General features: G+C 43.8%; 1 protein-coding gene across 3 annotated transcripts; it reads right to left on the reverse strand.

Annotated features, from left to right (window-relative positions):
- Nucleotides 1-14,189: 14,189 nt before the first annotated feature.
- On the reverse strand, nucleotides 14,190-51,044 carry LOC147905085 (ankyrin repeat family protein). 3 transcript variants are annotated; one of them, XM_087396745.1, is made up of 4 exons: nucleotides 50,561-51,044; nucleotides 14,910-15,305; nucleotides 14,717-14,800; nucleotides 14,190-14,609 (listed from the first exon to the last, which is right to left on the reverse strand). In XM_087396745.1, the coding sequence occupies exons 1-4, from the start codon at nucleotides 50,877-50,879 to the stop codon at nucleotides 14,575-14,577; spliced, it is 834 nt and encodes a 277-aa protein (XP_087252871.1). In that variant the 5' UTR covers nucleotides 50,880-51,044; the 3' UTR covers nucleotides 14,190-14,574. The 3 variants fall into 3 exon arrangements, with proteins under 3 accessions (XP_087252871.1, XP_087252863.1, XP_087252857.1); XM_087396737.1 differs by having other exon boundaries at nucleotides 14,191-14,614; XM_087396731.1 differs by having other exon boundaries at nucleotides 14,193-14,800.
- Between the last annotated feature and the right edge of the window lie 21,045 nt (nucleotides 51,045-72,089).

Consider the following 72,089-nt stretch of genomic DNA (forward strand, 5'->3'; position numbering starts at 1 on the left):
TACATACTTGAGTAGCAACTATCTCCTTTGGTTTGAAAATATGGAGTGACCAACCAATAGCACAAAGATTGAGGGCCTAGTCCCATTGCATTTTTCCTAACAAAAAGGAGACAAGCATTCATAGTAAGGGAAAGAAGTATGCTAGAACTTATAGTGTGGGGAAAGCAAGGAAGAGTCTCAAGTACGAGCAAAGGAATAGAGAGATGCCTTGAGAGGAGGTGGCACAATTGTTTGATTTTTTGTGGCCAATAATGCATGCCCTTGAACCCTAAGAATGTCAAAGAAATGACCCACCAAATTTCTTGGACTTCTGGTGACTTCTTCTTAGGGACTACTGAGATGCTTGGTCATGTAGGCTATGCATGTTTCAATTCGCCAATGCTCTAGATCACGGAGAGTAGGGGGGTGGAAAACAAGGCCCTTCTTACATGGAATCCTATGTCATGTTGTGGACTTCTATGACTTTGGTGGGGTTTTGGATGAGGAGTAATCTATGCTTGTAGGTAGGCATGCCAAAGGCATAATTGGCTCTATGCCCACTTTTAAGTTCCACTGTGCTAGAGCAAGACCATGCCATGTCTATCCCATAAAAATGCCATAATGAAAGTGGCCATGTGACCATGGGTTCTCTATAGCTCCTTCCCCTGCTTTCCTAGCCCCTCTTTCATCATGTAATATTAGTCCTAAGGTCAAAGAGAACGGGGGTCCCACTACTCCTGTCCTGTGCGTGCAAAGTTAAAATCCAAAACAGGACAAAAGGGGCTACCAACTACTCCAGTCAAACCCCCTTTTTGTGGTTGGAGGATTAGAATCAACATCTCCATGGCATGTTGAGGCATGTTGAGGATTCATCTCATCATAATGTGATCATATGTGCATAGCACTAACACAAAAGTGTGCTAAAAGGCACAAGGGTTGGAAACCCTAATCCTAACCCTAATGTATATATTCATTATTTTCAACTAAACCTAGTGTACAACTAGTCATTCGTGGTGTGTTGTCTAGGTGTGCCCTCTCTCTTCATCTCCACTCTTCCTCTCTCCTCCATCCATTATTGTTCATGGTATCAGAGCATCCTTGCCTTCCATTGAGGCATTGAGATCCTAGTGCATGAGAGATATTGAGTGATTGCAAGGTTCTCTTGAGTGGTCTTCGTGAGAGTTTGCTTCCAATGAGAGACCTTCTTCTATTTCTTTGAGAGAAATTTCTATTAGAGATTTCTGTCCATAGAGATTCTTTGTGAGAGAGAGGTGTGTTTCACACTGAGTGAAAGAGGTAGTTTTGTGTCATTCGATTTTCTAGAGAGTCCATTCTGTTTCATATGAGAGAGAGAGAGAGGGAGGGAGAGAGGGAGAGGGGGAGAGAGAGAGAGAGAGAGAGAGAGAGAGAGAGAGAGAGAGAGAGAGAGAGAGAGAGAGATCCTTGTGCGATCATTGGGACATGCATGAATTGACTTGTAATCCATTCTAATGATGCAAGTATTCTCTTTGCATCTTTTCTTGACTCAAGAATTGTGTTACCTTCTGGGAGTAGTGTTTTAAGCAACCTAGGACATCAAACCCTTCAATATGAAATATCAAATTGAAAGTATATGCAATAAAACTATTTGTTGGAGTAACACAAAACTCTTTACCAAAAGATGGATCAAACACTACTATTTGACCCTCCTTAAGTTTCTTGCAAATATAAAACTAGAAGAATGCTTGCAACACAACATTTTCTTGCCCGTTCATATAACATGGTGGTTGCTTCATGTCCTAAGCTCTCCTCCTCAAAAATCATGTTACGGTTGGGGGCTAGGTCCTCATTAATCGCTTTGACATCTTCATTTGCTTCATCTTGGGGTGAAGGAGGATCATAGTAAGTGCTTATCATGTCCTTCATTATGCCATCCTCTTTCAATGCAACCTCCTCTTCAATACATCTATCTTTTTGTTCTTCCATCTCTCTCTTCTCCTTTATATCATTTCAAAATTCTTAGGACAACATTGACTCATGAGGATGATGATACAATGCATGTGCTCTCAAAATTCTATAAAAAATTGACTTGGGAAAGTCACGCACAAGAAAGTATTGCTATCACAATCATTGATAAAATCGTCAATAAAAGCTTTAATTATCAATGGAACTTTTGATGTTTTACAGTGCAATGTTACTTTATTGATCAGAGACTAGTCAAACACATGTCAAAATATCTCATTAAAATCATGGGGAAAACATAGCATGTAATAGTAGACTTTTATGTTTATTGGATATTATTTTCATGGTTAGGCATGTACATTTCCTTGTTTTTTACCATGCATCATGCATGAGTGTTAAAAAATATGCATCAATGTGCTTCTAGCATATGTGTGTGTCTGATGGGTATGATAATTTGTAGAAACCTTAATATGAGTAAGGTCCATATGATTGCCAATTTTGATGTGGATTGAATATCATTTGAAAGGTTGGCATGCATATTTCCTTTTCTCTTATGCATCATGCATGAGTGTTAAAAAATATGCATCAGTGTGCTTCTAGCATATGTATGTGTGTGATGGGTATAAACTTTGCATAGGGATTAATGTGTAAGATCCACGTTCTTGAAAATGTTGATGTGGACTAGATAGCATTTTCATGGTTGGGAAAGCATATTTTCTTGAGCTCTTTCTAGGGATAGATGAAGCTATAGCCTAATTGAAAGGAAGATAATGATAATGATGATGGTTGGAAATATCACTGCCAATAGGAAACTTGCAAATGCAAGAAGCCAAAAGTTGATTTTTGATAGCTTTAAGAATGGCCAACTAAGAATTATTCATCCACACAGAAAAAGAATGCAATGTAGTGAAATCCAAAGGGCAAGTAATTGCCAATGAGCAATAAAGAGGGCAACAAGGATGACATTCAACTCTCTCTCTCTCTCTCTCTCTCTCTCTCTCTCTCTCTCTAACACATTCTGAGTAGCCACACACAGAGAGCAATTTACATTCTATGGAGCTCCGATAAAGATTATTGTATGCTACACATACCTAGCTGATCTCTTTTCAGGTTCAATTTGCATGAGGTGACCAACTATGTAGGCCCGTTTGAGCAAGGAACATGTCGCACTAGCTAGACTCGAGCACTAGTGCTTCCACTCACACTTTTAAAATCTTAGAACCAAGCTCTTCTTTTTGACGCATTAGTCCACCTAGGAGGGATGTATGGTAGTCTATTTTGGGAAACAAATTGATCTTGCATAAAGAAACTTCAAGTTTTGCTTCTCGCTCGCATCATCCCTTGTAAGCCACTAGTCCCAGATCAGATCATACTTGTAGAGTTTCAGGCCACTCCTCTACAATATGATGGAGTCTTCTAGCTGGTCACTTATCTCCATAGGGTCAGGGACTTTGGTACCACAACAGTTGAACAATGTGGACTACTATCACTAGCCGTGACATCATCTATGGCATTAGAGGTGGAGGTGGAGGGGGATCAGAGGGGCTAGTATTCTCAAACACATAGATGGTTCATAGGCATGTGGCTACAAATGGACATAGTGCTACCATCTCAATATAGCCTCAAGGATCCATCCGTTCGGCTTGCCTATCAAGAGATGAACCAAGTCATCAAAGAGGATCTCTTGCAACTCTACATATTCAAGATTTGGTTATCACCTACTAAGCTTTCACTGAAACTGAGCTTCTTCAAAGATCATTATGGATCTTAGAGGAGGGGTTCTCCAGATTCACACATGCATTGACATCATGATGGATCAGTTTTGGGTATCTTCACACAAGCTATGTTTGAGACAAGACGAGTAGAGGGCATCCCATGCGAGAGATGGATCTACACTTTATGTGATATCCAAGAGACTGAGAGAGAGGGATCACTATGCTTTTAGATGCCTTGTATACCATGAGGTCTATAAGTGGCACCACAGTCTTTCCAGTATTGGTGGTTGTGGCCCACTAAGGGAGTTCCTAGTACATCTAGATCAAAAGAGGGTGGCCATTAAGGCATAGCAGCATAGAGATCAGCTCATACGAGTACAAAGGAGAGCAAACGAGGGATGGCCAAGTCAAATCAGAGCATGATCATGGTTTTTTTTCTCCAGTGACCTACGCCAAGGACAATAGAGGATCAAATGCAAAGAGAGCCAAAGGACACAATTCACCAAATTCAACATTGAGTGGTCACTTACATGAGGGACACATACATGTTTTCTCCATTCAACATGGGAAGATAGACCACTGGAGTGCTAATATCACTTGTTAGACAGTGGACCACATCATGGAGACTATAGAGGAGGAGGGATGGACCTAGATACACCAAACAATAGTAGCATCCTATCACTAATTTTCTCTCGATGCCAACTCGCATCAGATCTTGAGCCACTGTTAGATGAGATCCTCTTGTTTCTCCTTAGTCATGTAGCCATATTGTCCCACAATCAACATACACAAGTCCAACCACTCAAGGACAAGTGACCAATTGATAGAGGACTAGGGAATTCTTCTTGATGTTTGCTCCCCCTTTGTGGGTTTCTCTCATAGTGATAGCATGATGTACTACTTTTATTTCGCATCACAAGAATCATCCTTGGGTCAGGGAGCCCATTTCAATGGACCCACCCTTAGGTTTGGTCTTTTGTATACGTTAATAAACTCTCTCTCTCTCTCTCTCTCTCTCTCTCTCTCTCTCTCTCTCTCTCTCTCTCTCTCTCTCTCTTTCTCTCTCTCTCTCTCAATGCTAATCTTGTGTACTACGATATAAAAAATTACTTCTTCTCTTGTTTTTCTTCTCCTCCCCCATACATGCCCTAAAATTACTTCTTATCCTCCCCCTCAATTCCAATCTATTGATGCTCGTGATGAGCATTAACTCAAAACACTGGGTTAATTCCCAACCTAGTGCTATGCTTCATGAAGATGCTCACTCTTGCGATCCTAAGGTAGGCGTGCTCGAGTGCAGAACAGGTGCCAACAATTAACACTCGAAGGTCAAGGCTAGCTAACAAAAAAGAACCATGTGATGACGGGAGAATACTAAGTTATTTCCACTCTTAACACTTAGTGAAGTACACAATAAGTGAAACCAAGAAGAGAGACCATTGCTCATTCATTGAATCAGAACACTGTGAACAACCAAGCCACCTCAGCTTGCAATGAAGACTACCTAACCTATCAGATCAGGACAGAGGAAGAGAACTCGACACATTGCTCTCTTGTTCTCTCCTTTGCCTGCTGTTACAACTTTTTCTCTACCTAAGAACTGCCTTCCATTTTAGCATGCACTCGGTGCACTCGCTGCTAATTGTCTATAAGTTGATACTCTGGAATTATCTACACCCATTGTTGCAAGGCTTTGCTCGACTATCGCTCCCACTATCCATGCTCAATGCTCGATGATGGCATACTAGTTGACCTGCTGACCCAGAGTCAACATCTTGCCTCGGGTGTCCTTGCCCATGTCCTCATGGACTGGCAAGGACTAGTCATTACTCAAAGGCAGATACTCATGGATTGAAATCGTGGGGTCAGCAATGCCGTTGTTGATTGAACGGTCAAGGTGGATGGATGATCGAGAAGGCCCGTCTTGATCTGTAGGTGGTGGTTGAGGAGGGGAATGTGCTGGTTCAAAATGGAACCCCCTTGGTGGCCAAGGATAGACATCCAAGATGTCTATCAGTGGTCGGTCGAGTGCAGCTAGCTAATCCGAGGACCAAGCTTCAACAAAACTAGCTCCTCAAATGGGAAGTCGATGCCGAGTGTTTCAAAATTGATGTGGTACCGCTGCACTTGGATGACATCCTGTCATTTAATCCTCGGTTCCTTACATAGGTTGCATATTTTATCACGTACGGACTGCGCTTTTGCTACATGACTACTAATTAGGTGCTCGAGCTCTCGTGAAAGCTTGCCATAATAGATGGGTAACTCGACCATGGTAGGCTTAGGTAGCTACTAAACCTGTGTTAGAATCAACCTTCGCTCGGCTTTGAATATGTTGTGCTGCCGCTTAGAGTGCTCCTCCACAAAATGGTTGAAGTCTTGAATGGCCTTCTCATAGAGAGAGATATACAATCTGCTCGATCTACACCTCCTTATCTTCGACCTCAACCAAAACTTGTATCTGTGCTGTTATATCAAAATTGCAGTCCGTTTGTATTGCCTGCTCAATATGGGTCTCCTTACTAGAATGTAATAATAACAATGTTTGGGCCATGACCCCTTTGGGCCCCTTTGTCTGCGAAATCCCTCCCTCGGCCAAGGAACATGGGTCCAAGGTCCTTGCTTGCTCTTTTGGAGTGGACTGTTGGTGGCCACCCATCGGACCATTGGCTTCATCCTTATCTAGCAGTTGTCTCCGAGGTATACAAATGCAAGGAACAAAAAACATGTGGCCTGAAAAGGCATGTAAATGAAAATACTTGCTTGGGATGAATTGGGAAACCAGGTTAGGTTAACAAACGGGTGATGTGTTTCATTGTCATGCATGTAAGGAAAATGTGATTATTAGGTACCACCACATATCATGCCAAATGTTTTATTTAGATTTCCAATATAGGTGTTGGAGGTAAACATGTGGCTAGTGGCTTCTCCTAGACTCTAACAATGATGAAAATGCAGGGGTAAGTTTATCTATTTTGCTAGGGTATTCACTGGGTATTTGGAGGAGGCAGATGAGTTGTTGGAGTTGATGTACCTCTTCAGTTGTGCATTCTCCTCCTACAGTGTCTCCCCTTCCACGACCTGCTCCCTTAGGTGCGCATTGTCCTGCTCTAGTACCTCAATCCACCCTTGGTCTACCTACTACTGCTTGTTGCCTGCTGCAACCTATTGCTGCAACTTCTGTACAGCCCACTGCATGTTAACATTTTTTCCAACAATGGACACCACAGTGCCTTGGGCATTGTTTGTGAGGTCCTGATGCTCAAGCTCGCACTGTAAGTTTCTCTAGTTGGTTTGGAGCTCAGTGTATGTCTATTGAAATTGCATGTGCACCTACAAGAGAACCGCCCTTACTGTCTCGAGCTGCTCTTGGAGAGACTTACACTCAGTGGTAGCCAGGTCACCTTCTGCTTGGTGTAGATTGGCTATTTGTTCCTTGAAAAATTTGGTCACCTCCTCCTGATACTTGGCTTGCAATAATAAGTTATGTTCCAACACTTGGGGAAAGATCTAGTGGTTGGCCAAATAATCTAGGGACTACACTACGTAAACCATATTCTCTCTCAGCACTTGCCACTGGCTTTCTCTAACTACATGGTCCTAATACTCATTTTAAGTCAGTAGTGGGTCGAGAGGAAATGTCTCTACTGGACCAAGTCTCTAGAGGGGGGGGCAAGAAGTGGGGGTAAGGTAAGAGGACCAAGTGCTGATTGAGTTTCTTGTTGCTCAATTTTATGCATGGCCTCGGCCTCCTTGGTTGGCTCCCGTTCCATTGTATCCCTACCATTATTGTCCTCTCTGTTGGAGGTGCCATGTTGGTTGTTCCCCTCCAACTCCTCCTGATCTTGGGGGTGCGTTCCTTGCTATCTCCCCCACATTAGCTTGTTCTAAGGTGCCCTTGTCACTGTTCCCCTCCGGCTTCTCCTCTTCCTGTTGTCTGCCTGTCTAGCTATCCGACTGCTCCTTGCATGTTTCTTGCTCCTGTTGTTCCTCGCCGTTATCTGGCCATTGGTCTTTGCCTTTGTCTCACCTTCTCCCTGTCCTTGTTTCTTGCTCCCTTTTCCTGCTACTCATCTTGGTCTTGCTATTGCCCCTTATCCTGCTCGGCTTGCTCCTGTTCATCTTGTCCACCCACTCTCAAAGTCCCTGCCCCTCCTGCTAGTAGTGCGCCTGGCCAAAGCACACTCTCGAACATGTCTATGACAAAGCATACATAGGTGGGGGCCGAGCTTGCAATGGGTTTGCCCCTTGTTGATGACTCACAACTGGTTCTCCAAAGTCTTTTCAAAAATTGTGAACCAGCCCACATGGAGCTAGTCATCCACTGTCGTAATGACTTGGGCTACATACTGGCGGGACACATACCCAACACTCTTCTTGAGCCCCATGAACTCTGACAAAAATCAACATGTCATCTTAAGGCCTTCATCCTTCGATTTGTTGATGAGATAGCCCTATGAAGATGAATAACTGCCCGCCTCAAAGAATGCATTGCAACGTTTAGCATCTGCCATCTTCTTGGGGTCGAACCGTTGCTTCATTCAAAATGCCCTTTTTGGAAGCTCTAAAGTAATCCTGGCATGTGTCATTAATGACAAGACTGTGATCGTTCTTGTCATGTGAATTCAAGATCTCCTCAACCAGCTCCTCATCGTAGACTTTCTTCTAGGGTAGTTGAGAAAACTTGAGGATGCGACTCACTACAAGAATGCCAGTGAGAACATCATCAGAGAAGTCTTCAATGGGGTACGGAGGAGAAATGTGAGAGTTGCACTTCCACTTTTGATGGGTTTGACAATCTGCCATCACAACAAAGATGACAAATCTAGACACAGAGAGAGAAGCTCAAAGTGATGGACGGAGGCAAAAGAAAGAGAGCACAGAGTATCTGAGAGGTAGTTGTACAAGACGATGAAGATGATAACAATTGCATATACTAAATGTTCAATTGGTATCGGTTTTAATAACTAGAGCTTCTTATCAACCATAGTCATTCAGAATGTGCGATTGTAGTACCCATCAAATCAGTAGTTGCATGGATCTCCCTTACTTTAGCATGATGTCTCAGCATTAATAAGCTCTTAACGTTAATCATACCACGCGGCGACACACGATGCACTTGGTCCACCACAATTAAATAGCTAGTTGGCATGCTAGCTTGTGAAAAATTCACCAAGGCATTATCAGCAATAGCTGAGTGATTTACTTCTAAGTTCCCTATGTATGAAGAACTCGCTATTTGGTATGGCTTAACTTTACTTCCATTGGATAACTCGAAAGACACATTACCTTCCAGATCTACAAGTTGCATTGTACCATTCTTATAAACTTCCACTAACGGATAGGGTCCATTCCATCCCAACTTAAAATTGGTTTTAATAGGCCCCAACTTAGCAGTATAGTGTAATACAAGCATATCCTTCTTCAAATGCTTAGGCACAATATGTCGATCATGCTAGGCTTTCCTTCTCCGCTGTATTACTGTTTGTGACCAGGTAGCTCGGAGATGTATCTCATGCAGGTGGCTTGGCTGATCCAATTGTCCCTTGATTATTTCTAGCTCACCCAAATGATGCTCGATAGCTACTCGAAGACTCAGAACCACAAATTCTAAGGGAACAATGATTCCAGGCCAAAAGCCATATGAAAAGGTGTGAGGTTGGTTGTTACCTTGTAAGCCATTTTGTAAGCCCACAAAGTAGAGTATAACTTGATGTCCCATTCCCCTTTAGCCGATTGTATTGTTTTTGTGAGAATGAGCTTCAATGTTTTGTTAGTTGACTCAGCTTCACCATTACCACGAGCATAATAAGTAGTGGAAACTGTGTGCACAATTTTGAATTCCTTTTTAAGTACTTACATTGGATCATTGAGAAAATGTGCTCCCTGATCACTGACAAGCTGAAAAGGACATCCATACTACAATATAATATGTGCATACACAAATTTAGTTGTGCTCCAAGCTGAATTATCTCGGAGTGCCTTAGCTTCTGCCCACTTTGTAGCATAGCTAGTTGCAGCAAGTATATACTTGTTTTGCGTGAACTTTGTGGGTTTAAAGGGCCCAACAAAATCCAAACCCCAATGTTGAAAGGCTTCCCAGGGCCTGGCGGGTTGCAAAGGCATAGATTGTTTAGCCAATAACTGTCCAGCACATTGGCACATATCGCACTATGTACATCTGGTTTGAGCATCTTTGAACAATGTCTCCCACCACAAACCTACTTGCAAGACTTTTCAAGCAGTTAACTCATCTTGAAAGTGCCCTACTGATGGAGCCGAGTGAGCTTTCTATAACACTACTGCACATTCATGAGGTAGCACGCATCAGCGAAGAATCCCATATGCACACTATCGATATAGTTGTCCACCAATCAAAGCATATTTCCAAGCCTTAAGAGCTAATTGCCTATAGAAGTTGATCCAGCCTTGACTTGCTTCGCATAATTGGGATTCATCCTATACCTTTGCTGACGGATTGGCTTAGCATCTTGGACTAAAGGTATCTTCAGGAGGAACTCCTTGCAAAGCTCTGTAACTCCATGCAAACACATCCTTATACCTAACAAATAGATCCCTTGTCAGTCCGAGTTGCTCGGTAGCCAAGTTGGAACTTACCACTACCATGGCTGGATGCTCTTGTGCTCCCATATTCAACTCTTGTGTAGGTCCTGGAGCTAATTGTTCACTTCCGAGATGTGTGATTCTTACCAGTACTTCAACAATCTCTCTTTCTCCCTCAATGTACTCTATAAAATTGCTTAGAAAAAGATTCTTCTATTTAGTAATCTGTTCATCGTGAAATTTCTATTTGATGTCATTAGCTACTTGAAAAATGTCTATTTCACCCACAAGCAAGATATGTAACTCTATTAACCAAAATTCAACATCTTGTAGGACTGGATCTTTAACTTCTAGATTCTTGGGACAACAACTCAGAACATTCCAAGGATTGGTTGATATACACACATCTTGACCTTCTGTCTTAATGGTCATTTCCTCTGTATCCCAATCATGGAGTACTTTTGCACTTTTCAGCCAAGGTCTCCCCAATAAAATTGGGTGGGCATGCTACTCCATAGCGATCATAATAAAACTAAATGTATAATAAATGCTGCTTATCAAGACGACCACATCTTGTAGCATACCCTTAGGATCAACTAGTTGTTGATCTGCCCTACGCACTCAAAATGGCGATGGTTTATATGACTTGAACTTCGGTCTCTGGGAAATTCCTTCAAAAATACTATTCACTCCTGCTCCTCCATCCATTACACCTGGTATAGTCTGGTTCTTAATCTTAATAGTGATGAATGAAACTTCTTCATCCACAACTGTTGTATCAATCACAGGAATTGTGGCTAAGGTTTGCACTTCCTTGGGGTGCTTAGTGGATTCCTTGACCTGCTGAACAAAGAAGTCATGACAGTATGGAGTTAGACTGACTTGCATATTCTTGAACACTTACCATGCTCAGGCTAGTTTTGCGCTAGGTTTCTGTGGCATAATGGATTTTGCTTCTTTAGAGCTAGATCTCAAGGATTCTCCTTCCTCGGTAATAGAGTGCTGGAACTGCTCGAGCATTTCAACAGCTGGCGCTTTTCCTTTCAACTCCCTTGCAATCTTTGCTACCAACTCCTTCTGTGCCTTCCCAATTGATGTCCTTACTCAAAGTGTCAGTGTCTTCGACTATTGTTACTACCGATTTTGACCGAGTAATTACTTGAGCATCAATTGATTTTGGCAATTCAGCTACAATTGCTCGACACTCTGGATCTACCTCTTTCCTTTCCATGTTATTCTTTAAGAATTTTAAGTGTTCTGCCCAAATTGGACAATCAAAATGTAAATGATTTTCTCCACAACAAAAACACTTAATAATAGATGAATCACTCTTCTCTTTACCATTCTTACCTTTGTCCTTTTGCTCATGATGGACTCAGGATGTGGAGGTTTGCCGCTTGGTGCTCGGTTATCAGTTGTGACCTGGTTTGCTAACACTTGTCTATTTTTTCCATTAAACCAACAGTCTAAGTCATCATGGCCAAACTTGGTACTAGTATTGCAATCCTTAGTCTTGCATTCCTCTTCCACATGTCCACCTCTAGAACACTTGTTACACCACTTCTCATTGTTACCTAGTTTACCTCGTATGCCCAATTCTTTTAAAGCTATCTTCAGCTCGGTTTTTAGCTTATCCTTCTTGACTGGATTCTCCTCAGTGTCACTCTCTGCATCCTTCTTCTTCACTTTGTTTTTCAACCTTCACATTTTTTCAAAGCAACAGCTCGGTTTAGCAAATCCTCATAGATTGTGGTCAGATTGACTATCTTTAGCTTACGCAAATCAACCTAGGTACAACCTGTGATAAACTAAGCTCGCATAGGCTTGTCATCGAGAACTATACTCAATTGATTAATAAGAGATCTCATCCTAAGTACAAAGTCTTGAACAGACTCGCATTTATTCTGCTTTAGTTCACTCAACTTTCTTCTTACATCTTCTTCATTAATTTCTTGTCAAAACCTGTGCAAGAAGCTTTTGACATGGCATAGCAATTAGGGAAACACCCAATTATAAATTGATTGAACCACCTTTGAGCATTCTTGATTAAGGTATATAAAAAATACTCCATATACTCTTCATCTGTAGTTGCGCCATTGATAGGTAGACACATGGGAAGCTCTATGAGTGACTATAAGGATCTTCATCATCTGTGCCTTTGAAATTTTGAAACTTTAACTTGATATTGGAGTTGTACTTGAACTTCTCTACCCCAAAACCCAAGTATGTGTCGGAATAACTGACTCGCTCTCGCTCTCCACCTGTCACCTTGATTGTGATGTCATTGTAAACCCTTGACTCCCTTGGTACTATCCTCGGGCCTCAAGGGTATAATCGGACGTACACCTTTCAAGTGAGTAGGTCCTCTGTATGTTGCAAGAGGAACTCCGACAAACTACCTTAATTGTTGTTCATTGACCTCGAATCTGTGGCAGCATCTCTGTCCATTAGAAGCATGCCTGTCTTCATAAAGATGGATTCTTGGCTTCATACCTTTTTGGATGTACTCTTTCAAGTACACTACTCGAGTAACATTGAAGACATTCTTGTCACTCTCTGAGTTGGTCTTTGCATTAATTTTATTATTCGATCAAGGAGATGGCTATCCGTTCAAAATCCAAACTCTTCGTAGATGAGTGCTTGGATTCCATTTACCACGACAAACCTTTACCCCCGCCAATCTTCTGGGGACACCTCGGCTCAACATCAATGTTCAAATCGTCTGGCTCTGCATAGTAGTCAACTTCCACCCCTGATGTAGCATAGTTGAGTCTCTCTTCTCATACTCATTGCTCTTGTTAAAGAGTTGCTCCTACCAGTCTCCTTTGGGGATTGAACCTTGGTTCTCCGATTGCTCCGCCTCACATAGTTGGATGTAGCCATTGCCTCTGGTTTAGATATTCTTCGCGCCTAGCCACGTATCTTCTTCTTCTCTTTGAGCATGCGTCATCCATTTCTTAATTCAAAAATTAATCGAAGCACAATCCAAGAACTTTCTATGTTGCACACCCCGATCTTCAAGGACTCTATCAGTAGCAACAGCTGATGCCACTCACTTGGAGTTACTTGAAAAAACTTCCTATAATAACGCATGATTCCCAATTACTCATGGGTAATCATTAACTCTCTCCTTTTTCCCACTAACACTAAGCTTACTAACTCGATTCTCTAAATTTCCTACCTTGATAGCTTGTCAACTCGCAATTCACTTGACCCACCCTAGCAAGATCGCCAAAATGTTAACACTCGTGTTCACTCACCCTGCTAACTTGGAATGCTTGGATTAGTTTTCAACTTGGTGTGGTGCTTCATGAAGATGATTGCTCTTGCAATCCTAAGGTAGGGGTGCTCGGGTGCAAAACAAGTGCCAATAATTAACAGTCGGAGGTTGGGGCTAGCTAATGGGAAAGAACCATGTGATGATGGGAGAATACCAAGTTATTACCCACACTTGTCACTTAGTAAAGTATGCAACAAGTGAAATGAAGAAGAGAGAACATTGATCATTCATTGAATCAGAACCACTGTGAAGAACCAAGCCACCTTGGCTTGCAATAAACACTACCTAGCCTATATAACTCAAGTTGAAATTACTTCTCCTCCCTCTTCACTTCTAATACATGTGGCTTAAATTCTCATTGGCATAGAGATGATGATAGAGGCAATTTTTTATGACCCCTAAGAAAAGGTAGAAAAATATGCATGCTTGAGACCAATTGCTCCACCATCAATTAATGCGCTTGCCAAGCTTCATTATCCATGAGTGGCATTACTGTCCAATATCAAATAAGAAATATGGGAAAATGATTTGAGAATCTAAAAAAATGAAAAGTACAATCGAGCATATCGTCTAAAATGCAAGAAACAATTTTCATAAAAAACCCCTGGAATATGAAACATTAAAACCATATTTCAGCTCGCATGGCTCGAAGAAAACTCTCAGCAAAGTAGCTGGTTGGTGAGCACATGCATCACTTGTGCCACAATTCCAAAAACCGTTTAGCCATGTGCTACAAAATTCCATAAACCATTCAGCCAAGCCTTAATAGTATCTTTCTAATATACAATGCCGAATCGAAAATGAATCAAAATTGCCAGAGCACTCGGAAAGGAATGATTCAGATGCAGCTCATAAGAAACAACACTTTTAAAACACAGCTCATTGTGCAGACAGTTTTATTCAAGAACCTTGTCACATAAATACTGAACAGTCAGCAGAATCTTATGTACTTGCACATGTTGTATTTTACAATTCCCAGAGGCTGCAGCAAACCCTTTAGACATAATCTGCATTCATCCCTCTTGTGCCTGGCAGACAGGTAAAAAGTATGTGTCTAGCTGCCAGTACTTACGACTCACCCCTTCCCACACCTTTTCATCTAGGCAGTCTTTCACAGGAAGAGGGATTAACTGCACTGAAAAACCCATTTGTTTAAGAACCAAGGAAACTAGTTCACAATAGACAACATGGAAAAAAGCATTGTCAGCACAAAAGCCATTGAAAAATGAATATATACCACCCGGTCTCAGCAACTTGGGTAGGTAATTATGAAACTCTTTTAAATCTTCATAGTATTCACCATAAGTGTCAAAAAAGATCCCTGCAAGACATTCAAGAGTGAAAAATATCAAGCCAGAGTCCAAACAGAGAAGGGAGTTTGCAAATTGAAAACAGCCACCTGCACTTAACTTAGGAATGGTGGACTTTACCATCATAACTCCCCAACATTGGCAGAACATCCTGCCACCGGCCAAAAATAATGTGAACATTTGGTCTACCTGCCCATCCTGTGGTAATCATTCTGGCATAAACATCTGGGTGTGCCTCCACAATAGTGTGAGATGCAGGTTGGTAGCTTTGGATTGCAGTGTCGATGAGGCCCATTCCAAAACCAATATTCAAAATGTCTCCACCGCCCGGGCATACAGCCTTTGCATGTGCCTCCATTAAAGGCTTTTCCCAGGCCATCATGATGGCTTTGCTTTCTTCATCTAGGAGTCTATCCTCACTGAAGCTGACACGCTCTTCAAGATAAGCTAGATTTACAGAATTCGTTTTTGGACTGTACTTGTCCAAAGCCCCAAAAATCAGCTCAGATTGCACACCTGTGTTTGCAATCCAACGTATTAATACCTGAAGCAAGAAAAACTGTGGGAATGGACATATTTCAGTAAAGTTAGTGCAAATTGGGGCATTTCAAAGGAAAGGCGTTCATTTATGCTCCTTGGGAAAAGCTCTCCGGCCTAGTAACAGTTCGTCATCATAGAAAAGTATCACATACAGTCTCTCTTTCCACAAGCTGAATAAGAAACCTTCTTTTGAGACAATATGGAGCGATACAAGGAGACAAAAGTATCACATACAGCCTGGTAACGGTATAGGAAAGTATAACCCGGGCTGGCTGCTTTGGACAGCCTATTGAATATCCCCCTTTGTCCACAATTTTAACATGTTCCTCTCAATCTTCTTTCTCAACCTCCCTTCCTCCTATAATGTTAATTGACAGAAGAGGGAGTTAGGGAGTAACACTATCGCATATGAAGTGGGTAACATTGCGCACAGACGAGAAACAAATGGAATATTTCCTTCTTTTGGTTATAACTAGAGAGGTTTTTAATAACTTTTCAAAAAGTACTGCAAACGGTATCACTATGAAATATGTGTGTGTCTGTGTGTGTGTAGTGGTCCAAATTTTGAACAAATTATTATTATGAATTTTAAAAAATGCATTATTTTGATCATTCTTCAAAAAATACGAAATTACACGTGACTTTTCTCATAATCACCAATGCTTGAATCTTTTAGCAATTTTCTAGCATGTTGAAACTTAAAATATTATGTAATTTTGTTGTTTTAACAAAACCACAAACATTTAAATATACTTAACAGGTATTCTTTCAAGATATATAAAGTTAGGAGTAGTCAGCTGCACCTTGGAGTGCTATACTTGTGCCTTGAGGCTTGTACTTGACGATCTTGTTATCACGGTAGGCTACCTAAATGCAACCTAACTGAGCATCTCTCGCAAGTCTCTCTTGTCCACATGAACAGTCTTCTTGTTGACCTATTCTTGTGGCCTCTCACTTACGCTTTTGGTTGAACACATGACTCATGGTTGAGCATATGCTTTCATTGTGGTTGTCAAGCACATGACTCATGGTGATTTCTAACAAGGAATTAGAGCCACGTTGATTGCTTTGAAGACATGAGCTGGTCAAAGTTGTCACTTCATGAGGATCAAGTGCATCATTATCCAGCATTGGGATGCAAAGGACTGATCTCATGCGATGTGGAACATCCGAGGTAATAACCAAGACTCACCTAGGTTTGCGTTCAAGTTCAACCGTTCATTTGGGGCATGAGCTGACTACTCTCTCTCTCTCTCACAAGCCCTAGCCGCTAGCCCTCTCGCTAGCAATAGCCACTGACAGGAGCAGCCAGCATCTCTGATAGCAACCAAGACACTAGACCCCCCTTCCAACTTCATCGACAACCACCCCCCTCAAAAAACCCTAACTTAACCTAACCTAGGTTAACTATGACCCAACCTAATCTCAATAGAGGTTAACCCAACCCAGGGTTAACCCCTAGCTGGGCTGAACCCCCAACCCAGCAAGCGGGTTAGCTCAGCCAAGGGGTAGCAGCAGACATGGCCAGCATGGAATGGCCAAGCCTCTCCTCGAAGTCTCCCCTCTCAAACCCAACCACCTCAGGCAACAGAGCCTCTCCTCGAAGTCTCCCCTCTCAAACCCAACCACCTCAGGCAACAGAATCCGATACGCCACTGTTGTAGCTATGACACCCTCTCCGTATGCACATCCATACCTACGAGGAGGTCTGGACCGACCCATCATTGGACACCATGAGGAGATTTTTTATCTACAAGGCAGGTAAGAGAGTTAAAGATGCAACTGGTAGATGCAATAGCTAGAATTCAGGTTCTAGAAGGACCTGGCAAGCAGACAGTCATCAATGAGGTTGTAAAATCTTGCAAGGCTTCCCCCCCTCCACAGTCAAAGATCTAGTTCACACTGAAGTACAGACCACAAAGAAAGAAGTGATTGTGGAGTTTGATGCAAAGGTTAATACGGTTGATATTTAGGAAGAGATTAAAGAACATGCAGCTAGGTGTGATAATGCTTTGAAGATTAGAATAGGGGGACTCCCAAAAGGATGGTACAAAGAGGACTCTTTCAGCGACACCTTAGCACATGTCAAAGCAGCCATGCATCATATAGATCGGATGGTTGATAAGGATGATGCTCTTGATGATGATGATGAACCAAGAGCAACTCGTATCTTACAGTCTAAAGGTCATGCTATCATTACACTAAACTCACGGCTTCTTCGACAATCCTACAAGTTGAAAGGAACTAAGATATGGAAACTTACATGAGCTCAATTGAAAAATAAGGCAACGGAATTAGCTAAGGTCAAGGCTGCTAGGAATGATGGAAAATGGGCAGTGTACCGTGAGGGCATAGCACTCATTAAAGAGTTTAAATCCAAGCCAAAAGATTCTCAGTCTTAAACGTATGTATGGCCGATTATGTTTTTCCAAGTCATTATGTAGGTACTCTAAATAATTGGAGTTGCTTTATGCACTCCCTGGGAGCTACCCTCCCTAAGCTGATGTTCTAGTTGGTTTTCATGTTGTCCCATAGACCTCTTGGTCTTCCGTGGACGTTAATAGACTCTCTCTCTCTCTCTCTCTCTCAATTGAAAGCAAGCCCGCAGAGGAGCCAAAGTCAAATCATGCAGGACTAGCTATCACCAAAGAGCTCTTCATGGTTGATCACTGTCGTCAGTATTCAACCGTATGGGTTTCAGCCATGTGGGGAAGAAGAGTGGACTGTAAAGAATGGAGAACATGTCCAACAAAATTAAGTGGTTTGAATCATTGGATCCATCATATTCAAGCTTGACAGCGACAGTCAGGGATAGAAGGAGTTGCTCAATAATGGGATTGGCAACATCCCGGTCACTACCTGTCAATATACTCTCACATATTCTTTATGGTCCATACCTTAATTGAAACCTGCTTTTATGATTGCTTTGACTAAGCAAAGATAAAGGGCGAGTTCGACAACTAGCAGGTTGTCACAAGGTGGAAAGACATAGGAAAGGTTGATGCACAAGGGACAAAGAAGTGTCATGGTCATCTACCAGCCCTATGACGATGACTATCTACATGGCAGCCACGAAGCCCAGGAGCAGCCAGAACAGGCTCTAGGACAAGGCAAAAGCAGTAGCAAAAGACAGAGTAAAAGACCAGCCAAAAGGGGGCTATTTATAGGCCTCCCACGCTAGTCTATGGATTCACAGACTCAGTAGTCTGTGAATTTACAGCCTCTGTCAGTGGAAGGAGTTTGCCCTAAAACCTATATAAGGAGCCCCCCCACCTCATTTCTGCATCAGCTCTTGCAGCAGGATCATCTCTAGCCTTCATCCTGCAGCAAATCTAGGAGGACCAACAGCAGGGCCTTGAGCATCAGTTAGAGAGAGGTAGAAGAGGAGCAATCTGCCTACAAAAAGGGACAACTGTTGTATCTCAACCTATTGGCAGACAGTAATAAACAGCAAATACACCCTATGGAATGTTACCTTCCAATCAAAATGTGGCATGACCTCAGATGGGTCAGTTAGAGAAGATCCTTAGAAAGAGCAGTAATTATGTGCATAAATGTAATACTTAATTGTGTTGATATGTTATGAGGGTTGGTCAAGGATTTAGATCAAGGTCTTTGATGACTGGGGTCCAAGACGAGTAGGATAGGGAGGCAAAGAAAGGTTAGTAATTTAGAAAAGGATCAAAGAAACAAAAAGGGTTTATGCATGGGGAAGGGGTTAAAACATTAGCAACAGGCTACAATTAGTATGAGGTCCAACAGGCTACATGGGAGTTTCATGTGCACCCGCTTTGAAAATGTAATGAAGGGGAAAAAGGGGTTAACTTAGGGGTACTTAGTGAGGGTTAGAGGGGATAATGGAAGGGAATTTAGATCAAGGTCTTTGATGATTGGGGTCCAAGACGACTAGGACAAGGGGGAGAAAGGTTAGTAATTTGGAAAAGGATCAAAGGGACAAAAAGGATTTATGCATGGGGAAGGGGTTAAAACATTAGCAATAGGCTAAAATTAGTATGGGGTCTTCTAGAAACATAGGGGTTTCATGTGCACCCGCTTTGAAAATGTAATGATGGGGAAAAAGGGGTTAATTTAGGGGTACTTTAGTGAGGGTTAGAGGGGATAATGGAGGGGGCTATATAAGTCCAAGCCCTTCACTCTTTTAGATGTGACATCTAGCCTTTTCTACTCTCCTTCCTCCTACTTTAGTAAGGGTTAGAGGGGACAATGGAGGGGACTATGTAAGTCCAAGCCCTCCATTCTTGTAGATGTGACATCTAATCCTTTCTACTCTCCTCCCTCCTACTTGCTGCCTACTCTCTCTCTCTCTCTCTCTCTCTCTCATAACATCAGATGGTGGCTGCAAAGTTATGGATGAGCTCAAAGCAGAAAATGCAGCTCTTAAGAAAGAGATGGAGGCCATGCAGACTACCATGAATGGTAAGCATGCTGAGTTTGCACAACAGCTCAACAAGGGGAAAGAAGGATGCTTGAATGGACAGAAGTTGTTAAAAGGGGATCAGCAGCTCCCAAAAAAGAACTCATTTCTGAGACACTAGAGGAAGAGAAGAGACGGGCCAGTAAAGCAATGAATGTTCTAGTTAGAGGTTTCACAGTGGGAGACACCCCAATGGCAGATGCTCAAGCCCTATTTGCCAAGATGGGAGTCAACCTCACATGTGAGGCAGCTTGGAGGGTCGGGAAGACGGAGATACAAACAAGACCGTTAGTACTGAAACTCCAGACTGCAATTGATAGGTCCAACCTTATGAGCATGCGAGCATCCTTGAAGGGGACCAAGATCTACTTGGATGATGACCTCACCCTTCTACAGCAGGAACATAGAAGAGAAGGCATGACACAGGTCATGGCAGCAAGGGAAGCAGGGAAATGGGCTGCCTACATGGATGGCAAAGTGATTATTCGAGAAAGAGTTGACTGAGGGAATAAGGGAGAAGGGGAGAAGGAAGAGGGGGAACTATGACGATGTCAGAGCCGGGAGGGGAGTGCATAAAACAAGCTGAGTATGGCTGTATGGAACTGTCATGGTACACTTTGATCCGACCCAGGTGGCTTCTCGGAGACATACACAGGCAGAGACATCGTATTCTACACTGAGACACATGAGAGCCCAGAGAGGGCTGCCCAAAGTGACAGGGTACATTTGGGAGTCTACTCATAGGAGAGAACCGAGGAGAGAGAGTGGAGTACGAGGCTTTGGAGGTGTAGCTGTCCTTTTCAAAACACACTTGAGACCACTCATATCTGTGGTACGTGTTGGGGTAAAGGCACATTGCCACCCTTTTATTAAAGATAAGACATCTATGACTGTCTTAAGACAGTCATAGGGTAAAACCTAATCCTAATAAAACTAATGAGTTTGTGGTGTGGCTCATCACTTCACACCCGCACACTTGTGTCTTCTCTCTCTCACACTCTCTCCCTCTTACTCTTCTTCCCCTTTCAGGTCTTTCAACTGGTATCAGAGCCACCTCTCCCTCTACCCTTGCCTACCCACACCCCTCGACCTCTACCTAGCCTCTGCAAGGGCCAACGGGCCAGCAGGCGTCAGCGCAGGTCAGCAAGTGACAGCGCCGTACGGACGTACGTCGTCCGTACATCCGTACGGACGAGCGTCGCAGATCTACAGGCAGCGACGGCATTGCATCGCGAGCGCGGGCGCAGGCTCGGGCGCGGGCATAGATCAGGGCACGACGCGGGCGCGGGCGTAGAGCAGGGCACGGCGCGGGCGCGGGCGCGGGCGTAGAGCAGGGCAGCAGCTGCTAGCTGCTAGCCTGCGCAGGAGCAGCCTGTGCACAGCACCAGGCTGCGCGGAACCAGAGTGCGCAGCGCGCGCTCAGGTGCGCGCTCAGGTACGGACATCCGTACCTGCTGTACGGACTCCGTACAGGAGCCGTACATCCGTACGGATCTACACTCCGCAGGTACAGGGAGCTGCATCAGGGAGACCGTCGAAATTATTTTTTTGTCTTCTCTCTTCTGGGATTCTGCACACGTGCGAAGGTACATCAAGTACAGCAGGCAGAATTTTTTTTTTGTGGGAAGAAAAGAAGGAGAAAGAGCTCTCTGCTCTTGATTCAGGATCATTTTTCAGTTCACAGAACTGTGTTTTCTTGAAAGTACAGCAAGTACCTTCATTTACCTCGTGCTTGAGGTGAAGAGAACCACAGTGTGTGGTTGATTGCACAGTTGTCTGTTTTCGTGAAGGAAATGCCTTGATTTTGTAGAGGACTTTTATGCTTTTAGTGGGCTTGAATCTCAGTTTCCGGGTGAGCAGATCATAGGGCTTTTGCCTGGCAGTTGATGCTTTGTATGCCTTGAGGTAGTGTGGTGCCACAGAGCACACATTTGCCTCGATTTCCACAGTGTCGAGGTGACATTTTCTTGCAGGTCACATTTCTTGTGCAACACTCTAAGAACCTCAGTTGAGCCACGCCTGGCCAGGGCGCATCGAGTTTACTCGGTCCCTAACTGTCCATCGTTGACAGTGCTCAAAAGGTTCATCATTGAGTGTTTGTACGTTGGGATCTGTGTATGTCATTTCTACACAGGACAGTATATGCATTACACTGTTGGTTGATTTTGTCAGAGAGATTTTCACATTGCATGCTACCTCAGTGTTGAGGTGTTCTTCACTTGGTTCAGGTGTCAGATCAAGGGGCTTTTGCCCAGATTTTATTTGATAGCACTTGGGTTACCGACAAAGATCTTCAGATGCATCTTATCCCCTCAGAAGGGTGATCGCTTGGGATTTATCCCATTTTCTGTTGCAGGTTTTGTGACAGGCTGAAGTGTCATTTTTTTTTTTTGGGTGTTTGCCAAGTGGTTTATGCATATTAACTCAGTGCAATACCTCATCTGAGGTGGGAGAAGTGATCAGTACAGCCAGTACAGCAGTGTTTACAGCAGTGTTTGTGCTTTGTCAGCTGATTATGCACTGTTAAGCACTTGTTGAGCAGCTGCAGCAGTCTGAAATTACTGTTTTTTATGCCTATTTGAGCACGGTACAGTGTTTCAGAAGGTACAGTAACTGGGGGAATTTTCTGTTTTGCTGCAGATTTTCTGACAGTAAAAAACAGCACTATTGTGAGTGCTCCTGGCTCTTGATAGAGCAGGTTTTTTTTTTCTGAGAAATCAGAATTATTATTCAGTCTTTTTTTTCTTCCAGGGAGTCAGATACTTTCCTTATCTGATATGGCATCAGGTGGAAGTGAATCTTCAATTCTGAACATAAAGAAACTGGAAGGAGCACACAATTATGCATTATGGGCAGAACAGTGCTTGAATGTACTTCTGTTAAAGAAGATTTCTAAGCCCATAAGGGTGAAGGGTGTCAAGCCATCTGACATGGCAGCTGATGACTGGGAAGAGCTTGATTTGTCCGCAAGGGCAGCTATCATGCTCACTATTTCTGACACTCTTGTGTTCAATGTTCAGGCTGAAAAGACCTCTTATGGTCTATGGCAAAGGCTAGAAGAATTGTATGCCCAAAAGAGCTCAGCCAGTAAGGTTTATTGGTTGAAGAAGCTGGTTGATCTTCGCATGAAGGAAGGTACAGCTATGACCTCACACTTGAGTGAGTTCAATGCCATCTTTACACAGCTGATTGCACAGGGATTGAATCTTGATGAGGAGTTCAAGGCTACTTTCTTGCTGTGTACCCTCCTTGAGAGTTGGGACACTTTCAAGACCACCCTGTCAAATTCGAATGTCACTCTTATTTATGCTGATGTAGAGAGCTCTCTCCTTATGGAGGAGATGAGCAGGAAGAATAATGCGAGCAGCAAGTCTTCAAATGCCTTGCAGGTACAGGATAGAGGCAGGACTCAGCAGAAGGGGAGATCTGCTAGTAAGTCCGAATCCCGCAGTCAGTCCCGTGGCAAAAAGGATATTGAATGCTTTTATTGTGGCAAGAAGGGACATGTGAAGTCTAAGTGCTTCAAGTTCATACGGGATCAGAAAGCCAAGAAGGCTGAAACAAAGGATGCAGGCAATGGAAGCAAAGGCAAAGGAAAGGCCAAGGCAGATGACTTGGATGCAGTGAATGTTGCAGCAGAGGACAGTGACAGTGACATACATGATGTTTTATGCTCTTCTGTTGTAATAGCACATACTTTGGTTATTGATGGCCATGACATGCACACCTGGCTCTTGGATTCAGGTGCTTCTTTTCATGTTACTCCTCATAGGGAGTGGTTTACTTCCTACACAGGTACTCATGGAGTTGTTCATCTTGGGAACAACTATGCATGTCAGATTGCAGGGATTGGCAGTATACAGATAGTATTTCCTGATGGACGCATATTCATGCTTGATGGTGTCCGCCATGTGCCGCAAATCAAGAAAAATCTGATTAGCACTGGCTTATTGGATGACAGTGGTTACCACACCACATTTGGGGATTCCAAATGGGTGATTACTGATCGCCAGGCTGTAGTGGCTGAGGGTTTTAAGAGTGATACCTTGTACCCTCTGTATGTTTCCAGTGTGGGTAATCATGTTGTTGCCATAACCGAGCTGCCAAAGGTTTCATTGTGGCATAGCCGGTTGGGACACATGTCTGTTAAAGGAATGCAAGAACTGTCACGTTTGGGTTATCTGCCGCCTCTTTCTTTTTCAGATTTGCCTACTTGTGATCATTGTATATTTGGCAAGCATTCTGTGACTCCTCATAAGAGGAGAACTCCCCAGAATAGAGCACCACTTGATCTAGTGCACACTGATTTGTGTGAGATGCCACAGTTATCACTAGGGGGTGCAAAATATTTTATTACTTTCATTGATGATGCCACACGCAAAGTGTGGGTCTATTTCTTGAAGCATAAGGGCGATGCCTTAGATGCTTTCAAGAAGTTTGTCGCTCAGGTTGAGAATCGGACAGGTCGCAGGCTGAAATGCCTCAGATCCGATAATGGGGGTGAGTATGTGTCACATGCTTTTGTCCAGCTAAGGGCATCAAACAGGAACTCACAGCCCCTCATAATGCATCTCAAAATGGTGCAAGTGAGCGGATGAATCGAACTATTCAGGAGAAGGTTCGATGTATGTTGTCTTATGCTGCATTACCCCATGGCTTTTGGGCAGAAGCCGTGCAAACAGCAGTTCACATTATTAACAGGTCGCCAAACAAGGCTTTGGAGTTGAAAGTGCCAGAGGAGGTGTGGTCTGGCAAGCCACCTTCATATAAGCACTTACGTGTATTTGGCTGCGAGTGCTTTGCTCATGTACGCAAAGAACTGCGCACCAAACTGGAGCCAAAGTCTATCAGATGCATCTTTATGGGTTATGGTGACAAAGGTGAAATGGGGTACAGGTTATGGGATCCCGTTAAACGGAAGATTATACGCAGCAATAATGTCATCTTTAAAGAGGATAGTGTACACAAGGAACCCGTGCAACCTGTGGAATACAGGAGGGTTATTTATGATGATGTTGGACAGCAAAGAATGCCCATTTATATGCAGCAGCAGGCTGCTGCAGATAACCCTGTTCAAGAGGGTATACAGGCTGAAAATCAGCCAGATAATTTTGCCAATGATGCACCACTGGATATGCCAGCAGATGGGGCTGTAGAACAGCCAGATATGGTGGTACAGCCACCCGTCATGCATGACGAACAGGCTGGACAGCAGCCTAATCCGGAACATTTTGTTAGGAGGAGCACCCGTGTACAACGGCCTCCTGCCAGGTTTGTTCCAGGAGCCAATAATGTGGCTGATTTTATCATGCTGACAGATTGTGGTGAGCCTTCCAGCTTCAAGGAAGCTATGGGAAGAACAGAGAAAAAGAAGTGGGAGAAAGCCATGCAGTCAGAAATGGACTCCTTACTTCAAAATGATACATGGGACTTGGTGCAACTACCTGCAGGCAGAAAGGTTTTGCCATGCAAGTGGGTTTACAAAGTCAAAGTGGACTCAAATGCTTTACCGAGGTATAAGGCCAGATTGGTTGCCAAGGGATTTAAGCAGGAGAAGGACATTGACTTTGATGAGATCTTTTCCCCTGTAGTCAAGATGACTACTTTGAGAGCAGTGTTAGCTCTTGTTGCTCATGACGACATGGATTTATGTCAGATGGATGTGAAGACAGCCTTTCTTCACGGAGATCTCCATGATGAGATCTATATGAGTCAGCCAGAGGGATATGCTGTTAAAGGGAAAGAGCAGCTTGTGTGTAAGCTCAAGAGGAGCTTGTATGGACTCAAGCAGGCGCCAAGAGAATGGTACAAGAAGTTTGATGCCTTCATGCAGTCCCAAGGGTATCATAGGTGTGAGACCAATCATTGCTTGTCCACCAAACGGGCAAAGGATGGCAATTTGATGCTACTCATTCTATATGTGGATGACATGCTTATTGCCAGTAAATCTCAGCATGAGATTAGTGCTTTGAAGAAACAACTGCATAAGTCTTTTGACATGAAAGACTTGGGTGATGCAAATCATATTCTTGGCATGCGGATTACTTGTGACAGGTCCAAGGGACTTTTGTTTCTGTCACAGAAGGAGTACATTGACAAAGTACTGCAGTGGTTTAAAATGGAGGGGGGGAAGTCTATTAGTACCCCGTTGCCTCCACGTTTCCAGATCAGATGATGATAAGGCTGAAATGGCCAAGGTTCCGTATGCATCTGCAGTTGGATCTTTGATGTATGCCATGGTTGCCACTCGTCCGGATATTGCTTTTGCGGTGGGAGTCATCAGCAGGTATATGGCAAATCCAGGCAAGCGGCACTGGGAAGCAGTGAAAGGTGTCTTGAGATATCTCAAGGGTACCAAAGACTTGTGCATATGCTATGGTAGGCAGGATGCATTGGTGCATGGTTTTACAGATTCAGACTATGCAGGGAATGCAGATAACAGGAAGTCTACTACCGGTTATATTTTCACATTTGCAGGAGGTGCTATATCATGGGTGTCTCGGTTGCAGAAATGCATTGCACTGTCAACTACTGAAGCTGAATATGTTGCAGCCACTGAGGCTTGCAAGGAAGCAATATGGCTTACTCGGCTGGTGGGAGACTTGGGCATTACAGGAGATATGCCAGTTTTGCATTCTGATAGTCAGAGTGCTATCATGTTGGCAAAGAATCCGTCTTTCATCAGAAGACCAAGCACATAGATGTGAAATATCATTTCATCAGGGAGGTACTGGAAGACAAGCGACTTGAGCTTGTGAAGGTGCATACTGATGATAATCCTGCAGATTTGCTCACTAAGAGCTTGCCTACAGAGCGGTTTGCACATTGCCGCCACATCATGGGATTAGGATGAGACCATTCTTATTTTATGGTCTTGCATACAGTAACTGTATATTGCTGTAACTTTTATTCTTTTCTCCCCTTTAGGCACATTGGCCTTTAGGTGGGAGGTTGTTGGGGTAAAGGCACATTGCCACCCTTTTATTAAAGATAAGACATCTATGACTGTCTTAAGACAGTCATAGGGTAAAACCTAATCCTAATAAAACTAATGAGTTTGTGGTGTGGCTCATCACTTCACACCCGCACACTTGTGTCTTCTCTCTCTCACACTCTCTCCCTCTTACTCTTCTTCCCCTTTCAGGTCTTTCAGTACGAAGAGAGGAACATGTACGTCACATGTGGATACGAGTACATCTACTAGATGCCCGACTGATCGTCATTGAGGTATGCTATTTCCCTCCACACACGTCATCATATGCTCATGATGTCACTACAGAGGGGCACAGTCCTTATGAGAGGATACATGATGATATCATAGAGTTCTCCAGACAGGGAGACACCCTCCTTCGGGGCGATTTCAATGCAAGGACGAGGGATAGGCAAGTGGGCCTACTTGACTTCACATATGAGAGAGACCCCCACATGATGCCAGAGTTAGATGTAGCAGAACTTGGGATTCGGAGACTTTCTGCAGATACTTCACATGTGACAGCATACGGGCGACACCTGCTTGAGTTGGGAGCTGTCCACGACCTCATCATCTACAATGGCCTTCAGAGATTCATCTACAATGGCCTTCAGAGATGGCCATCATCTGAGGGATTCACATGCTTCCTACATGGAGGCGGGACTAGCACAGTGGACTACCTATTGGGTCCATTGGCTTTTGTCTCACGGATACATGACCTCACTGTACCCCCCCCCCCCCACTTGGAACCGACCACTCATATCTGGCCTTTGATGTTCTTGCTACTACACCAATCACAGGGAGAGTTCCTACCACTACCCATACCCAGATCCACTTTGATCGTGCCCTTGATCCAGTGTATGTGTGTCACTTAGCCACAGAGCTTCCAGCCTTATTGGAGGGTGATTTAGACCTCGCCCACGTCTCAGCCACCCTTGTCACAATGATACAGGATGCTACCTATTGGGTCCATTAGCTTTTGTCTCACGGATACATGACCTCACTGTACCCCCCCCCCCACCACTTGGAACCGACCACTCATATCTAGCCTTCGATGTTCTTGCTACTACACCAGTCACAGGGAGAGTTCCTACCACTACCCATAGCCAGATCCACTTTGACTGTGCCCTTGATCCAGTGTATGTGTGTCACTTAGCCAGAGAGCATCCGGCCTTATTGGAGGGTGATTTAGACCTCGCCCATGTCTCAGCCACCCTTGTCACAGTGATACAGGATGCTGCCACCAGATCCTTTCCTACAACCCGATCTTCACGGGTACGAGATGGGAAGATGCCTCAAAACCCCTCGTTTGATGATGAGTGCAGAGAGATGCGAGCCCACCTCACACGGGAGCGAGCCTTGGATCAATTGATGCCACACGAGGCACACATGATCTTTCGGCGGTTGACGCGCCGCAAGAGACGAGCCTTTCTCACACACATGATGGAAGAGATTATTTTGCGGGGGAGACCCGACCACTGGGTGGGGCTTCCTTTTGGAGGGAAAGCCACCCATCCCCATCACTGATCCCGGCAAGTGGCACACTTATGCATGCTCCCTATATGATGTCCCAAGGCAGACACCGCCAGACATGTCCTCTATGCCCAGGCCCACTACTTGTCATCTATTCACTACGCAAAATGTGCGGGCTGCACTTCGCCAGCTCCACAACCGGAAAGCACAGGATCACGAGGGCCTTCAGACAGAGCACTTCGCACATGGGCAAGAGGTTCTAGCACCGATCCTTGCACATATGTTTAACCTTGCAGTTTGTCATGGGTTCCCACCCGCATGGAGCACCACCACTATCGTACCGATACACAAAGCAGGAGACCTCATGGACACCGAGAACTATCGCACCCTCATCATTGGCCACACACTGGCCAAGATCTGTGGATCGGTACTAGAGAGAGAGATCAACAATCATACAGAGGCACGGGGGCAGCGAGCGCTAGGGCAGGCAGGATTCAGGAGGCAGCACTCTAGTCTAGACCACATTTTCACTCTGAGGACTATCACTGAGGAGGCGAGGTTCAAGCATCAGAGAGTCCACATGCTTCGTAGACTTTCGAAAGGCCTTCGACACTGTTCCACGATCCCGCATGATCAAGAGACTACAGGGAATGCAGATCCCAGAGATGCTGATTTAGGGTGTGATGAGCTTATATGAGTCAATCAGAGGTAGGGTCCGTGCTCTAGGCGGTCTATCGGATTGGGTCAAGAGCACCATTGGGGTGAAGCAGGGCTGCCCTCTCTCACCGACTCTCTTTGGACTCTACATTGATGAGATCACATCTTTCATAGATCGCCTAGGGAGTGAGGGTTCATTACTAGGTGATCTCCTCGTATAGATATTGTTATATGTTGATGATATAGTCCTTATATCCTCTTCGGTGGAGGGGCTGCAGATAGATCTAGAGGCATTAGAGGTGTTTTGCAAAGAGACAGACCTGACGGTCAACCTTGGGAAAACTAAGGTTATGATCTTCAACACCTCATGAGCAGTGACTCGCCGACTTAGTTTCACCTATCGTGGTGAGCCAGTGGAGATAGTGCAATCGTACAAATATTTGGGAGCACCCATCTTCATGATGAAACATGCAAGCCAGGCACGGCTCACACGAGGGCGTAGTGCTTTGGCTAGACTAGAGCGAGAGTGTTTCCAAGTGCACTTCCAGGATCCATCGACGGAGGGATGGCTTTTTGACACACTGGTGCGACCGATTGTCATGTATGCAACACCTTTTTGGGGATGCGATCTTCTGAGAACAGACTGGAGGAGCTTCGAGCAGCTACAGGTGACGATGAGATCCAAGATTATCCGATGTAAGCTCTCAATTCCACATAAGATAGTATAGGCAGAGTTCGCCATGACACCTCTCCAGGTTGATGCCATCTTTCAGACCGTGACTTTCATCCACAGAGTTTGGGACTTACTCCACTGGAGACTTCCGAGGCTGGCCCTAGAGTCATCCGGATGACTCGCAGAGAGCGGGGCAAACACATGGTATGCACGCATATCCACATGGCTTGCCAAGCACAATATCTAGATGGACAAGCTTCCCCCCTTTCAGTACAGCATGGATGCACCTCTTGAGTCGATCCCGCGAGATGAGATCAACCGTATCATACGGTTAGACCTCCTCCAGCTTCACACCTCCCGGACATGGGGGAGGACCAAGAGCTCCCCGCCAAGAACCAATTTTATTGCGACCACTTCCTGAGAGTATCAGAGGGGGGATTCATCATCAGACCCCAGTATCTCGAGGACAGAGGAGTCTACCCATGCACTGAGGATTGCCATTGGTCAGATGCGGGCCTCGTCCCATCAGCTGAGGATCGAGACAGGGAGAGCAGCGGGTCTGCACGCTATGTACGTTGGGGGCGGTTGAGACAGAGAAGCATTTTCTTTGTGTTTGCCCAGCCCACTACGAGATTCGGAGATGCTACCACTGTCTCTACCTAGAGGGGAGTGGCTTCGGTCCTTTGTCACGACTGATCCATTTCCATGACCAGGTCTATATCAGGCTTTATCTGATGGAGATGCATCGACACAGGGAGACGCTTCAGCGACAGATCAGAGCGCAGCAAGACATAGAGGGTGACCGGGCACAGCGACACATCACAAACTTCTATACATTTGAGTCGCCCCCGGACACAATGGAGTGGAGGAGGAGGAGCTAGCCAATATGAGAGCAGTTTGGATGAGCAGCCGGCACAATACCACTGAGAGAGGGGCGTAGAGACCACATGCGCACAGAGAGCCCCCAGCGTACACTGTATTGAGGTCCAACCTATCACAGCTTTCCTCAGGGGAGACCGATATAGACAAGGGTTCACTCTAGACATAGCCCAAAGAGTCCAGAGAGCGAGGAGACCGCGTCCCCCACCGTAGCACGAGACAGCTCGACAAACACACATACGAGACATCTTTGCAGCCCATTAGAGAGCCATCACTATACCAGGCTTCGGTTTCGTCCCAACGCCTGGATAGATTGATTGATCTGGCCCACTATGTAGTTGTAGTTGACTTTTTCTATGATTATGATTTTGTTAGCATAGATTAGTACTCAGCAAGGGTCCTAGCGTACAATTTGCTTCAGCCCATTAAGGCTTGTATGAGTTCGCTTTTTGTGTACTTTGTCCCATAGGGCCGTGATCTTTCTTTTCTACGTATAAAAGTTTTACGACAATGTCACAAGCTGAAAGGGACTAAGATGTGGATAGCCATAGAACTCACAAGAGATGTGACATCTAATCTTTCTACTCTCCTTCCTCCTACTTGCTGCCTACTCTCTCTCTCTCTCTCTCTCTCTCTCTCTCTCTCTCTATATATATATATATATATATATATATATCTATCTATCTATACGTATAAAAGTTTTACGACAATCTCACAAGCTGAAAGGGACTAAGATGTGGATAGCTGAAGAACTCACAAGAGCTCAACTGAAGGATAAGGCAAAGGAATTAGCAAAGGTTTGGGCTGACATGAAAGACGGTAAATGGGCACTCTATTGTGAAGGAGTAGCACTCATTAAAGAGTTTATATCAAAACCAAAAGACTCTCAGTCTTAAACTAATGTATGGCCAGCTATATATATGCATATATAGATATATAGATATATAGATATATACATATATATACATACATACATACATGTGTGTGTGTGTGTGTGTGTGTAATGCATATAAGCACCCTTTCTATTGTGAAGGAGTAGCACTCATTAAAGAGTTTAAATCAAAGCCAAAAGACTCTCAATCTTAAACTAATATATGGCCAGCTATATATATACATATATAGATATATAGATAGATACATACATACATACATATACAACCTGTATGCAACCTCATTAATCTCTTCTATAACCCTGAAAGGGCCATAGTATCTGCGAGATAACTTTGCATACACTTTTTGCTTGCCTTTTAGCTTGCAGAGCCTAGCTTTCTCGAACTTTGAAAGCACCCAATCCCCTTCCTTGAGATCTGACTGTCTCCTATGTTTACTTGCAGCCTTCTTATGCTTTTCTTGAGACCTTTCAATTGCTGTCCGAGACCTTGGCTGAAAGCTGCCTGGAGGTCTTTGACAAACTGATCAGTTGCAAAATTTTTATCTCTGGTCCTTAGGATAGGTGGCAGAATCACCTTCCCATAGATGACCTCAAAAGGGGCTTTCCCGAGGGAGCTGTGAACTGTATTATTGTATGCAAACTCCACCAATGATAGGAGCTTTTCCCAGTCTGAACTTTGATCAGCCATGTTAAGCAACTACAATCCCCAATTTAGGGGCAAACAAACCAGCAGCCAGCAGGGCCATGCTGTCGGCCAGAATCAGGCCGACCAGCTGGTCTGGCAAACCCAGACCTGGCCGACCAGCTGGCCAGCCCACCGACCAGCTGGCCGACCTCCTAGGTCAGGCCTATAAAAGACTCCCTGCCCCCTCACTCTCAGTTGACATGACCTGCAGCTGCTCCTCACCTCCTCCATCCTTTGCTGCAGCCCCTCCTGCTCCAGAACTGGCTATTAAGCCTGCCCCAACTCATTCTCTGCCTCCTCTGTTCCAGTTCTGCCCCAACTCCTCTGTCTCTCTATTCCTCTCCTCCAGATCTAGCCCTGGACCTCCAGCTGCTGCCCCAGATCTGCTCCTGACTGCTGCCTGACAAGCTTCCACATCTCCTCATCCTCTACTGCTCATACACCTCCAAATCTACAGCCAGATGAGCTCCTTTACTTCATCATCTTCGTCATCATCGAGCTACACGGAGGACTGCGTTTCGCTCCCTCTACTGCTATCTTTTCTACTGTTTCTCTACATGGAATCATCTTTCTGATTCACCTCAGCCACGGTCCTTGAGACACGACGGCTTGAGGTTCTTGTATTCAGTTTTTCATATTACCGACAGGCACTATGTTTTCTGAGTTCCGTTCTTCAGTTGTGTCTGAGTATCGTCTATTTTTTATCGCTCCACTTCAAACCCTATCGTTTCTCTATATGGTATCAGAGCCATGGTGATCTAAAGACCCCAAATCTCTGGTGATCTAAAGATCCTGCTTCTTCAAGGAGGCCATAGGTACGGGGAGCATCACTCCTATGAACATATCAGTTTCCTCTTCATTTCGCTGCGCACTACGGGAGAGACCTCCATCTTCTACTCCCATCCCTCCCTCCCTTTCTTACCTCCATCTTCTACTCCCATCCCTCTCTCCCTTTCTTACCTCCATCTTCTACTCCCATCCCTCCCACCCTTTCTAACCTCCATCTTCTACTCCCATCCCTCCCTCCCTTTTCGGTTTCAGGCTTGACCCTCCCCATTCCTTCGAACAAGGAGGTCATGATCCTTCACCTCTACCACCATCGGCATCGACTTCCAGGATCTACAAGTTCTCCCTAGGCGGGACCCTTTCTGTTCAGATGTGTCTTGATGACTGTTGTTTCGAATCTTGTCCAGCATGGAGGTGGGGTAGACTCCTCTCTCCCGAGGTCCAAGATCGGGCACACACTGGCTCACTGTTTAGCTACGACCTCTTCCTTTGGCGGAATGCCACCATCTCTGGATTATCAGTGCTGCTCCGACATATTTGTTCTTTACCTTTGCTTTTCCCTCCACCTTTCGGCGGTGAGAGGGGGTGGCTTATTCTCTCGAGCTTCACAGTGTTCTTATTTCTGCTGATCATACGTGTAACTAAGGCACTTGAGGAAGTGAACAATTCCCTTGCAAGGGCACTCCTCTTGTGACCTTCTCTGCATTTTTGCATTGCATCTCTTGGGCATTTCGCAGGGATAGCCACCTTCGACATCTCTACACGAAGCTCCAAGCACACAATGTCTGCCCCTCCAAATTGGCAATTGAGAGGGGGTGTTAAGCAACTACAATCCCCAATTTAGGGGCAAACAAACCAGCAGCCAGCAGGGCCATGCTGTCGGCCAGAATCAAGCCGACCAGCTAGTCTTGCCAACCCAGACCTGGCCAACCAACTGGCCGACCAGCTGGCCAGCCCACCGACCAGCTGGCCGACCAGTTGGCCAATCCACCGACCAACTGGCCGACCTCCTAGGTCAGGCCTATAAAAGACTCCCTACCCCCTCACTCTCAGTGGACAGGACCTGCAGCTGCTCCTCACCTCCTCCATCCTTTGCTGCAGCCCCTCCTGCTCCAGAACTGGCTATTAAGCATGCCCCAACTTATTCTCTGCCTCCTCTGCTCCAGTTCTGCCCCAACTCCTCTGTCTCTCTAATCCTCTCCTCCAGATCTAGCCCTGGACCTCCAGCTGCTGCCCCAGATCTACTCCTGACTGCTGCCTAACAAGCTTCCACATCTCCTCATCCTCTGCTGCTCATACACCTCCAAATCTACAGCCAGATGAGCTCCTTTTCTTCATCATCTTCGTCATCATCGAGCTACACGAAGGACTGCATTTCGCTCCTTCTGTTGCTATCTTTCCTACTGTTTCTCTACATGGAATCATCTTTCTGATTCACCTCAACCACGGTCCTTGAGACACGACGGCTTGTTTTCATGTAAAGACGTCTCTCAGCGTGATGGTATCGCTCTGCGTGGAGGCGTCTTGCTACATGATGAATCATGATCACAATCGTGAATCTTTCCGTCGAACGTGTGCCTACGTGGAGACGTTACCCGTGTACCCCCGTCTGGCAGGTTGCCTTCGCCATACGTAGGGCCCTTCGTCAATCATCTACAGCCAAAGGGTCCCTTGTAGAGCAATTCCAGAGAGGACAATAGCTTGACGGAGCAGCACTTGCTACTCATCTCGCCATCCTCGTATGCGATTTCTTCGACTAAAAATTCCCCTTTTTGCATTTAGAATCGTCGTGATCATCCAAGGCGACGAGTCCCTACTGCGGGTGGGAATTTTGGCCTCCTCTGTCAAGCTGCTGAAGGCTTTAGCGTTCTCGTGCATATCCCGAATCTCCTTGTGGCTGGCAGAATTGGTTATTCACTTGTTGCTAGCGATTGAATTGCTGACTTGGATCGTAATTTCCAAGGAAGGAAATGATATCCTTACGCTCTGATACCAATTGAAACCTTCTTCGCTTACAAAATCCCTCGTCAAAACAGCGTAGCTTTATTCTTTTCAAGCTCTCTCTCCCCCCTGTCTCTACAAGACATAAGGGCCCAAGACAACATGTCGGCTTGGACCTCCCCAAAGGCCTTATTATTAACAGAAATTCTGAGTACAAAAGTTCAGCGTGCAAGCTGCTTATAGAAAGTCATACGTGAATGAATATACAAAGGAGCTCTCAGCTCATTTTCTTTGGCAACATGCCAAGTGTCTGATTGTAATCTACTTTCCTAATTACATGCCACCTAAGGGCAACTCTGAAGTCTTTGAAGCACTTGGTCACGCGGGTGATCTCCAAATCGCTCGCTCAGCTCCATATTGCTTGGGTATTCAATCCCTCTTAGTACCTTCAACCATAAACTAAAGCACACAAACATGGCACCCACTAATGGTCAACGCTTTGCGCGCAAATAATAGTTTGTGGACTAATCCTAGTCAATGTTTTTTCCATACGTTACCATACGCATGCATCATAGAAGTACGGAAGTATGATTGGAGTATGGTTCAGCCCCTAGGGCTGAAACATACGTGACCCTAATTTTACCCCCAAAAAATCAGAAAAATATAGATTGTACACATTAAATTGACATAGAGGTATTAAACTTTCAGCTTGAAACTTGAAACTTGTATTAAGTTTGAAGTCATCACTCATGAGTCATGATTCATCATTCCATGAAAGACACCAGTCTCCAGAGAGTTGATGCCGTAGTCACCTGCATTCTAGATTTTGATACATAGTGTCAAATGATAGAATCATAGATCATACATCAATCATGATTCATCAATACTACACCAAAGCATCATGATCAAAGGAAGTAGGTACACCATACTAGTAACCACCAAAACATGAAAGGCAAAGCATCATAAAAAACAAGCTGCCACAGCCCGGAAATAAAGCCTGAAATGCATGACAATTCACAAATCACAACCGATGAGGCTCAAGCCTCAAGCTGCATCTTCATCCTCATCCTCATCCTCATCATCATCTGCATCAATGCCCGCACCCTCCTCCTCATCACTATCATCCTCATCTGCCTCGCCATGGGACTCCAAAAGACTAGAGCTGCTTGAAACTGCAGCAACATCCATCCTTCCTGTGGCTGTAAGTGTAACAATAGGAGCTACAATCTCTTCTCCCTTCGTAAAGCGAGAAGCCTCTCATCATCCTTCTCCTTGTTGATCATTTCCAGGGTCACTTCTATCTTCTCAAATCCCCTTTCCTTGATTTTGGAGATGAGATGCAAATTAGTATGGATGTATACTAATTTCTCGGTATTCTTTGGAAGCAGCCTATTCCTTCTTTTAGTACGGATAAGAGAGAATGTGCTCCAATTCCTCTCACAAGGAGAAGCACATGTGCCTTGCGAGAGCACTCGAATAGCTAACTACTGCAAATTTGGTGTGTGAGTCCCAAATGTTTCCTACCATTTCACCCCTTTGTGCATTCTCTTTTCATCCTTTGCAATTGCACGATCAAATGTGCCTGATATGGAAATATCCAACTCATCACATAAGGTGCCCTAGTTGTCAACATCATACTTCGTATACCGCTCTATGACATCCATCCACCCATCATGCACCTCCTTGTCACCATCTGGATTATTCTCTCTCCAAATAGGATGGAGAACAAAAGCTGCCGCATGCAACGGAGAGTGCATCATATCCCACCTATCAACACACAAGGCTCTAACATCAGCTACTTTGAGGAGTCAATCCCATCAATATTTGCTATCTTCTCGACCATCCAATCAGTGAGCTCATATACAAGTCCCATGGTAGCCCCTTCCCTATCAGCCAAGTGAAGGATCTTCAAAATAGGTGCACAAAGCCTCACAATGACTCTTGCATCCTGCCACAATGAAGCACCCAATATAATAGAAGACACATATTGTGCTTTCACAGTACATGACACCTTCTTCCTGCGATACTCATCACTGACAACCATGTTTAGGGTTTATGGATAATCAAACATGTTTTCCTCAATAGCCATATGACTTGAAGCTCCCACGCCATGATTGATTTTATTTCAGCAAAAAAGTAAAGGCAATGCCTTACCCATGTTTTTGCGAGACGGTTTAATTGAAAAAAACAATCACACTCATGATGGCCAATGAAATAAACTAATGACACTAGAAGCAAACAAACACATCATCTTATACACAACACGTGACTTTAAGATTATCGCATGATGAAACATGATTGATTGCTCGAACTAAATCAAATAGATCATTACATTGTCCTCATAGAGGGTATGTGCATCTAATATAGAAAATATGAGGCTACTCTTCCTCCACTAATTCTCCAGCCCACACACAGTTAGATGCATTGTCCATGCACACCTGTACCACATTTTCAGCCCCAACATCAAGAATGGCATCTTTCGATATCCCAAAGATGTACTCCCCTGACTTATACTGCCCACTTGTGTCCACTTACTTCAAGAAGGCTAAGCCAAATATGCATGAGACCATGATATTGATTATAGGCCGGCGCCGAGTGTCAGACCAGCCATCACAAGTTATGCTGCAGCCATATTCTTCCCACTTATCTCGGAACTAGAGCATCTCTTGATCTATACATACTGCTTCATTAGTTAGCTCCTTTGTGCGCAAAACATTGTAGGATGGAGGCTTGAAGGTATGGCGAGGAGCGCTTTGGATTGTGGCGAGGCTTCAGGGCACGCAGAGGGACTTCACGTGGGGCATGGCTGCTTGGTTGTCAGAGGGTGGTCATGCCTTTCCCATTGACGTGGTCTCTCCAGCATACAGGATACAGGGTCTGTGCATTCACAGCATTGAGTTTCATGAGGCAACCCCTCCCACTAGTCATCAACCTCTTCCTTCGTCGAAGGACAGCGTGTGGGAGACAGTAGCCAGCATTACGACATGGAACATCTGGGTTGCTCGTTGCAGCTGGGTTATGGGCCAGCACCATGTTCCAGGTTGGTCACTAGTGATTCTTTGTTATAAAAGCCCAAAATAAGAAAAACAACATGATGAATAGTCGATCAGTAATATTACAGGGAAATAAATATATGACCTGGTTAGTTTTTTGTTTTCTTAGTCTAAATTGGAAAATACTCATAGAATGCATGCCATCTATTGTAAGCCCTCCCTCCAAAGCCCATCCCCCCTCAATCTACCACACCTTAGTGTCATTGGAGTAACTACGTTGTGTGAGATTTTCCTTTCCCAGGTTGGCCAATGGCACGAACCACCTCCAAAAAATAAGGGCTCCTCACCTTCCAATAAGGAATATACTCATCAAAGAAAAAACGACTATAATGAAGGGGAAAAAGGGGCCAAGTTAGAGGTCCTTTAGGTGGAAAATGTGGAGAGACTATATAAGTCTCCATCCACCCCCTACTATGTACCTTTTGATGTGACATTTAATCCAATCTACTACCTTCCTTTCCTCCTACGTGCTGTCTACTCTCTCTCCCAATCTCTCTCTCTCTCTCTCTCTCTCTCTCTCTCTTCTGCTCCTCTATCCCCCTTTCTCCAAATCTGTCCCTACCCCTTTTCTACATTGGTATCAAAGCACCTTCCTAGGGCCCTGTTCGGAACTAGCTTCGACATCAAGCTGTCAACACCAAATCCTACCCAACATACTGAGACCATTGACACTCGCCTACAGCCTACGTGCACTCTAGAGCGTCAGCATTAAGCCAGGCTGCAACTCAAATCTGTCAACGCCAAATTCTACCGAACGATGCACGTGAGCATAGGCAGAACGTGAGCGATTGCTAGTTGCAACGAATCCCAGCTCCATACCAAGCCCATCCAATCTAAAAGGGAGAAGTCCAATCTTCAATAGGTGTTCAAGCACGTACGGACCATCGTCAGACTCTGCTGGCTTTTCAATTGGCATAGGCTGGTCTAAATTCCGAGGACTGAAGGCTGCTGGCTTGTCACTTGGCACCAAATCCCGCATCACTCAGACCCGTGCGACGTGCGCCATCAACGAGACTATGGAGCCAAACCCGTGTGCTAGAGCATGTGTGCATCCTGTCTAATGGTCACGACCCCGCCCTATTCCACACCCTCACCGCCCCGCCCACACCCGTGCGCCGCCCTACTCGACGCCGTCGCCACTTCCCATTTTCTTTTCTGCAAACCTTAGCCTGCAAGGTTTGCTAACTAGGGTAGACTAACAGAGGGTTACTTGGTTGGTTAGGTTAGTTTAGGGTTGGTTAGGTCTAACTTGTTAGTGGGTTGGGTTAGTTTGGTTAGGTTTAGTTAGGTTGGTCGGGTTAGGACAATTAGGTTAACCTAATTAGGGTTCCATTATAGGGTTAGGTTGGGTTAGACTAAGTTGGCGTCCTAACTGTCTTACCAGTCTTAGGTTAGGAGGTTAGGAGTCCTAGGTGACTTAGGGACCCTTCCCCCACACACTCAAAAAAAAAAAAAGGGGGTAAAAAGTTCACTTTTCAGCTTCTTTTTAGCGGCCTTTCACACCCCGTTTGGAGCCACTTTGGCTCCGTTTCGAAGCTTCTTCGACGACTTTCCTTCCTAGCCTCTCCATCGACTTTTTCGTGTTTCCACACACTATCTCAGGTGCTCATTACAGCAAGGATTTGCTATCCATTTCTCTTTGTCTACATTCGAGCTTATCTCTCCAGGGCCAGTTACCATGCCACCGAAGCGTGATATATTGCATGACACTGATAAGGCTGCTCAGTATGAGCAAGTGCCTGCCACAGTGGTTGCATCCACTGGTGGTACAGAGGTTCCTTCCACTCAACCTCTCTCTCCTGCATCCCACGAAGCGTAGGCAACGCAGACGCAGTTTCTGGATGCCCTTTCCTCTATGCTCCAAGGTGCTTTCCGCTAGATAGGACAGGACTTCAGCCAGCAGCTTACCACAACCATGGCTATGCGCTCTTGTCCAGATGGGACAGCAGATTGGTCAGCAAATCACGTCTGCCATCGCTATGCACGATAAGGGTAAGTAGCCCGCACCCCAGCAAGGGAACCATTCAGATAGTCAGGATGTTTTGTCTGCTCCACGTAGGGGTTTTATGGCAGATACAAGCATCAATCTTCTGGACCAATGCTTGTATCCCAGCATGGGGATTATCTAGACTTAGATGATGCATTTTCTGTGCCACAGAGCACCTTCTTGCAGGATGTCAAGCCATCTTTTGGCTCTCAACTTTTTGCATCTATGCAAGCTGAGCCGTATCTTTTGGGCCGACCCATTGGTGTGCATCTGGCTAGTGTTCCTTTCACCGCACCACCGAGTATGCCTGGAGCTGGCTTGGGTTTATATGGCAGCCCACATCCCTGGGAGAGAGGTCAGTCCTCTTCTCATCCCTTTGGTATGCCATCATTTCGGAGAGATGCATTTGGCAGAGAGACCCAGCCCGGGGTTCATGCACCTATCGCTCTGCCAGCGAGCACATATAGCCAGACGCAGCCAGGGCATCAGATGGCAGCAGCTTCTACGCAACAGAGGGTTGGTGGTGGGCAGCAAGCCACTTTTGATCTTTGCATTCATATAAGGCCCTACCTGAGGCCATCAAACTTGAGATGCCCTTCTCAAATTATGTGAACCTCAAGCGTGATAATGCCCGCACTTCTGGAGGTTACACACACAACAATTATGCAGCCAAGGATATCAAAGACAAATTCACAGTGCATAAGTTTAAAGGGGACACTCACACTCCCAATGAGTTGGAGGAGTGGCTCACGAAGCTGGAAGACTATTTTCGCTTCTACCCCAAGTCTCAAGAGGAGCGCATCATTTTTGCATGTATGCGTATGCACGGTTATACACATGGTGGCGATACATGAGGGATTTGCCTCAAAGACCAACCACTTGGAGGGGTTTCAAAGGATTGATGGTCACTACATTTGTATCCCCACTTGTCTTGGATCAATACTTGGCTGAATTTTATGCCTGGTCATAGACAGGTATGGTCCAAGAGTACTTGCAGCGCTTTTGGAGGCTTTCCCTGTTTGTGCAGGACGTATCTGGAAAGGGAAAGCTGCTGCGTTTCATCCATGGGTTAAGTCCTTCTCTTGCTGTAGATGTGAAGGCACATAACCCTCAAACAATTGAGCGTGCAGCCCAATTGGCAGAGGTATTTGAGCCCAAATATGCCAGCAAATATAAGATGACAACGGGCAGCACATATGAGAATGCAAATGAGGCTGAGAAGAAGCCTAAAGTGACTCATTGGAATGAAAGAAAATCAGCAGCACCACCATTTCCAAGGTTTCCCACAGTTACAGGCAGCAAGATGCCATATGCTAAGCCATATAGGTCATTTGATGCTAAGCCAAGTGTTGGGAATTTAAACAACACACCAGGGCTATTATGGACAGCAGAAAGAGAGCAAACTTACGCTTTAAGTGTGGTGAGAAGTGGACTCTTGAGCATCGAGAAGTTTGCAAAATGCATAACAGTGGTACTGCAAAACTCAGCATGATTATTGAGATATCCGATGATGAGGATTTGATGGATGCTTCTGAGACTTTGGATGCCACTCATGATGATTCAGAGGGTGCACAGATCGTGGAAGAAGCTCCAAATGTTGGAGCCACGAAGGGGGCTAATTTCCCTTTTGACCCCGGTGGTGCTAATGAACATAATATGCATGGTATACATTCTGATGACACTCAGCCCATATGTAACATGCAAGGCCGTTGGCCTCAGGTCTTTCATGTGGAGCATCAGGTTGCTATGCCTTTTCTTGTGCGAGAGGATGCAAATGGCAATGCTCCTGTGGACGAAGAGGAGATCTATTGGGATGCACAGCAAGCCATTTATGCTATCTTTTCTCATGCCTTGATGGATGCCAAAAGTGCTGAAACTATCAGATTGAAAGGACAAATTAATGGCAGGACTGTTCACATGCTTGTGGACAGCGGTAGCACTCATAGTTTCATCAATTCTAAGACCTTACAGAAGGTGGGACTGATTGCTACTGAGATTGATCATGGGCTGAGAGTAGAGGTGGCAAATGGACAGCACTTGGTTAGTAAATTTTGTTGCCAAGACGCAAGGATCAAGCTCTCTGAGGATTATGAATTTGCTGGGGATCTCTTGGCACTGGATATGGGCCCAATAGATGCTGTCCTGGGCTGCGATTGGCTGAAATCTTTGGGTTAAATCAGCATGGATTTAAATGCCCTATCACTCAGCTTTGTCCACAAGGGTAGAACTGTAACATTGCATGGCATTGCCACTCCTAAATTGCAGGTCATTTCAGCAAGGCAGTTAGCCAGAGATCTCAAGAAGGAACATGCCCTCTACGCATTGAATGTGTTAGTATCTCAAGGGGTTAGCATTCCCCGTGTTGAGGATTGTGATATGCAGCAGTTGCTATCAGGGTTTGCTGATGTATTTGCTGATATGCCATCCCAATTGCCTCCCAAGAGGGATGTGGATCATGCCAATGTTCTAGAGCCTGGCAGTATGCCCATAAACAAAGCCCCATACTGTCTGGTGCAGGAATTGCTTGAGAAGAACTTCATCTCTCATAGCACTTCTCCTTTTGCCTCTCCGGTGCTTTTGGTGAAGAAGAAGGATGGATCATACCGCATGTGCATTGAATATAGGGATCTAAAAAAGGCCACTATCAAGAATAGGTTTCCAATTCCCCGGATAGATGACCTATTGGATGAACTCAAGGGTGCTCAGTTTTTCACGAAGATAAATTTGAGGTCTGGTTACCATCAAATCAGGGTGAAAGAAGGAGATGAGCACAAGACAGCCTTCCGCACAGAACGAGACTTGTATGAATTTAAGGTGATGCCTTTTGGATTGACTAATGCACCGGCCACCTTCCAGGCATTGATGAACAAGTCTCAAGATATTACGGCCACTTTTTTTCAGATGCGTGTTGGTTTTCTTTGATGATATCCTCATTTACAGCAAGGATAGACAAGAGCACATTAAGCATGTGTGCTGGAAATTTCGAGGATGCATCAGCTTTATGCAAAAGCCAGCAAATGCACTTTTAAGGCAAAGGAGGTTGAGTACCTGGGGCATATTGTGAGTAGAAGTGGCATTCGGGTGGATCCTGCAAAGGTGAAATGCATCAAAGATTGGCCACAGCCACAAAATGCCACCCAATTGAGAGGATTTTTAGGTCTTGCTTCCTTCTATAGGCGCTTTATTCGCAAATTTGCCAAGAGGGCAGGTCCTCTTACTGACCTCTTGAAGAAGGATGATTTTGGGAGGTCAAGGGAAGCACAACGCAGCTTTGAAGACTTGAAATTTGCTCTCACTCATGCGCCTGTCTTGGTATGCCCTGATTTTTCGCGTCCTTTCATTGTGAAGGCAGATGCCAGTGGCAAAGGATTGGGGGCTGTTCTGAGGCAAGAACACGGGGTAATAGCCTTTGAAAGCGAAGTTTGATGCCAAAGAACTCAATTTACATGTTTATGATCAAGAGATGCTGGCTATCTTGCATGCTTTCAAGAAATGGCACCACTATCTGTATGGAAGTAAAATTAAGGTGAAAACAGATCATAGGACACTCAGATTCTTCCCACATAAGCAGAAGAGGTGGCCGACTGCAGTCCAATCCTATGATTTTGACATTGAGTACAAAAAAGGAAAGGAAAATGTGGTTGGAGATGCCTTGTCCAGGATGTGGGCTTGCAATTTGTCTACTATCTCCACCATATATCAGGAGTGGATTCATGGCATTCAGGAAGAGTATATGCAGAATTCTAAAGCAGCTCTCATATTTTCAGATTTGCAAAAGCCTTCTAGTCAGGGTCATCCGGATTTCAAATTGCATAATGGGATGTTGTGGTGCCAAGACAGAATTTATTTAGTGCCAGACTCATCGCCAGCTGGTTTTGCAAGAAATGCACTCCTCTCCCATGGCTGGACATTTAGGTATCACTAAAACATATGAAAGAATCAAGCAGAGCTTTACCTAGGAGGGCATGTGGAGAGATGTGGTTAAATACGTGGCTGAATGCTTGCCTTGCCAACAAAATAAAGTGGACAGCAATTTACCCGCAAGCCTCTTGCAACCATTATCCATTCAAGAGGGAAAATGGAAGCACATAGCGATGGATTTCATCACAGGATTTCCTTCTACAGAGAGGGGATGGGACAACATCTTTATTGTGGTGGATAGAATGACAAAATAGGCCCATTCCATACCCACTAAGACCCGGTATTCAGCATCACAAATTGCTTGGCAATTCATTGAACATGTCTTTAAGCATCATGGTTTCCCTCAGGAAATTGTCAGTGATGACAGAGATGCAAAGTTTATGGGTCACTTTTGGCAGGAGATATTTACAGCAATGGGTACTTTACTCACACCTAGAATTGCTTATCATCCTAAGACTGATGGATAGTCGGAAAGGGTGAACAAATGGGTGGAGTAATATTTGAGGCATTTTTGTCATGATACTCAAAAGTCTTGGGATAAATGGTTGTCACTTGCTGAATTTTGCTACAACAGTACAAAGCATCTCTTCATTGGCATGAGCCCATTTAAGGCAATGTACGGATGCAAGGTCGGGATGCCTTCTTCAATTGGTGATATGGCTGTGAAAAATCAGCAAGCACGGAATGACTTGGAAAGGATGGATGCCCTTTTGCAGTTGGCAAAAAGGAATGTGCAGGATGCCCAAGCCAAGCAGAAGAAATATGCGGATGAACGCAGGAGATATTTGTCTTTCAAAGAGGGAGATTATGTGCATTTGCATCTCCATAAGAACCGTTATGCCTCGCTGAAAGGTAATACCAACACAAAGCTTGCTCATAAGTATTACGGTCCTTACAGGATCATCCGAAAGGTTGGAGAGGTAGCATATCAGTTGGAGCTACCCAATACCTCCAAGATCCATGATGTTTTCCATGTGTCTTTGCTGAAACTACATGTTGGACAGCATGTCCATGTTTTTCCAGAGTTGCCACCTATGGATGAAGAGGGCCACATCCTCTATGTCCTACAGCACATCGTGGGTTTCAAAGACCATGTACTCCGGAACAAGGCCTACGTAGAGTATCTTATCAAGTAGTACTCCCTGAGGATGAAAATTCATGGCAGCCAGAAAGCATTGTCCAGGACCACCCCTATCTCCTACCGGATTGATAAGTAGTTGCTGGTGCTGCACTTTTGGACAGCCAAGCTGTGAAATTTTGAGGGCAAAATTCTATGGGGAGGGATGGCTATAATGAAGGGGAAAAAGGGGCCAAGTTAGAGGTCCTTTAGGTGGAAAATGTGGAGGGACTATATAAGTCTCCATCCACCCCCTGCTATGTACCTTATGATGTGACATCTAATCCTATCTACTACCTTCTCCTTCCTCCTACGTGCTGTCTACTCTCTCTCTCTCTCTCTCTCTCTCTCTCTCTCTTCCTCTCCCTCTACCCCTTTCCTCTCCCTCTTCCCCTCTCTCTCTCTCCCTTCTGCTCCTCTATCCCCCTTTCTCCAAATCTGTCCCTACCCCTTTTCTACAATGACGGAGAGCAATGTATGCATCCTTCCGTGCCTATGTCTCCCATGCCTTGGCCAAGGCTCCCTTTGACATCTTCTGTTTCTTTTGTTTTGGCTCATATGCACTGGCAGATGCATTTCCAATTGCGGTACACTCACCAAGGCATCCCCCAAATCAGCCTCATCTGCATCAAGTTGTTTTGCAGCCGTTTTCAGAGCTGCCTTTGCTTGGAGCGGTTCACTTCTCAACCCCCAAGCCCAAGAAAATGTGCCCTTTGCGGATCAGTCCTCCATCCCATGTATGAGGGTGGTATTTGCATTTACAAGTGTATTGGCCCTTCCCCAAAGGCTTTAACGCCTTTACAAATTCCCATTCTGGTCCTTTTTGTCTTCCCATTTGCAAGACAGACCTACAACTTGCAAGCTGCAAATTTGCAAAAGAGGGCAAATAAGGCAAAGGAGCAATCTGCAAAAGAGGACTTGAAGCCATAGCTGCTGCAAGATGGGAAAAGAGAGCAGCCATAGGCTGAGATAGCCATTACCTTGAAGGCTTGATGTTTGGAGCTCCGAGCAGGTAGAGAGCTCAGCATAGAGGCAGGCTACAGCTCTACGGTGACCACTCACGTTTGGAGGCTGGAGCAGGTAGAGGCTACACGCAGCACAAGGGCTAAGGACCGAGCTGAAGGGCTGATCTTGAGTCCTTAGCAGTAAGCGGAAGTTGGAAACTGCGTGTTGAAGAGGGCAAGGGCTGCTTATATAGGCCCTATGGAGAGCAAGGTCGACCGTACAATTGAAGGTAGGAGCAAGTCGGCTATACGGGCAAGTCGGGAAGCGTGACAATACGGCGTACAGAAATGAAAATGCATCAAAATTTTTTTTTTAAAGATTGGGATCCCGATTTTTTTGCCCCCCAAAAAAGACACGTATGGATGGCCATACAGAATACCATACGTATGTACGAACGTACGGTACGCGTACGAAAAAACCATCCGTACGCATACGGACCTATCTATGATCCTAGTCACTGTGGGCGTCCCCACCAAGCAAACATGTGCACATAACATAAAACAATTTCTCTGGTCGACTGAGGTCAACCCTCTTGATCATAATTAAGGGGCTTGACCATCACTCAAAGCGCCTTAATTATGGTCAAGTCTCTCCAACCGAGGTTTGCACATCTTGGTTTACTAAAGTTAACCCTCTTGGCATAAGCTAAGTCTCGTTGACCAAAGTTAACACTCTCTGACCGAGGTCAACACTTTGGTTCTTTGGTTAACCGTAGTAAACCATCTTGGCCTAAGCCAAGTCTTCCTAACCAGGGTTAGGCTTACTTAACCAGAGTTAAGTATCTTTGACAAAATAAATATCACTTTTTAAACATAATTAAATAAATGAAGAACTCATTAATTTTCGAAGCATATCTTCAATGATCTAATTGACCCTTTCAGTTCGACCATCTCTCTCTGGATTCTCTATTTTTTTATATTCAACGAAGTTTCTAACCTCATAAACACAGCCCTCCAAAAATGGCTGTTAAATTTGCTATCCCAGTCTCTAACAATACCAGCTGGTAGCCCATAATTATGCTCCACAAATAGCCTAGCTAATTCTAGAGTTTTAACATCTTCATTGACAGGAATAAGATGAGCCCTTAGTCAACCGATCAACAATTACCCCCACAGTTCTGGCCCCTGTGTCCTAGGTAATCCCACAATAAAATCCATAGAATCTGCTGGATCTCCAATGGGTGTAGGAGACCTCCTACCTTAAGGCGTTTAGCTTTATTGACCTGGCATTTTTGGCACTTCAATACATAATCTTGAACGTCCTTACCAGGCCAAAAGAATTGCATTTTCAGAAGCGCGTACATCTTCTGAATTCCCGAGTGTCCAGCACTCGGACTATCATGACATTCAAAAAGAATTTGGCGCCTAATGTCATTATTATCCGAGACACATACTCTACCCTTATAGAGCAGGTAGCCATCCTCGATAGTATATTTTTTCCACTTGAGTCCTTTTTCACCAACCTGTGGTGTGTCACCATTTCCATGTGACTCCTCAATGAAAGCCTCTCAATTAGTTGGATCCCTATTTCTAATTGATTTCCATATTTCAGAGAAGTTAGGATCAAACTCACATTTCTCCTTTAAGGACTCTGGGAAATCATTCTGAAATTGAGTAAAACCCAATTCATTAACAATTGACATTCGGCTAAGAGAGTCTGCTACCACATTAAACTTCCCCTTCCGATATGTCAATTGTATATCAAACTCTTGCATTAATTCAGCCCATCTAGCTTTTCTACCTTTAAGCTCTGGCTGATTGCAAATCCACTTAATGCTCTCTTATCAAAGATGATCTCGAATTTTGCACCATATAAATAGTGCCTCCACTTCTTTAAAGCATAGACTATAGCATATAGTTCCTTCTCATATGCAACGTAATTTCGTTAGGCACAATCTAACTTTTTGCTTTCAAAAGCCACTGGTCAACTTTTTGGTAAAAGTACTGCCCCAACAACAAAATCGCCGGCATCTGTCTCAACCACGAATGGTTTATTGGGATCCACTACCTTTAAGATAGGAGCTACTGCTACAGCTACTTTGAATTTTTCAAAACTTCTCTTTTGAGGTTCATCCCATATGAAGGTGCTTCCCTTCCCCTTAAGCTGGTCCGTAATTCCGCTTTCTTCTCTCTCGAAGTCCAATGCTCTTCTTTTGATTATGGCAAGGCTAAAGAGATTGGAAAAAGGGGGTGAAAGGGATCTTTGGACCTTGGGTGAAGAGGGGTAAAAAGAGAGGGGTGAGGTGGCTTTTTCCAAGGTTCAAAGACCTTTGATTGACGTGGCAATCTTATTCTACGATGGAGGTCCACGACCGATGAAACTAGTCGCGTGATGGTGCCGTGCTCTGCTTCATTGCTCTCTTCTATATTCCTACAGTTCCAACCGTGGCTGCATGGTTGAGATGAAGTAGCTTCGCTTTGATTCACAGCTCTTACGCATCCGCTTTCCAGGAACAAATACCAACGGCTTTCGACTTGGTCATGTCGCTGCCTTTACATAGAGGTATCTTTCTTGGCGGCCTACTACAGCGGATCCAGTGACGAGTCGCCCAACACTTCCTTGACCTTAGTATGATATATTCGGTGTCCTTGCAAGTCAACTGAGCTTTGCTGAATCGTCACGATTTGGCTCTCATTTCTCATCGATTCGCGAAGGCAGTAGCTCCTCCCGTCTGACTCTTGGCTGGCGCTCAGATTGTTACTGGAACCTTGACGAATCAATCAGGCAAGAGCCACAACTCTGACGCAGCACTCAACCACTGTAGTCGACAGCTTGTGTTGTCTATTCGGATCGCCAATTCTTCCATCGCTCTGATACCAATGATACGTTTCTAAGGGCTTCTCTTGTTCTCCACTTAGCCACGACTTCACAGAGTGCTCCCTTCCTCCGTGTTACATGACCTGCCTTGTTTCCACCTTCTCTCCTTTTTGGAGCCTCTCTCTAGAAGTCTCCCCTAAACCCAGTGCTTGCCACTTGGAGCCCACCTGAGTGCCACATGTCCATAAAGGACCTTAACCTTGCACTCCCCATTCTTGCCTAGGCCTGGAGAGTTCCTAGTCCCCGACCCTCTAGGCTTGCCTCAATCAAGCACTGTCAAGCCCTCTCGATCTCCCGCCTCACCATAACTGCTCCTCAGACTTCCATGCTTATGGCTGACGTAACAGATGGCTAGGGAGGAAAAAAACCATGACCTATTTGGGCTCCATTATGTGCTTTTGTAGCCAAAGAGCATGCCCAAAAGCTAATATGAACGCCTTTCACGTCTAAATATTGTCTTAGAGCTCACTAATCTGATTATAGCCATACCTAAGGGCTATCTTAGTTCAATACTTGGGTCTTCTTTGCCCATCAAAAGGGATCATCAATTGAGGAATATGAGATCTAATTTTCATAGAAATCTTATTTCATTCAATGTATCAAACATCTTTTTTCTTCCAAAGTAACACAGGTCCAGCAAAAGGTAATTGACTTTATCTTTTAAAAAATTCTCCTTAAGCTCCTAAAAATGCCTGCAGCCTGGTACCTTCTTTTTCACACTCTTCCAAGTACATTGATGATCCACTAGAGGCATGCTCTCAGATTTGTCAGCATTGCACATTGCGGAAGCATAAACATGAGAGACAGACAGACGGAGAGACAGAGAGAGAGAGACAGACAGAGAGACAGACAGAGAGACAGAGAGAGACAAGATAACTTCGCTTATAGCGTGGAATACAGAGCCAACCACAGGAGTGTGTGTGAGGAAGAAATGGGTCATGTGGCACTGTGTCTACAAAACTAAAATATAAGGGATGGAATATGAACTAGTCCCAAGCCCTACTAGATACATCATGAGGGGAGGGATAATCTAACTCTAATCCTGAGTTATATCAGAGAAAGCCAGTATGGTGGCATATAATGCCATAATTTGCGGTCATCAAGATATTGTATACCACGGAAAAGCTCTCAACAATGCCCACTCAATGGTGCATGCCAGTCAGCCAAATGTCAATATATAAGCCAAAAAAGCTATGAAAGTAATATGTACATGACTATGGTATAAAACTCTTTATTTAAAAACACAAAAGCATATGATGCATTTTCCTACAAATTCCAATTTGAAAGCCAGTGTCCCGTTCCATTGTTTCGCATGGCAACAAAATTACAGGGTATCTGCCAATCACATTGCCTAAACAGCATCTGTCGTGGCTGACAATCCCTAATTACTACAGAAGTGAAGGAGAGTCTCAAAAAAGCATTGCTTCTCGCAGCGTTGGCACATCCTCTTTTCAAGCATTACTGTAAGGATTTCAACCTCATCTTCTGTCCCTTGAAACAAACATCTAGATATCAACTTCTTCATGCTATTTGACTTTACTATATTTGCTAATACTTATGACCCCTGTCATTCCTTGCAGCGCAATCCATCTGTTCAAAGATGCGTCTTGTATGTAAGGATTGCTACTTGACTCAGCAGACTGTTCAAGGCATTACTGCTTATAAATATAGTGTAGTCCTGTTTCATGACGAGTGTATTGGAGGACTTTTAGTGAGCATCATACAGAAGTGAGAGCTCCCACTCTAAGCATCTATAGTAGACAGTCTAGGACTTCTGCATGCAGCCTTCCTGCAATGAGCCTGCATTCAGATAGAGTGCCATACGCCGAATTGTCCTGAAATAACTTCCTTAGCTCTTATCTGTTTTGGGGAAGCCAGAGCAACGTTGAGCTGCAAAAAGAACTCACTATGATCTTGTTAGAACAGACCTACGAATGTACCTGTATCTAAAAGCAGATCAAAAACAGCTTGGTGACCAGCTTCCATGGCATAGTCGCCAGCGCACTTTCCTGCAGCGTCCACAGCATTCCATGGTACTCCAGCGTCTAGGAGGCAACGAACTACATCTGCATGACCCTTCATTGCCGCATGCATGAGCGGACTACGACCAAGACTGTCAAAGCAGCAAGGATCTGAGCTGGATGCAAGCAGGTCGTGGACCTTGCAAAGGTCACCTTGAGCTGCAGCTGCACATATGGGCAGGGTTTGGTCGGCAGTATCGTTTCCATGGCAATGATCGGAAAATGGAGTCGTCGCCATGGTCTGAATATGAGACTCCAGTTGTGGTATTTATCGTCTCGAAGTTTTCAAACAGGTTTACGTTATGGAGGAGAATGACGGGCACTAAAGCTTTTCCCCGTTGCATGACATCATTGTTAGCAAAATGAGATAGGAATAAACAAGAAATGTCACATCAACCACAGGAGGGGGATGGAGTGTGTACACTTATTTCGCCTCTTTTTCGCCTAAGTAACGGTGTCACCTCATTAAAGCGAAATTGGTTGTTTTATTTTATGAAAATTAGAATTGCACGTGTTGCCCCTTCTTTGTAGTCTACGTGCCACCCACTTGTTCCTACCTATTTCGTCGCCTTTGTCCAATCAATATTGTTGCATGGCTTCCCGTCGTCGAGTCTGCATGGATGTGGGTCTATATCGTGTCGTCCTTCCTTACTATGGGGATCTGTCCTCTTTAGGTTGCATGTTGCAGTTTCCACCGACCTGTCTCCCTTTCAAACTAGTAATGCTCCTAATACATGAAGACTGTATCGACGAACTAGGGGCGAGGAAGGGTAGGGTGGACACTGCAGGGATGCTGGATCTAGCGGCGTAGTACGTGCAATATTTGCAAGCACAGTAAGTTATCGGAAGACATTCAGGATTGGTTCTAGCAACAAGGTGCATATCTGGTGACGATAAGGCAGGTGAGACTCCTCAGCTACGATCCGCCATCGTTCCCGCTAATGAGATAGACACACGCACAGAGATGCTCTGACCTCCAATGTGTCACCAAATTGTAATTAGTCTTCTTCGCCCTTCCCTGCCCCTTGAGGCATGCTAGGTTCTATTTTCACTAGCGGTCATTACCGTGGGGCCGGGATTCTTTTGGAAGGATTATTGAGGTACTCGCACTTCTTTATTTGATGGATTGGAAGAGGGTGTGAATTGGGCATCATCATCAACTTATAGTTTTTACATTGGATGCTTTGCAGGAGGAACCCCGTCTTCATTCTCAAAATGGGTTTTGTTCTGTATGTGGTGATAGATCCTTAATTAAACAAAGCTTAGCCTTTCCTCATATTCTGGGTTCATCGCACCTGAATTTGCCATGGTGCTTTGATACACGTATTGGCTCCTATTGCGTCTTTAAAGCCCAGGATTGTAGCAGGGATCTTAGACCGTCGGATGAGGGCGAAATTTTGGTTTTCTGAGTCTACATGTTTTCCTTCCTCCAGAGAATTCCAAACTGTTCTCAAAAAGGTTGGACTAGGAATGTGATGAACCCCGTTTTAGGAAAAAAAAAAATCGCTCACACGCATAGTAGGGGCTTTCTTAAACCACCTTCACCTATAAAAGACCATTTGCATGGATCGTGAGCGTGCGCGACCTTCATCCTTGCTTTTGTTGTCTTGTTCTGTATCCTACATTCTTGTACAACCAGCTAGTAGCAACCATGTGTGAAGTACACCAAGTTCCTTCCCCAATTGAATATGAAGGTGATGGCGACTCAATGGACATAAGTAGTGGAGATTTTGAAAGAGGTAAACCGTTTTTTCGAGATTCATTTCCAACTTCCTTTCAAAGATTTCACGCTGTTTTTCAATCTAATATTCATGATAAATTTTGGTATATTTTAGTACTGTGATCTAATAGTTTTGATACAATCCTTCAGGTATGATGAACATGGCCGAATGTAAGAAAGAATACAAGGACGATGCTCAATCTCAAATTAACGATGCTCACTATTCGCGTCCTCGTTTAATATCACAATGTTTCCACCGATGTATTCTTCACGAAGTTCATATTCTACAGATCCGAATGTGCACCCAGCACCTTGTCTTCTCCAAATGTTAGGATGATGTAGACGCTCAGATTGTTGTTGTGATTCTCCAAACAATAGGAGAATTTTCACCCGTATCGTTCGTGGACCTGAGATGCAAATAATAAAGGCCCCTTTCCCAGACCAATGTGCACACCGTTTTGCTATGGCTATGTCTGGCTTTGCCTCCCCTTCCCATCCCTCCACTCCCTCTCCTCCCCTTCTCGTCCCTTCCTCTCCCTCAATGTCTCCCCTTGCTCCACATGATTCATCAGCCTCCTCTCCCCCTAGCATCAAACGTAACGCCATCCTCACCCTCGACCTCAATTTTATAATATCCCCTATGTCGAGGATATCCCCGTCTCGGTAAACTACCAAAGTTTTAGAGCCTCCATCCCAATCTTGACCAAAAGGAGCTTTCAGAGTGGTATGGAATCAATATCACTCTGGTTGCTGGAGCTGATAGATAATACAGAGCTTAATGCGTAGGGTCTAGGAGTGTTCATTGGCATTGGGACTGAAAGTGTCCAGTGCCAGATCTCCAGTTTTGTGTGCTGGAAGCTCATTGCGCAGTAAAATATAGCATCCAACTTTTGTTTTCCTTTTGTTTGTGACTTCAAAGCCAGTCACTGCTCACTAATAATTTGTCCACAAAAAACCTGCAATTTCATTGCTTACTTTTCTAATCGAGTCATTTTCCCAAAGATTTCCTACTTGCTTTCACAGCGCTCTATGGGAATCCAGACAGTATCTCATATGGCAACCGTTATTAATGATTCATGCTGTGTTGTCTCATAATTTCTTGAGAAATTCAAATCATTATGTGCTTTGGTGAGGCCAAACTGTGTACAAAGAGAATTTTACCCAACTTCTTCTTATCTATCACGTGAACAAACTACCTCGCTCTCTTTCCTAATTTGCAAACGACATTCCAATTTCCCTACCTGCAGAGGAGTTGCAGGAATCAATAGGAAAAACCAATGAACGCTTATGTGGAGTAGAGGAGGCTCCACTATCTGATGTACAAGCACAACCTAAGAAATTGATGCCTGTAGCAAAGCAATATCCCGATGAAAATGAGTCGAATAAAGGTGTTTTTTTCTCCCACATTACAATCAATTATCAATCACTATAGCTTCCAATTTCGATTCTTTCTTTAGTCTTTGCTGCTTATATGGTGTCTTGATATTTATTTAGGCCATTCAATGCACGACAAAGCATCAAGAAGTTCCAGCAAGAAAGTAGTTGCTCCCAACAAACCCTTTAATCCGACCAAAGGTAATCTACGTTTTTTAAAAAAAAGTTAATTTGCCGCATCAAATCTTTTGTTTTCTAGAAGTTTTTTTCCCAATTTCGCCTTTTACGTAGGCCTCTCCCCTCGAATGAGAGATACAATGCATGCTCTGGTTGCGGGATGGTATGGTATCCGCATCAGGTACCTGCCTAGTAAAAACATCATTTCCAAAACCCTCGTCCATTGCAAGTATGCCTCTGAATCTTGCACCAAGGAAGGAGGGAGGTATCCGAAAGCACCCCAAGCCCACATTGAAGACTGCATTCCAAGCCGCAGCAAAGCAAGCATGTGGCGAGGGTAAATTTTGATTCCTCTTTTTTTGCCTGCATTGTCGTTTTTTGCAAATGGGTTTTCATTGCTTTTTTTCCAATCTCCAATTCGCCAAGTATCACGCGACAAAGGGTGCGAGACAAAAATAAAGTGTATAATGATTATAGACATTAAGCTGCCTATACCCGAGGAACAAAGTGGCTCCGAAGTTTTGGACGCCTAATGGAGCCTCATCTGCGGTTTTGTTTTAAAGTCTCCCCACAAAAGTATTCTAAGCTTCTATGTTTATACTTGTCAAGACCAATCGCATAAACCCTAGTTCTTTAATGCAACCAAACTACTTTGCATGGTATTGTCATGTCAATTTCTACCGCTCGATGGAAGGTTAGACGTTTCAAAGTATGCAGAGTAGTCTTTGTCTTTCTAGGGACGAAGTTGCAAGCCAAAGCATTCCACTTTAATAAAGACGTTTGGTAGCACAGCAGTAGTTTAAAAGCATTGAGAAGATGTAAAGAGAGTAAATGTATTTGTGCCCTCTCTAAACACTTTTGGTTGTAGCACCATCATTGTGTCAACATTTGTTGATTGCAAACACAACTCATTGTGTTACAGTTGCAAATCAATGGCAAATTCAAGTTCAATGTTATGTAAAAAGAAATGAAACACTGGCTCGCTCTCTCTACGCTATTCTACACCAATCCGTTCATTTGCAGTTTCGTATAATCAACTTTCTTCGTTTCACTTATAGTGATAGCTTCTATTTTGCTTGCGTGAGAAAACAGGAGATGCATTAACATCCCAATCATCATAGATTTGTCATAGCATCATGGAAGACACCTACACACTCTTTGGTTCTTTTCATGTACTCGTGCTTACAAAGTACATTGTCCTTGATTTCTAGCGAGCTCAAACACTGCACATCACATTCTGGAAATTGCCCCCGAAGAAATGTTGAGCTACCCACACGAGGTCCAATTAAAAAATGCAACCATTGATGGGAGCGGGGCCAATCAAGAGAACATTCTCACACCCACAGGAGCACCAAATGTACTTGCTCTCCTAGTACTTCATATAAGCACACTCTCCGAGTTTGTTTCATACCACTTCGCTTTCGAGGGGAAAGCGCTTGCGAAATATGAAACCTTCAAAGCGAAGGATGTGCCTTACCCTGTGTACATGCGCATCGACTTCACAGACAGTGCGCCTGCTCAGAGACAATCACTATGCATGTGCCTCCCCCATATGTCATGGAGTTTAAAGAAGTCTTCTAGGTGGATGAGTTTTATTGTGTGGAACGGCCTACGATAACCAAAAGAGCACGTGATGAAGGAGGCACATCATCGTACTCTTTACGTGTCAATGCGACGATGAGAGTAATCAAGGGCGAGCCTTTCGAGGGACATATTTTGTTCGTCCCAGACAATGTGATACGCCAGTATGCACCATGGGTTGCGAATCAGATGGAGAACATGAGGGCATCTTTCATGTCGGTCATTGACACAATCGCCTTTGTGATTGTTATAGTGGACTTAGATGGCCCTCCAATAGACCAGATCACTATCGCTAATAGCCCCAACCTAGAAGACCGTGCAACAGTGAGCAAAACTCAACTTAACATTTCCTTGGCCTTCTCCCCTCCCCCCCCCCTTGACATCTATTTTGATCCCCATGTTTTCTTCGCTAGCAACTTTCCTTCATTGCGGATAGATGCCAAACTCTTGCGTGCCTAGTGGAGGAATTTGTGGATGAGGGGATCATCATGTACGTAGTGAGGAACATATCTTACAAGCGTGCTAGGCATGCACTTGGTGTATTTTACTTCACCATTCTCGGTGCAGTGCTCGAGGGGTGTCTGAGCACATCGCTTCATGATGCGTTCATTTGACAGGTGTCGCAAATGGGTTACAGAAATAAGGTACGCAACATTGGCCAAGCCTAATCTTGCCTTTGTTAAATCTGATACACTAAAAGTGCTTTAAGAAAATGTATGCTTCAAGTTGTTGGTGTCTTGCACTTCATCAGCCTCAACAACCCCCTGACGGAATACCACTACGATTCTTGTGGCGGCTCCTGAGTTAGTAGAGACCCATCACAACCACATTGCTACACTTGTGATGGTGTGCATAGCATTTCACAGGTCCCATGCCTCAAAGGCTGTGTTGTGCTATGAGATGCTTCGTAGGTTGCGGTCCAGGTTTGTGGGCAACACGTTGATGAGGTTCTTGGCCTCCGGTTCCCTTTCCTTGAGTTTCATTCTCGAAGCATTATTGCCACGTGCTCAATCTTACTTGAGAAGAGGCCTATGGGGGAGTTAACTGTCAATAGTTCTGGCTTCATCACAAAGTTCAGTGAGAGTGTTTAGTAGCAATCTTCGCTGATGCTCCCAAGCCGATGTGAATACTCGTTCTCTGATTGTCTGCCACTTTCAATTTGTCTTTCCTGTACATATTTCATCCTTTCACCATGGTTTTTCACTTGTGTAGCCATAGTCATGACAAATCACTATGCATACTGGCACGTTTCGGCAAAAATACATCCACTGTAAAAATTTCCATCAAAATAAAGCTTCCTTTTATACATATAATACATTGCCTCCATTGCTCTTCATTGTCTGTCTCCATCATGTCTCTCTTTGCCTGTAAGATGTGGCCCTTCCATATTGCAAACGAAACACACGTTCACCATAAAGCGCTCGCAGTTGCTATTTTCCAGTGAAATCATCGTTTGCCACGTCTGTTTCCAAAAACTCTCCCGCCATAAAAATGCCATCTTGATTACATGTTAGCAACCTTCTCGCCACAGCCAAGGATGCACAGTACCCTGTTTGCTTTTCAGGCTTCCTCCAATAGTTGATGTAAATTTTTTGGTACCGGTTCTGCTCTTCACGCTCGAGTCGACATAAGTACTCTCTCTTGCATTCCCTAAGGAAATATGTTTGGTGCCCACAAATGTATACATCCTTCTTCCGTACGGTTTCATTCGTGCACACGCATGCGAGCATAAATCGATATACAAAACACCATTTTCTAGTGTAAATATATCCATTGTCAGAAAGTCCATGAAGGATAGTTACTGTTCCGCACATGATGTGGCACCGAGTTGATTGTGTTAGCCTAGGACCATGTTCGCTACCTCCGACACCAATACATAACCGTTTGGGAGTACAAACTATAAACCCACTTGGTGCACAATGCCATCAACTTCCCCCAACAATAAGGTCAATCGCCTACCATCTCCAATCAATTCGCCATTCCCATACACACTCTTTCCTCCATGGGGCATTGTGCATCCCGCGAGGCACGTTTGAAAAAATCCAATCCTGTTCCAATGGGGCTCACAAAACTGAGCTCGCCTTGCAAAACTTGAAAGTAAACGCAGAATTCTCAAAGAGGAACCCACGCAATACAGACCTGGTTACATGTTTGCTAGCTCTGTATCCCGTAGGCTTGCATAAGACGATAATCGATATTCTTTGAGCTGAGTCCCCATGCTACACTAGCACGATGGCAGTAGCTACTGCTGCACTAGTTCCCTTGCGTGAGCCAATCACTGAACTAGCTACTACCAATGATTGAGCATTGCTGCAGCTCCAATAGTGTGGGGACATGCACATGTGGTTTGCTAATGCATGGAAGTGTTGCACATGATAATCATTCATTTATCATTTATTTATATGACAGTATGTTACTGAACCGAATTCTGGATTTGGAAGAAGCAGATGGTGACCAGCGCAAAGCCCTTTTGATTGACCAGTCCCTCCCACTCGTCATACCCATGCCATTATTGCAACTGAAAAGAAAACAGGGGTACAACATTTGGACAAACGAAGACGAGCTTTATTTGAAAGAACTACTTGAACAAGGGTTGGACATCCCAGCTAAGGACATAGGGAGATCATACGAGCAGATCCATGTAGGCAACCGCCACGATCTGAAAGCCACTTGCAACAAGATCTACAAGCTCAGGGCCGTTGCTTATCGAGCAAGCAAGACAACTATGTTTGAAGCCAACAAGCCAAACAATCCAAAAACTCTCCAAGGAAGCAACATCCTCCCGCTTCCTAGAGAGGAGTTGCAGGAAGACTGCAGAACCGCTATTTGCAGGGAACAAAGAAGACTAAAAAAGGCACATCATACATACCGTCAAAAAATAGAGGACATGCCCAGTTTTGCTTGCACCTCTTGTGGCTGCCTAACTTTCAAGGCAAAGCTGAAGTGCACAACAATTGACATTCTGATAGAGGAAGGCAACGACTTTGTCCAGAGCAATCTGTGGATTGTGTTACAACCAGCTCAAGAAGAACACGATCCCTGCACATTCAAAGTCGAGGACACAAATGTCCTTTCCACGAGCCAATACCGCATCACTCAATAAAGTGGAGTATTTCAATAAGAAAACCATTCATGCAAATTAGGCAACTGACTTACGAGGGGTAGCTTGGCCTTCATGGGAGTGTAGTGAATGTGTTTTCCGATGTCAATAGGGCCAAGCAAGTACTTCCCCGCTTCTTGTCCGATACATCAACAGTCATAGTAGCAATCAAGCGGCACATGAAATACACAGACAACTACATTAGTGGTTTGGTGCGCCCAACATTGACAATGTGTGCACTGCATGAAATGCTAGAAACACCCCTTTACCTGAAAAACAATGTGAAAGTGAACCAGAGATGGTTGGAGCATATGCACAATCTACAGTGCATCTTTGAAGATTCGTCAGCAATGGCTTCGGAGATGGAAGAGGAGAATGCACTGAATGAAGATGCAATGGACACTCTTGTACATGACATTTACACATCCCCGTAAGTTGTTGACTACGAAAGCAAGCCCATTGTGGTTGCACCTTCAGAGGGTTACTACCCACTCGGACTATTCAAAGATGAACATTGCGAGGAGCTCACATTTCTAACTCTTTTTTTCGGGTGCCCAAGAACATACTGCACATCTGGCAAAGCAAGTTACCAAGACATAGTCAAGTGGGAGCTATGCAATGAGGACCGGTGATTTGCACTCTCCATTGAGAACCTGTTCTTCAAGACAATGAAAGTGATGGTGCGGCAGGTGTTGTCCTCTACATGGGTCTGACTGAGGAAGGCACAACTGCAAGGAAGGACAATAGAAGTAGGGACAGCGAGGATGGACACAAACGTTGAAAGACTACTACAATCTAGAATTGGATTTCGAGACTTCGTTGCCTCAGGACATCAGCAGATTACAAGCAACGCCTCAAAAGAAACATGTTCGCCATGGTCAGGTAGCTCGAAGGCCCGACATTCTTTATCATGTGACTGAGAAACAGTGGGAGCCACTTGTTCGATGCCTCCGCAAACTAAGACGTAGCAACTCTTCGGCCGTTGCTAGAAACAGTGACTACGACGTGCAAGAGTTGACCAGGGTAGACCCCGTAACAATGGCACAATATTATGTACATCGATTCAGGGCTTTGAAGACTTTGCTCTAGCAAGATGATTGCATTCTGGGAAAAATTATCGATTTCTTTTCCGTGATAGAATTTTAGAACAGAGGAAGCCAACACGACCATGGGTTGCTATGGGTCAACAATGCGCCTCGTTTTGAGACGAGCAGTGACAGTAGTATTGCAGAATTCATTGATTGGTGGATTACAATAGATAGCAGCAAACTGGACATCAACCAATCTGATCTGCAAACACACTGACATAGGCAAACATGCAAAAAGAAAAAAAAAGTTTGCAAGTTCGGCTTTCCAAGGCCACCAATGCACCAAAAAAAAATCCTGAGGCCTTTGCCAAGCAAGATGGACAGGGAATGGCACAAATCAAGCTTCCAAAAGATCAAAAGAAGTCTGCATGACAAAACGGTGATGTGTCGACAACCAATGCCTTCCTCCAAGAATTGGCAATAACCGACAAGTACTATGAACTGGCACTTAGAAGCAGCCTGTCAGAAGTGAAAGTCTTCCTGAGAAGAGACCCAAGGGACAGCTACACGAACAATTTCAATCCAGCTTTGACAACGCTTTGGGGGGCAAACACAGACATCTAATTCATCGTGAACCTGCATAGGGCAGTAGCATATTGCACATCCTACATGACAAAAATCGATAAAGAGACAAATGTGGCAGTGAAGACAACAATGGAGCAAAGCGTCAGGGAAAATGCTCCAACGGATGATCGTATTCCCAAGGTTGGAAACGTGATTCTGAACATGCAACACATCAGTGTCCCCAATAGGCTATGTACCTTTGCCTTTCACTTCGCTTGATAACTTCGACAAGAGAGTTTATGTACATAAACACAAACCCAATCGAGGAGAGGACACTCCTACTTAAGTGCCGTGCTCAGCTGGAGTCGTTGCAACTAGAAAGCATCGATGATCACAAAGTACACCAAAAGGGCACCTTCTTTGCAAGCCATATGCCTGGCTTCATTTGCTAGCAACTACACAGTGGCGAACGGAAACAACAAAAGAAGAAAAAGAGAGAGAATAATACGATTCAATAATTACAATAAGCAAAAAGAGCTCGAGAATCATTATAGGGAGTTATGCTTGTTGTACCTACCATTCAAAATAGTGAGCACAATTTGGACCCAACATTTCCAACTTGGAAAGACATCTACGAGTAGCACCCACGGGTTATTGATTTCAATCAGTCATTGTTCCTAAAGTCAGTCGCCACCCCGACAACATCAAATTCTAGCAATGGGGAATCCACAGAAAACAATAGCAATGACATTCCACTGCTATCGAGTGACGAGTACAACTTCAAAGATGACATGACACGAACCAGGCCAACAAAGAACAACGACAGCCTCCAACAGTGCAAGCAAAAAGCAATTGCTAGTGACACATACAACCAAATGCTGAGATGAATGAGCACAGAGCAGCGAAACATTTTGGATGACATCATGCTAAGAAAAAGAACAAACTTCAACGAGCCACTGCACTTGTTCATTTCGGTCAACACGGGGCAGGAAAAACATTCATTGCGCTAGTGATAGCGGAGGATTTGTGGCATCACTACCCGCACAAATCCACTGAGGACATAGATTTGTCGAGAGTGGTGTTGCTACCTTACACTGGCAAAATAGATCGAGCAATAGACGACAACACCATACATGCAACCCTACACCTACTGCTACTGACAAGCTCTTACACATGCTTGTCAGTAGACAAGCTACAAACATTGGCTGCATAGTGCACTAATGTCGAGGCAATATTGGTGGATGAAATATCACTGGTAGGAATCAATACATTTCTCGCAGCAGACATGCGAATGAGGAAGATAAAGCACAATCATGAGAAACCATTTGGTGGCGTGGATGTCTTGCTGTGTGGTGATCTGTGCCAAGCAAGCCCCATAAAAGACTCGTGGATTTTTTATGAGCGTGCAACGACCACATTTATGATGGGATCATTTTGGAGAAACCACATAAAATACTATGAGCTACATGAGCCAATGCGATAAGAAAAAACAGATTTCTTGGCAGTTCTTGACAAAATAAGGGCAGGAATAGACAATCGAGGAAATCCACAACTCAAATGCAAGCCACTATGGAGAACCTCCCAATAAAAACCATGTCCCGCACCTATTTTACACGAACAATGCCAAGGACAAGCACAACAAGACTGTCTTTGACAACATAGAAGGAACACAACACATCCTCATTGCAAGCGATAATAGGCAAAAGACATGCAGTAAAAAAATTACTATCCCTTAGGACCCATGAAAAGCAGCAGGGTTGCATAAAGAGTTGCATCTGAAACCTGAGATGCTGGTTGAGATGTGCTCGGGAAACCTTGACATTGATGATGGGATTGTCAACAGTGCCGATGGCATTTTCAAAGGATCATACATCTCGAGAAGACCATCTATAATCTGGATCGAGCTAAATGACAAAAGAGTAGGACAGCGCACATGCTATAAGCATAGGTACTTGTACACTGATGGCAAACAACCAACTTGGACGTCAATTCAGTGCATGTCCCGCGAGATCCAGATTGGCAAAAACTCACAAAACACAATCACAAGGAGACAATTCCCAATACAACCAGTGACAGGGAAAACAATCCATTGATCATAGGGATTGACACTAGAATCACTTGCTTTTGACCCTACAGGAATATGGATGTACGGCCTAGTCTACACAACACTGTCAAGAGTGCGAGACTCGACAAAACTGTACTTCCTGTCCAAACTTGAAAATAATCAGATAAGAACAGATGCAGGCCTCCAAGAAGAACTACAAAGGCTATGCCAATAGTCTAATTGGACACTCAAGCAAATCGACTTTGGCTCCAAAGACAACCAGTACAAAATGTTGCAAAGCCTAAACACAAGGTCATTCCAACTCCATCGAGAGGACATATCAAGGTCGAGAGGAATCATGGCTGCAACCATATTGTGCATGCAAGAAACACACATGCACACAAAAATAATAGAAGGCTTGGAACTCTTCAATAAAGCATCGACAATGCAGGGACACGGCTTAGCAACTTTTTCGAAACCAGAACTAATACTGATACAACAAAACGAGGCATACAATGAGGGTTGTGAATGCATGTTGATGATTTTTTGCATGCTAACATGCAATAGCATTGCAATCCTTAATACATACAAATCACCAAAGGCAAAAACAAAAAAGCTAACCAAAACAATGGAATCAATGCTGGCACAAATACCGCAAGGAAAAACAACTTATGTTGTGGGTGACTTAAACATTGACTACAATTCTGATGGAGGCCCGGCAACAAACCTAAAGAAAATGTTTCGACAACATGGCATGCAGCAACTAATTACAAGTAGCACTATGATCCATGGAACAACTATAGATCACATATGGACTAACTCCAACAACACAAGCACAAAAATAGGGACAAACTACATTAACTGGTCCGACCATTCGTTACTATACACAACCATACAAACATAGCAAAAAGCAGACTCCCTCATCTCATAAACATGAAGGCAGGCCCATTGAGGTAACCTCATCTTGTTTCTTCCCTCCACGCATTTTGAGTGGCCTTTAACTCTCACGTCTCAATATTGTAATGTGAAATTGTGCATATCTAAATCAACAAACAAGTTGAAGGATCTTCATTAGGCTTGCCTAGACAGGGTATTGGTTTTTTTTTCTCCCCTTTTTTCACTTTGGTATGTCATGGCGCTATCATTGTGTAAAGCAGAGAGTGGTTCGACCCTAGAAAACATAATTTGTGCCATGTTTTTGTGTTGTGTGTCATGGTTGGTCCATATTTGGTCAATTTTCAATCCGTATATTGTTGTCGGTGTCATAATTAGTTGCTCCATGCTAAAGGTTCTCATCACATCTTGTAGTTCCTTCTTTTTTCTTGATTCAGTATTGTAGCCAATGTTGAAGTCTCATGCAATATATGTTTTTATTGCAGAAGGTGTCGTGTCCAGAATTTGTTTAATAATATTGTTGTCGTGGTTTGTGTTTTGGTTTTTGGCGCCTTGTATATGTTTATAATAATTATATGTTGGTTCTCTTTTGTTTAGAAATGTGTCAGTAGTGCTTTGTAACCGTCATTATAAAAGCCTTGGTGTTGTTTTTTGTAGTATGTGGTAATCCCTTGTCCTTTACTCATCGCAACGCTCCAGAATTCGGGTAGGTTAGTTTGTTTTTCTTCATTGTTATGTGTCTATTGAAAGCACAATATGGAAGCGCTAAGGATGCTTCTTGATGATAGTAAATCTTATTTGTGTCCCTCTGTCGATCTCATGTTTAGACTTTGCATTGTTATCTCGTTATTTGTTTCTTCACCGAAGTCGATCTGTTTGCATACCCATTGTTTTTCTGTCCTCAGTCTTAACGGTTCCTGTAGCACCTGTTGCTCAACTTTGATGTTTTTCCTTTCTAGTTTTCAGAGGAAGTAAAGGTTCTCCGGGTTATGCATCCATGATAGAGAACTGTACACGAAGCCATGCATTTTTAGTCCCAAGGTATCAAATGCGAGGGGCTACATGGTGATACCTTGTGAACGGCATACTGTCCTCCCGGTTGCGGCTTGGATCGGGAATTGTGTTCATGCGATTGTGTTTAAATGTTTGTTGCCCACCTAGAATTCATGTGTTATTTGGAGTATTGGTGTCCATGTTTTAGGTATTTTGTCGGTATATAGCCGCACATTTTCATATCATGTTTTCAACCCAATGTTATGGTCATTGAATTGCACCCAGACAATAAATGGTTTCCTTGTTATTTCTGACCCTTTGAATATCCCATTGACACCATTCACTATGCCATCGTTGATGGTGAGATTTCCCGAGCACACTTCGATAATCATATCTATTTTGAGTTGCAATTGTGCGTAGAGGCTTGCTGTTTTTCATGGATCTTTTGGTGCTTGCAATGTTTTGTTGCATGTTTTTTGTTTGGTGTCTTTTGTTGTGAGAACATGTGGTTCTCCGGGCATGATGTTGAAGATGGCGAGGTTGTGATTGTCTTTCACCGCATTCGTAAAAAATAAATGTGGTATATCGTTCTTATACGTCCCTAAGGTGCTTTAGATTAGTTCGTTGATGTCCATATCCGTTTGTTCACCTGTACGTATTCTATTAAAGATCTCCAAGAAGCATCTATTTGATTGGCGCATTAGTTCCATCAATTCAAAGTATTGTACTTGTGATCTCCACAAAGATCCAAGCATTGAAGTTGTGGTGGATTGTGTAGTGAAAATCCATGAGTCTTTAACTGGGCTTTCCTGGCAAAGGTCGCCACACAATATAACATTGACTCCGTCGAATGGCTCTTGGTGGTTTTGTTTGATTTCTCACATCCTCATATTTGCTGCAAGGAAAGTGTTTATGCTGACTAATGATATTTCCTCGATTAGAATCATGTGCACATCCTGGTGTTGTTCGGCAAGGATCTGTTGTTTTTCTATTGAAAGCCCAATGTATGAGCTCGTCACAGTAAAGGCAGGTGCAAAGCCACATGCAATGTGCTTCCCCCAATACTTCTTGCTACCTTTCTAGTGTATGCTAGCAGCAATATACTCAGGAGGTCAACGTTCGTTGTGCTTTTGTGTGTGTAGTAGTGTCGAAGGGCCTCCGCTACTAGCGTTGCAACAAATGTTTTGCTTGCCCCTGCATTCCCGGACAAGAACAATAAAATCTGTTTGGCTGGTTTTGTCCTTTTTTTGAGCACTAAGTCATAGAAAATGAATTGTTGCGGGTTTAGTTCTCTAAGAGAAAAATAATAGTTCTCATTAGATAAATGTATTTCTTTAGCCTGCTGAATATCTGTTTTTTTGTTTGCGTTCGCTTCTTGGTTATCTTCTTTTGCAAGGTCATACTTTTCTGTGGACGTTGTTTTTCGGTTGTTGCTTGTGGTGGCATAGGACGTGTTGCCAGTATAGCGTGATGTTGAGCAGTACGAAATGTTTTTAGTGAAGATTGAATTTTATTCATCTCAATAGGTATTTGGAAATGTTTATACATGTCTTTCCAATTTTTAAAATGCTCAGTGAGAACATGCTCTTTGAAATGGAATGGCAGGTACAACAAGCAAAGCTCTCTATAGTGATCATCTGGGTCTTTCTGTTGCTTGTAGTTATTAAAACGTATTACTCTCTCCCGTTTTCTTTTTTTGGTTGCCCAGACTTTATTGTATATTTGGATGCATAAGATGCCAAGCAATGGTTTTGTAAGCATTGTTCTCGTGCAGAATACTTTGTGATGATGTCATCGAAGAAAATGTCAGTGCTTTTTGGATGCAGTGCCTCTAGTTGTGCTCGGTGTTTTAGTAGAAATTTTCTTTGCTCTGGTGTGCTTGTGTTGATGTAGACAAATTCTCTTGTCGCGCTTGTGAGGGGCAACAAAAGGAAAAGGTGCACAGCCTATTGTGCACTGATGTGTTGTGTGTTGAGTATTGCATTGCCTACTTTTCTGACACATTCATCTGCTTTCACATTCTATTAGAAGCTTTGAACGATTGCATCCTTCAGGGCATTGTTGGTCTCTTTATCAATTTTAGTTATGTACGATGTGTAGTAAGAGGCCGCCCCATGAGGATTTAAAAATGAATTGGATGTCTGTATTAGCTCCCCACAAATCTGTAAGAGCAGCATTAAAGTTGTTTGTATTGATTTCCTTCGGGTATCTTTTCATAAAAAGCTTTGGTTGCAATATGCTAGTTTGCAGAGCAAGCTCATATTCCTCTTTGGGCAAGCAGATGCTGCCTAGGCAATCCTAGAACGTGCATGCTGCCAGATCTTCTTCTCGTATTGCTTTTTTGACTTTTTTGTAGTTTTGTTGTTGGATCGTCATGTTAGCCTCATCCGGTAGCGGAGCCAATATTTTTGTGTTTTCCATAGGTGGCTTAGGAAAGCCCGACACTAGTTGTTCTTTTTTTTGCATGTCTGCTTGTGTTTGTGGATTTGCAAATCTTGGTTGCTGTGTTTGATTCTTACACTATCAGTTGTGATGTAGTTGTCTCTGAATTTTGTGATGCTATCATTGTCAAAAGCATTGATTACTGACGTATCTTTTATCCAAATCAAGACATGGTCATGCTGGCTGCCTCTGTTTTGGATTCAGTGGCAAAAAGGAAGACTTCTACTGCACCCAGAATATTGTCACCTTGTCGTAGCATTATTTTCAAGGCTTTGAATTTGTGCACATAATATTATGTAGCTATTGTCACACAGTTCGACCTGATGAGCTTTTGCAAAGTTTTTTGGTCGGGATGCGCATGTTTGCAGTTCCTCTTAGTTTGTAGAGGGCGATAACCAGTGACTCCCACCTTTTCTCTACCATGGATAATGTGATGAAGAATGTTGGTGGGCCTAGTTATTGCAACATTTTGTAAACACATTGTGCTTCAGTCACTGTTTGTAGTCTGCTAATGTTTGAATAGATGAAGTCCCGAAACCCTATTTTTGATTGTAGAAGTTGTTCAATGTTGGTGTCTGAAGCTACTGTTCTTGCTGCAAGAGTTGCCCCTTACAATTGGCCTTTCCTCATGTGCACCCAAGTTGAAGATAGTACTTGTTACACTAAAATTTTCATTGTTTTGAAGAACAGATTCTCTATGGACCATGCGAACTGTCGATCTTCATTTTGCAATTCCCATTTTACTATGTCTTGGTAACTGGTTCGAGCTGCAACTTTATACATGCTGCCATAACCAAAGAACATGGTTGGAAATGCCAACTCTTCGCACTGTTCATCTTTGAAGAGGCCAAGTGGCAAAAAACCTTCTAATGGTGCTACGATTATTGGGTTCTTTTTGAAGTCCACAACCTGTTGGCTTGTATACAAGCCATGTACCAATGTGTCTGTGTTAAGAGCATCCATTGTGTCATGTTGTTCTGATGTTGTATTTGCTTGTTGCATGTCATGCTCATCTCCAAGAATTCTGTGAATGTGTTGGAGCCATGCGTGGTTTATTGTGATGTTGTTCTTCACAAAGGTGTTTCTAGCATTTCCAAAAGGGCACGCATTGTTAATGTTGGCCAAACCAAACCACTTATGTAGTTGTGATTGAATTGCATTCACCTTTTGATAGCTACCATAACAATTGTGATGTCGTTGATAAATCTTGGCAATACATGCTGTGCTCTATCCAAGTCTACAAAAACATTGACTATGCTGCCATGGAGGCCAAGTTGCCCTTCATAGGTCAATTGCCTGATTTGTGCGAAGGGAATTTTTATAGAGATTAGATGCTCTTCGATCTTGTTAAGGGCAGATGTGTGCTCTCGTGTGCTGGACATTTGCATGTTTGTTTTGGAGAACCTCGGTTCTTTGTTTGCATGAAGCTAGGCATGGCAAAGTGAACAAACCCAGTTTGTGGTCCCTGTTGTCTCCGCCTCCACATCAGCATCTGCAAGGAGTGGGCGTTCGTCAATGTTGTCCTTTTTCAGCTTTGATTTGAATGTGAGGCAACCACAGGACCTCTTTTCTTTTGGCTTTCTATTCATGGAGGGATTGCAGTGAACCTATGGAGATCTAGGTTCGGGGTTGACCCTACTTGTCCTTGTTGTCACATGGTAGTTGAGTCAGTACAGCTTTGCCTTTGGAAGTGCAAATAGGCGAGGATGATCTGGAAAGGTGTTGCTAGGATTTTCCACATCTTTCATACAGTACCTTTCTATATGACTTGGGGTTTAGTGGCTTGGTTATCTCTTACTAGCCCATAGGTGTCTTTTGAGGAACATGATTTCATTGTACAGTGACACTCAGTGGAGTCTTGTTCCCTCCAGGATGTTCCCCTCACTTCTTTCAGAGCTGCTCATGCCTCAGTAGACACGTCTTGGGAGATTTTGGCTAGCATTGCAGCTTGGCATATTTGGAGAGCCAGGTGTATAGAGGCGATGGAGGGTATCCAAGTTCACCCTTCCCAAATTATGGCCAATATTTGGACTGACATAGTACACACTCTGATGGCCATTTGGGCGAGCATGCAGGGATCCTCCAGAGCAACCACTGCTAGGAGAGTTACTTTTTTTAGAGTTTGGAGGGGATCTCCTTTCTTCTCTAAGTTTCCTTCAGGGTTGAGGTGGCATTTTTAGCCTCCGCCTTGGTTCTTTATTAGCTCACTTTGAGCTATTTTTTCCTCATGCATTGCATGAGAACTCTTGCATTTGAGCTTGCTCTCATGGTTTTCATTCATACTTAATGAAGTACTTTTCTTGAAAAAAAAAAAACAAGGTTGTACTTTTTGGAATGTCACATGCGTGGGATTATCCAATGGAGTAGGATATCGATACACTTGTTTTGAGTTACTGTAAGATTCATATGCTTGTCGATGAGACAAGACAACAAAAAACCAACATGATTTTGCAAGAGAATCCTCTACGAGCCATGGATGATACTTCTCTTACCATTTTTGAGGATGCAAGCGACAACACAGTCGAGAGGAGACGAGAATCCGGATTCTGCAACTACTTGACGAATTTAAAGGCATGGAAAATTTAACATTGACAGAAGATAAAAGTGCTATTTACAAAAACATCATCGAGACAGAAGGGGCACTACACATTGTTTGCAAAACAGATGGCTCAGGTAAGACATTCATGATCAAGTACATTACATACAATCATGTTCTGCACAAAAAATATGTAGTTTTGTCAACGACAACTGGTGTTGTAGCACTATGCTTGAGCCGTGTGGTGACAACAGTCCATCATCAATTCGCCCTTCCAAAGAAGAATGATATGTTTCATAGTGCACTTGCCAAATTAGATGAACGCTACTCTGCTTTACTTGCAGAGTAGACACAATCATCATCAACGAGATATCTATGATGATGTCCCAAATGATGAACCTAGTGGTTCGACAACTATGTGAGGTTTGCAACAATAGTACGCTATATTCGTTCCAATCTAAGAAGGTGATTCTTTTCGGCAACATTCAACAATTGCCACTGGTATGCAAATGTAGAGTCACTCCAAAGGACTATTGCTGCAAATGCCACAGTACTAGTTCGCCCTTCTGGAGAATGGAAAGATTTCACTATATGCACGCCTCCATACCACACCTAGAAGATCTAGATTTCATTAGGTTCTTAAACATCATTCGCACACCACCACCAATAGAAGACCAGATCCAATGATACCTCGGTGACCTCATGATCACAGAAGAGGATGCAACAACATTCATCGACATAGAGACTACTATTCTATGCACTCACAGAGAGGATGTACATCGATTTATTGATGCAATATTAACATCACTATTCCTGGGTGTTGAATGCTACCAACATTGATGAATTACAAGATGGATCATGGTCGCAAATTTTCACGAAGTTCCACATGTGGCAATTGGGGCCAAATTCATGCTAATAGAGAATATCAACTTGATGACCGGGGCGGCCAATGGAGCAACAACAACTATTCAAAGACTGGAGTGGGACAAAACAACATCCATATTGCTAAGGAGTCATGCCATCATCTCCACGACAGGACAGCGTATAATCCTTAGACGCTCAATGCACACATGAAAGGTGATGAATGGAACGTGGTACCACAACCAAGACTAACATATGTCATGCTCTCTCGAGTGACTAGTCATCAGAATCTTTGTATCTTGCATAACATAAAATCGACTCACTTTGTATCCATGCCATACATTGCACCACCAGAATAAAAAGGTATTTTCTTGAAAACAACCATCACATCCACTCTTACGTCAAGTAGTAGTTCACTCAAAAGAAATAACAAAATAAAGCCGATATGGGACAAAATCAAACATATGTAACAAAGTATAACTTAGTTGCCGTTCCTCATTTTGCCAGGACAAGCAACAAAAAAAAAAGGAGATCTCAAAGTAATGGCTAGCGCAAAAGAGGTAAACCATTTTGGCTTTGCTACATTAAAGTAAACGTGCCTCAATGATATTCTACAAATTTGACATTCAATACTTTGCAACTCTTCCAACAATTCAAAAGAAAGGCAATACAGAAGATAGATGAACAAGACCGCGCCTCCAAGATGCAAAAAAAGCAATCAAGATATTCTTCAACGGCAAACAAATACGAAGAGCTAACGTAGCATGAGTACTACCATAAAATACATCTACATATTCAATTCTCATGAACAATATCATCCACTAATGATGAGTAACCCAGATCTTGGAAGACAAACCAAAAGGATCCAACAACCTCACAAATGGGCTAATTAAGCACATCATACAGAAACTCTCAGATGGAAATGAATCAGTCAACGAACAACTGACTCGCTCAATGGCACAAACGCTCCTTGATAAATATGGCAAAGGAATATCCACCTATTGCATGACAATCCTATACTTTGCATTCAATGTCAACATCAAAGATCTCACCCAATTAGACCACCCAATTAGACAAAAAAGAAGTGGATAACATACTTCAGCAATTCAGGGATGTATACGATGTGAACGTAGGTGAGTGGCTAGCAACTATTGAAAAGGTTACATATAAGGTGGACCCAAAATTCGCTGAAGCATTACACGATGGTAGAAACTATCTTCCCAGAATCGACAAAAATGAAAGTTGAAGGTAAAGTAGAGTTTACATAATTGTCTACTACTCACACTTTTCTCCATTGTATGCACAAACCTTACAAAGACAGCAGACCACAGTGCCACAAGCGAAAAGGAGACTTCGATAATGAATTTTATATATTGCATCACTTGTCTTGACAATGGAAAGAAATACATTGGCCAAACTACAGACACCGTAAAGCGACTACAACAACACAAGACTAACCCACCAGCTAAAATGCTCAATGATGTACACAGGTACGTCCCATTTGAAAGCCACTTCGAGATGGAGATACTAGCATCGACTCCAAGCAAAAATGAGGCAAATACCTTGGAGCGCCAGCACATTCTATGCCTAGGAACAACCTCAATCTCAAGGGGTTACAATAACATAAAAGGAAACCTAGAAAGTCTTAGGAAGTATTACTACTTAAAGTAGAGGAGACTTGTTTAATTGCATTTTTAAAAAATTGAATCTAGCCTCAATTTTCAGACCAACTACATTTTCGTTACTCCTTTTCAAATCATGTACAAAAACATTCAGCCGACATGAACACTTTCGGCTACTTTTGACTCTTTCTGTTAGGATTTGCCTATTAAACTCCAATAAACTACAGAGAAGCATTTCAAGAAATTAGTGCTCATTTTTGCAACAGTGTCATTTAACAATAAACGAAAAACGAGAAAAAAATAGAATCCAACACAGTTCATAGTGTTTTTGATTATGCCTCTAGTTAAATGGTTTATTAATTGGTTTACTTGTGCAATTTTACGAGGATGGTCCCACTCATGGCTCATGAATAACCGGTTTATTAGCACTACCTTCCAAGTAGCGTTATCGTTACACTTTTCTTAAAAAAGTGTCCCACACTATTTTTTGCCACGTGGCCCCCTTCTATTTT

The sequence above is a fragment of the Dipteris shenzhenensis genome, chromosome 2 (assembly GCF_047967505.1).
Source record: "Dipteris shenzhenensis isolate YYH24624 ecotype China chromosome 2, Dip_SZ_1.0, whole genome shotgun sequence".
Taxonomy (NCBI): Eukaryota; Viridiplantae; Streptophyta; class Polypodiopsida; order Gleicheniales; family Dipteridaceae; genus Dipteris; species Dipteris shenzhenensis.

Excerpts from the sequence above, each read along its gene's own strand:
- LOC147905085 (XM_087396731.1), bottom strand. The coding sequence starts at position 50,879 with ATGGCGACGACTCCATTTTCCGATCATTGCCATGGAAACGATACTGCC. Across the intron at positions 15,306-50,560 it reads TGATCTGCTTTTAGATACAG|GTGTGCAATCTGAGCTGATT; the intron begins GTACATTCGTAG and ends TTGCAAACACAG. Across the intron at positions 14,801-14,909 it reads AATGTTGGGGAGTTATGATG|GGATCTTTTTTGACACTTAT; the intron begins GTAAAGTCCACC and ends AATGTCTTGCAG.